This window comes from Rhinolophus sinicus, linkage group LG06, assembly GCF_036562045.2.
Source record: "Rhinolophus sinicus isolate RSC01 linkage group LG06, ASM3656204v1, whole genome shotgun sequence".
NCBI classification, from domain to species: domain Eukaryota; kingdom Metazoa; phylum Chordata; class Mammalia; order Chiroptera; family Rhinolophidae; genus Rhinolophus; species Rhinolophus sinicus.
Window position 1 is genome coordinate 122770570 of NC_133756.1, and position 50504 is coordinate 122821073.

Genomic DNA, 50504 nt, shown 5'->3' on the forward strand with positions numbered 1-50504 from the left:
TCCTGTGACATTGTGATTTTTATAATAAATATATATTCAGTCATCATCCCTGTTCCATTCCTAGCACAGAGCTCCCAAACCCTTAGAATTCTCTAAGTGTGGAGAGCCATAAATGTGTTTTTGTTATGTTAATGAGGTGTCTTTTGGAAAGCCCCTAGGTCACCTAAGGATGGAAACTTGTTGCCAAAGGAACCAACTTTGTGATTAGAGGGTTGGAACTTTCAACTGCACTCTACAATGCCCAAGGAGGGGAGAGGGGCTGGAGAGTGAATCAATAGCACAATGCCTAATGATTTAATCAATCATGCCTACATGACAAAGCCTCCATGAAAACCCTGAAGAACTGGGTTTGAAGAGCTTATTGGTTGGTGAGCACATGGAGATTTGGGGGAGAGTGGTGTGCCTGGAGAGGGCTTGGAAGCTCCGCGCCCTTTCCCCATACCTTGCCCTATGCCTCTCTTCCATCTGGCTGTTCCTAAATTATATCCTTTTATAATAAACTGGTAATCTAGTAAGTAAACTGTTTCCCTGAGTTCTGTGACTCACTCTAACAAAGTAATCAAACACAAGAAGGGGATTGTGGGAACTTCCAATCTATAGCTAGTCAGTCAGAAGCATGGAGGACAACTTGGACATGTGATTGGTATCTAAGGGGGGGGGGGTGTCTTGTAGGACTGAGCCCTTAATCTGTGGGATCTGACACTATCTCCAGGTAGACAGTAGCAGAACTGAGTTGAATAATTTTCGGACACACTAAGCAAATTTCTTGGTGGTATGGAAACACACACACACACACACACACACATTGTAATTTGTGTGAGAACGGTAACTGCATGCTGCCATTTTGAAAATTAAGGCAAAGCTCAAAAGTGCTTATCATTGTACCAGGCACAGAGCATAAGAAGGGTTAGACTTGAGGTTGCCTCAAGACCAAAATAAAGGAAAAACACCAGGAAACAAGGTCCTCTGCAGACAGAAGATCATCCCTAACTGAACTCTGAGTCCAAGGGAAAGCTTGGGGCCTGCAAGGAGGTGGTGTTAGAAAAGTGGTGGAGTCAGAATTTGAACCCAGGCCCATACAAAACCAAAGTTCGTGTGTCCGATACTTCAGAAAGGTCAAAACTCAAAATGTCAGAGTCTGGAGTAAGGAAAGGTTTATTGATTGAGAAGGTGCTGCCAACTAAAAAGATGGGAGATCTATCTATTGGTGATTCAAATCCATCTTGCTTGCTGGAGTAGGTTAAGGGTTTTTAAGGGGTTAAAGGGGGGAAATTATATGAAACTGCTGGTAGAGTAAGTTTTAATTGGAGGAACTTGAAGTTGGCCATTTATGGTAAAGGGACCTGAACACCTGATCTTCCTGGACAACAGACCCTTGGCTTCTGAAAGGGTTCTGGTATTCAAGTTCTGGTTACGTCTTGGTCCTTTGGTTTGGGCAGGGGCAGGGGGTAGACTTTAGTTCTGGGTGCAGCTGGAGGTCAAAGTTCTGTCCTCTGTGCATGCTTCGGCTGCATAACTTGCAGTTTTGGTCTGTTGTCTTGGAAAAGCAACTCAGTATCTGGTTAAACAGGATAGGACCGTTTTGAGCTGGTTCTGTCGTGACAGGTTTTCCTGACTCCAAAGCCCATGCTCTCTTCAATCTACATCCTGACTTTGACCTCCCAGGAGGATCATTCAGGGCTGGAGAGTTGGGAGCAATTTGGAACCACTCAGCACTCTTCCCAGGGCTCAAAGTAGAAGAACAGGTAAGTCTGTAGCTCTGCAGGCCCAGATTCTTCAGCGAACCCAGTTCTAGCATCTCCATCCCTGGAGGGAAGCCCCTGGAGATTCACCTCCATAAAATAAGAGGAGGTGAATCAGCTGTCCTGGAAAACTCACCCCTCAAATCTTCCAGGACAGCAGGTTTCCTGGCTAAGTCTCAGAAACTCTGGCTGATATGGAGACAAACCAGAAAAGAGGAGGTGTCACAGTAAACATGTACAGAGGTGGACCTAAGGCCAGAAACTGGTGCCTCTCACTGACAACTGTAGCCAGAGTGTTAAATGACCACACACTGTGGTTACTCAGGTATGACTAGTGGGGAGCAAGGGAGGCTTTATTGAAAGACTTTGTTCTTCTGAGTTATCTCTGGGAGGGGACAGGTAAGAGGGATGAAAAGCAAGCAGAAAGGGTGGGGAAGAAAGCAGGCCCCAAGGGTCAAGCTCTGTGGCTGGGATTTAATGTCTGGAGGTAGGGCCCTCCTGGAAATGGCCGCCCTTATTGCAGAGTCTAGCTGTGGTCCTTTGGCTTCTTCCCATTCTCTGAGCTTCATTCACCATCCCCCAACCTTAGGGGTTACTTGGTCAGTCAGACTTTTGGTCCATCACTAGCACCAAGCACAGATTAGCACCTCCCTCTTGGTAGGGCCAGGTCTTTTGGAAACAGAATTCTAGCCCATCCATGTAGCTACATCATGAGGGAAGGAAATAGTTAACCAATTAGGCTCACTGAAGCAGCACTTTGTCTTAATCAAATAGTTTTGGGCTCCAGAGACCTAACTGGGCATATAAGGAGTGAGAGATTAGACATGGAAAGGCTCGTAAGGAAAGTACACTTTAATGATAAGGCAGGTTTGAGTGATAAGGCTGTCCAATTTCCCAGGGCGAATCAAGTAGGCTTTGAGCAACGTGGAAAAGGCAGAACCACAAGATATTCCCAGCCAGGATACATGACCCCTTCTGTCCTTCAAGAAACAGAGCTACAACACTACACATAGGCTAGGAGAGGCAGGTGCAAAGGTCCCACGTGGACAGGGGCAGAGCCTTCCAGGTAGAACTCAGTTTGTGAGCAGGGGGAAAAACTCCTTTCTTGCCTCAAATCAGAGATAACTCCCCAATTCTTCCAAATTTAGCAATATTGGCCCTCCATGAAGTAATGGGCAGCACTTCAGGATATTTGAAGGTCAGCCCCCAGGCTGTGTGGACTTGTAGTTCTGCCCAGAAGAGGCAAGAGCAAGAACAATGGGGTGGTTGAGGCAGGATATCTGGCTTTGAGCACAGAATTTGTAGGTATTACAGCCAGAGATGGAGGGCCCTCACATGTGTCAGGAACAGCTGCAGCCACCAACTTGGAATGGTGAGGTAAGTTAAACCAGATCTAGACAGCAAAACTGGGGATCTGGCCAGAGGAGACCAATATGCAGCCACAGTCTAGGGAGCTAACACCAGTTTCCTGGTATGAACAATGGTCTCATCGACAGAAGGATCTGGTACCTAGTCTACCTCAACGCCACTTACTAACTTTGAAGTGACTAGCTCTGCCTAGTTACTTTCCTTTTCTGAGCTTCACTTTCCCTCATCTGTCAATATCCCTCACTGGGGACTATTTCATGCCTTACTAGTTGTAAGGGTTACATGAGACTATCTCCCCCAGAAAATGTACAAGCTCAGGAAGACTGGTAGAAGCCCTATCATTGAAATAATTTAGCACCCACCTCCATATATAACCCAAAATAAAAATAGTACAGAATCATAACATAGTGTAACACGTCCAATAAACTTCTGCTTTCTCCATGATAAGTACTTCAGAGTCTTTTATTTGAAATGTCAAACACTGATTTACTTAATTTAATTTTATTAGTCATATATGCACATAGCTTAAAGAGTCAACTAGTTCTGCAACATTAAGACATATAACAGTCTCCAGCTCCCTGCATTGTTCCTCTCCCTTTCCCTTTCCCCATCACTTTCAAATCTTTTAAGTATCTACTTCCTTTTAGTATTTATACCTGTATCTTTTAATAAAATACTAATATTACTTCTTGGGTCTTCTGTTTGGCAGTATTATCTATTGACTACAGACCATGGAAGATGAGGGTTTAATTCTCATTTTCACCAATAGCCTACCAGACACACACATTCCTATACCCCCTTTCCACCCAATAAAATCATAACACAATTTTTGTTATTGTGATAACCATGCCCCAAGGTGATTCCCCAATGATACTCACCTCCTTGTATTCATGTCCCTATGTAATCCTGTCCCACTTTAAGTAGGGCTGACCTGTATGACCAACACAATATCAAAATGTTTAATAAAGATGAGATCCAACCCAGCACTTGAATGACTTGGCCTCACCTCACCTTAACCCAGCCCTGTTGGGTCCTATATTTATTTAACATGTTGATGTTTTGTTCATAATGGATTTTTTCCATTAATTCTATTTTTTAAATATTGCATTAAAATACTTTTTATCCTAATCACTAAAGGTTTTGATGCCCCTCTAAATTTTTCACCCAAAACATATAAGCACCTCACTCAATTTACTTTAGTCCCAGCCCTAACATATTCTAATAGCTTCTTAAGAAAGGATGCATGGAAAGTAAATTTTTAATAACTTTGGGTCTATATATGTCTAATTCAACTCTCACATTGAATTCATAGTTTGGCCAGGTATATAATTCTAAGTTGGGAATTTTTTTAACTAATATTTTAATGTTATTCTTATAAAATCCAAAGTCATTTGACTTCTGATCCTTTGCTTTATTTTGGCTGCCAATTTTGGAATTTTGTTGGTATGCAGGTCAGTCCTATTCACAGTAGGACAGGACTTAAAGTTTAGCAATGGAAGACTAAAAGCCAATTGGAAGTTCTGAGCAGTGGGGGGAGCTTTTCAATTTGGAGCTTCACTATAGGGTGATCTGGTTAGATTGTTGGGGAACTCCATGTCTGGACCTTCAAGTTTTTCCTCTTGGACTAGTCAGATCTCCTAAAGAAAATTTTTCTAATTTCCTGAATAGAGAATAAAGGCCTGGGTTCCAACATTTGGGGAGCCAGTGGGAGGAGAAGATGTGGGATCGGATGAGGTAGGGTGGGTTGGGCTGGCTAGGCATTTAGCAAGCATATGTGCCCTTAAGCTTTCAGTGGTTTTATGGTATCCCTGCCTTCAACTATGCCTGAAGGACCCTCAGTTTTACCCTCTCTAGATAGATCTACTATTTCTACCTGGTGAGAAGAGCAGTAGGGAATTATGGAAGGGATATAGGAATCTATCTTCTTCTCAATAGCTTTCAACTAATTTTCTCTTATTTTTTCACTTCCAGAGATACCTTGAACCACCAGGCCTTTTGAGGGTTCTATCATTTAGCAGTGGTGGTTCTTTGCTTATCCTGTAGTGTTAGGTTTCTGCTTACTTGGGTCCATGATGTCATTCAATACCTGTCCATCTGTTTTTCAGTTTCCAAAATGTTGTCATCATCTCTGAGGATTTATGCCTTTAAAAAAAATCCCTTTAAGCTCAGTTAAAGGATCAGGGCAATCCTCAGCATGCTGCCAGAGGGGTTACAGAGCACAAGAGATGGGGACACATCATACACTTTACCTAGGGTAGATGAGAAAATCCTATTCCCTAACTTCCTCTCACTTTCACTCATATTGCAAACACTGCATTAGGAAAGGGAGATTACTGTAGCTTTAGTGGGGTTTAAAAAGAGAGCAAAATTTTATGCCTGTGTTCAAAGTGTAGTATTTATTCTGTTTAGTTTTTCTATTGAATTATCCAGCATGAGATGAGCTGCTTTGGGAGGTTAATTTGAGCCTTTAAAGGAGCAAATACTGCTGATGCTTATGGAAGTACAATTTTACTAACAGCATATTCAGTGCATTCCTCAAATAATCATTTTAATTCTAACAATTATAAAATCAGTTATTTTGTATAGAGAGCATGGCCAAGGAAGATGCTCCTAAGGGTTGGGTTCTGGGTCCCACTTGTCTGATCTTTGTCTGCCATAATTCATCTCAAGGTCAGGCTGTGAAGGAGAGACTGACCCAGGGCAGCTCAGGAGGAGACACAAAGATGTGAGGTGTGCCCAAGGGAGGTGGTTCAGCGCCAGGCCCTTTCCTAGGTGAGCCCCAGGGAAATTGGATCTTTTTGTTCCTCAGGTGCTGTGGCGCCACCCTCGCCTCACCCCCGCTCGTGGGCGCACGTAAGCCAGTGCACTCCTGAAAGCATTGAATTTCCAATGCCTGCTGGTGAGAACCCGAGCTAAGCACCACCCGGAAATGGCTGAGGCCAGGAATGGCTGAGTGGCTAAGATGGAAAGAGGCTGAGCACTGTGGTGTTCCTGGCTGAAAGGGGCTTTCAGCGGGAGAGAGGGTAGGAGGAAGTGCAAAGAAGAGTTGCTGGGGGAGGAGAGTGAGCCGTGGGGAGAAGCTGGCAACAAGAATAGGACATAAGGAGCAGGTGATGAGAGCAAAGGACCAGAGGCAGGGGGAGAGGTAGTTTTAGTGAATAGCAACAAGGAACAGATGGGCAAGAAGAAGAAAGAGAAAAATGAAATACAGGATGGAAAACTAGGGGAAATAAAGGACTTAGGAGGACAGCCAGTGTGCTTTCTGACTCTAGCAAGGAGGGTTCCTCACCAGGGACAGGAAAAACACGTGGAGCTGTGGAGCCCAGAAGTAGCTGCCTGGGGAAGCCTTGATTCTAATATGTTTTGATAACCTTGCAAGGCTCTCAGCAAGACTTGGCAGACACTGCAGTAACTATTGTGTTGGGTTGTAACGGTTGTGATCTGGCAAAATGCAAATAACTGTAATAATCCTACCTCCTGGTCACATAACCCTTTTAAAGTGCTTTCAACGTACTTTCCCTTGTTCTAATTTGGTCCCTGCAACAACACTGTGATGTCTTTAGGTGGTTGCATTTTACAGGCAAAGAAGTTAACACTCAGGTGAAATGACCTGCCCAGAGTCATAAATCAAGTAATGCTGAGGTTGGTTGTGATCTTATTGAAGCCAGTATTATTGGACTAGTCTGGAATAAAAATAATTATAGCAGGATGTGACTCAGTAACATAGACCTGATGACTTGCTGAGTCCACAAGAAAATGTCTCCAGACTCAAAAATCATTCCCTCCTCATCATAAAGTTCAGGAAGGCAGAAGCTCCTCACCCTCGTCCTCAGGTCTCCAGGACCCATTAGAGCATCTCTGAGAGTCCTCAGTGTGGAGCCCTCTATCAGGCATACCTTTACTCAGAGTAACAGTCAGTTCAGAAATTGGGAGCCTGTCTTAGTCGGTTCAGGCTGATATAACAGAATACCATCGATTGGGTGGCTTACAAACAACAGAAACTTATTTCTTACAGTTCTGGAGGCTGGGAAGTGCAAGATCAACGGGCTGGCAGGTTCCATGTCTGGTGAGGACCTGCTTCCTAGATGGCTATCTTTTTGCTGTAAGGGGCAAGGGAGCTTTCTCTGGCCTCTTTTATAAGGGTACTAATCCCATTCATGAGGGCTCTGCCCTCATGACCTAATCTCCTCCAAAAGGCCCCACTTAATACCATCACCTTGGGGGTTAGGTTTCAGCGTATGAATTTGGGGTACACAGGATGCAGACCATAGCAGAGCTGTAAAGGACTCAGTGCTAAGATGGTGTCAAATATGCTCAGGTAAAATGATCGATCCTTTGTTCTTCAGGAGTGAGGCAGAGCCACAGCCTCTAATCTCTTAGACTCGCTTGCCAGCCCTTCTTTATTATTTGAGAATGTGTTTAACCTTTCTTCTGATCCATATAACTTAGGTGTTCATTTAATCTATTGATGCTGAACCCAAGGGAGATTCAGGGACTTTGAATTGGTGGGTAGGAACCAGGTAGTGAAAAGTCTAAAAGAAGTGTTTTCCAGGCAGATGGAATAGGGAGGGAAAGGCTCTAGAGCAGGAAGGACCTTAGGAAACATGAGCTCAGGAAACAGAGGTCCCAGGAAGCTGAAGCACATAACCTTGCAGGCTAAGGTATGAAATTTGGGCAGAGGTGGGCTGACAGTAGGAATGTCCCCCTAGAGACCCCAATATTGCAGAGCAGTAGAGGAGGTGAGACAAGAAAATGTATGCCAACTGGTCTGAGCCTCCTAAATGAAGAAGGCTGGTAGAGATGACGTGGGATGAACAGGAAGAAGCACAAAGACCACTAGTTTGTAACACAGCGAGCCAGTGACCTAAGGAACTTTATTAAGAGCCATACCAATGTCTCAAACCCAGAAAATGAAGGGTGTTTGGGAGGATATTTGAGACCACAAACCCAATTCAAAGGTGCAGACTATCTTAAGTGACTCCTTTTTAGAAGATTCTGTTGAGATCTCTGTGGACACTTCTGAGGATGGAGATGCACTGTCTTCTTTATTTAAAAGGGGGGGGGGACCTTTTATGTTGTTGATGGCAGCACATGGAAGTTTACTACTCACTGGCTGGGGGCTTGTCCTCTAAAAATTTATAGTTAGAATATACAAATAGGGTTTTAACAGATTGTCTGATGGTAGGTATGTTTACAATGGAGGATAAATTCTTAAAAGGTAAAAAATACTGGAATGTAATTCTACCTAATAGATTTCACAGTCCTAATGAGTTTCTGTATAACCCTAGCACTTGAGAGTTCCTGTATGATTTCACTTTAGAGAAAATAATGATATAAAACTCTTCAATGTTTGTTTTTAAAGGACTTGTTTTTAAATTATTCACCCCTTCTCTCTGGAGATTCTGTATTGTCTCCACCTTATACCAAGCCACCATTGTCTTTCACCTGGATTATTGCAATAACTAATTAATTTATCTTTCTGCTTCCACACTTGTATCCTTACAGGATGTTCCTCAAACAGCGGTCTGAATTTTCTAAACATTAAGTCAGGGCTTCTTTTTCCCAGTAATGGTGTGCTACGTTATTTGGATCAACCCTCTAGCTGAAAACAACTTGAAAGAGAAATACTCAACAAAATGTAAGAAACATTTTCTTAAAATCAATGAAGAGATGACAAAGCAATAAGGAATTATCATGCCAAACAGTGAAGGGGTAAGACTTAAGAGGGGTAAGAAGGCATGGAGTCACTTTTGCTGTGAAAGCTCTAAAGCACTTCCATATTCCCCAAATTATTAGGTTGGTGCAAAAGTAATTGCTGTTTTTGCAATTATTTTTAACCTTTTAAACTGCAATTACTTTTGCACCAACCTAATAGAATGTTTGCTTTGTGAGAATAGTGAGTCCAACGTATAGAGATCAAAACCAGGGGCTGGCAAAGTCAGGAATCTAATAGGAGACTGTGGTGAACAGGCTCTACGGTACCCACTCTTCCCCACCCCAAGTGTAGCTGAAGGAACCTATGACTTTAACCAAAAGAATATGGCGAAGTGATGGAATGTTACCCCCAAGATTATTATTTCATAAAAGTCTCAGTCTTATTAGTAGACACATGGCAGGGAGCTTAGGGCAGCTTCTAGCAAGAAATTAAAGCCACAGATTCAAGAAACCCTATGAATCCCAACAAATATAAAGCAAATCAACACCTAAAGTCAATATAAGAAACTGTAAAACACCAAAAAAAAAAAAGAGAATAGCTTAAAAGCTGCTAGAAAACAGGATAAATTATGTTTAAGAAAGGTACATGGTACATGGGAGACTCTTAATAAATATTTGTTGAATGAATAAACTATCCCACTGTATTTGGGAGCTTTTCTGCTTACTAGCTCTATGACTTGTGTCACTTGACCTCTTTGAAACTCAGTCTCCTAGTCTGCAAAGTATAGATACTAAAACCTACTTTGTAAGGACAAGTGTCAGGATTAAATTCGTATTGAGTTATACATAAGAGCTAACAGCTCCTATTATATATTATATTATGTGCTCCTGTTCTATGCAGATTCTCCCCCAAATTTGGGTTTCTGGTCTGTTCTACGCAAATTTACTCTCTCATCTAGGCCTCCAGTTCAGGCTTTCTTCCCAGTTCCAAACATCCATCTTGAAATACTTCTGTATCTAAAACATATTTCCTTCCTTCCTTTTTAAAGTGCTGGAGGCTTCATAAAAACAAGTCCTATTGCAATAACACCTGTTTGGCCACAGGCAGGAAAAAAAGCTGAGAGAACAAACATCTAGCTTAGAGTGCACCCGATAATTCCCTGACCTAAATTACACTCGGCAATATTTTCCGAATTTCTGTCATGATAAGAATTACCTGGGCAGTTGTTACAGATTTTGGTTCTGTTCTCCTGAACAACATGATTCTTTAGGTTCAGGGTAAAACCCAGGAATCTGACTTTTTAACGAGCACACAGGTGATTCTCACTTTCATTGGAGTAGTGGGAATATGCCTAGGAGGTGAGGATTATAACACTGGCCAAGCCACTGATCGATTGAGTGAACAATATTTCTTATTACAGGAAAGGAGAGAAGAAACTACAAAACAAGAGGCTGGATCTGTGAAGGTGGATGTAACATGGATAGGTTCACCAACTTTTGGAAGACATAGGTGTACATTAACTATTTTAAGGCAAGCAGACTATGCTCCTATTGGATGGGCAATAATGGACAAAGGAGGGATTTTGATGTGGGGACCTGGGAAAGCTCTGTGAAGGAAGTACACTCAACTAGACTACTCTCTAGACTTCTAGAATTTTTTTTTTTTTAGGTGCATATAAAAAGGAAATGGAATTCCAGGAAAGGAAAATTGTTCTAAGCAAAAGAAGAAAAATAGGAAATGCCCAAGTTGGTCCAGGCAAGAAAACTGAGACATTCTTTCCATACTTACAGGGAAGGTACCTGAGCTAAGAATATGGGGGAGGTAGAAGAGTCAGGTGGAAATGAGTGCACAGTTTGAAAACCCCATGCAGAAGATCAGGCCAGAGTAGAGGACAGAATGGGCAACAAGAGGGAGCAAAAACCTGAAAAGTCTCCCATGAGATAGGAGCTCCCAAGAGAGGGAAAGCCCGAGATTAGTTCCTACCTCAGGACCCCTGATCCCACACCTTTAGGGATCACTTTCTGATGCCACAGCTGACTGGGAAATCCTGAAACTTTAGCCCCCAAATGTCGAAACTCCTGCTAAGCTACCAGTAGTGGGTAGAGACTCCGAGATCCCCTCCTGAGACTGTAAACACTTTCTTAGCTGCTCTGATCCCTGCCTACCTACCCAGCCTCTCTCTTTTGTTCAAAATTCCTGTTTGTTCTTGCATCAGGAACCCTTTCTTTTTTTCATCAGCAATTTCCTCTGCCCAAAATGTTTTCGGCCTCCTCTTCATTTGTTACATTCATTTGTCAGGTCTCTGTTTAAATATTTCTTACTCAGAAAAGCCTTTCTCACTCCCCTAATCTAAACTGTCCTCCACTCATTATTTCTTAGACACCCATTAGACTTTTTCTTCATAGCACATATAAATATTTAAGGTTGCATGCTTGTTTGTGTTTGTGGCTCTCTCCCTTCACACAGTAAGCTCCACCAGCCTGTTTCTGTCATCACTCTACTGGGTTCCCAGACAAAAACAATCTTCCACCATTAACACTTGTTTTAAAGAAGAAGGGAGGAGGGGATTGTCACCTTAGTAACTACTAACCTGAGGCCTTGGCACACCCCCTTCTCCAAGACTCCTCAGTCTCAAGACGCTAATGCCTTTCTTGTCTTCTCCTCCAGAGCTCGTTCCTGGTCAAATCCTAATATCAGTATTCACTAGCATTGGTTCACTGGAGAAATTGTCTACACTTCTTAAATCTGAGTTTCCTGTTCTTATAAAATTGAGACAATAACAGTTCCTACCTTGTAGAGTTCTGAGGTGGATTACGAAATAATTCATGTAAAATATCTAACAGAATACCTGGAAAATAGTGATTGATAAAGGTTAGCTGCCTTTATTATTCTTGCTAATAATTAATTACCTCGAAAATTCAAGCTATTGGGCTTTTTCCCCACAAGTAAGTCCTCACTGTATTAATGTATACAGAGGATGCCAAAAAAATGTATACACATTTTAAGAAAAGAAAACTGTATTGAAATTGTGATACTCAATATATACCAATAACAAAGGTGAATACAAGTCACATTTGACTTCTGCAATTACAAGAGGTACTCAAAGTGGTTACCATCAGTGTCCAGACACTTCTGATTACGGCGAACTACTGCTTGAGCAACGCTGACCAAAGTGACCACTTGTATACATTTTTTTGGCACCCCCGGTATAAAGAGATATTATAAAGCAATAAGAAAATACAATAGAAAATGGGCAAAGTTTATAAACATGCAAATTTGTAGAAAAATATTATCAGAGAGAAAGAAAGAAAGAAAGAGAGAGAGAGAGACAGAGAAAGAGAAAGAAAGAAGCCTGGTCTCGTTCTCAGATACTCCCACATCTTCCCCCTCTAGTGCTGGGGAAGAAGGAAAAGCAAAAAGGCAGGTGCCCCTTCCTTGATAGAGTGATGCTGGACTCCTGTCTCGTTAGGTGGTTACTGCTCCTCTGGCTGACACAGCCTGCCGTGATGCCCTCCATGCATGCTATTATGGAGCTCACATGTGGTTCTTTGGAGGTCATATACTTCTCTACCTCTTGCCATGCCCCTTAAGCCCCTCTCACCAGAAATGTATTTCTGGGACTTGCCAGTGACGTATCATGCATGCTCTCCCATGTGTCTGCCACAGTTCTGCAGGGGTTCCATTTAAGCAGCCTCACATCTGTTGATTATAGACTTCCTAACCATTAGAAAATAACCCAACCCAGTATAAATGGTAGATTTTGAAGGAACATGGAAATCATCTGCACCTGGAACTTCATAATACCTTCTCCTTCAGGTATATTTCAAGATACATCACTATATTTCAATATTCACTTATATCTGAATAATTATGGATGGGAAAATGATTATAATGCACCTATTTTGTTAGCAGATGCATACATTCATGGTGCTGAGAAATAAACAGCACAGCTTACATTGAAATTATACCTGCACAGGGTCCTTAAAGATAATTCTTTCCCCAGCTTATAACTTGTATCAAAGATTGGTTTGAGGATATTGCTGCTCTCGGCAGAGGTTGGAAGGGCTTCAGCTAGTGTCCACCTGCCACTCCACGGTGCAGAGTCTCTAGAATTCACCCAAAGGTTCTTTGGCGTGCTTCCCGGGACTTAAGTCTCACAAAGTACAGAGAACTGCCTTGTGAGTGTGTTTTCAGAACTCATTGCATTTTCTGTGTGGTTTGATTTCTCCATGGTTTTGATCAGCTGGATGAGTCAGCACTGATTCTTTTTCCTCCTTTGATAAACAAGCCCTTAGCTCTAAAACTTTCTGTCTGATGAATCCCATGGAGTTTTCAAAATCTAAAGGCAATGCTAAAAGACCCTGGAAAAAAACATGAAATCTTGCTATTATTTTCCTGTTTGGCTGCTATGTTCTGTCAACTAAAAAAATAATATTGACTAGGTGTTTTCTCACCAAAAAGGATTTATTTATTCAAGAAAAAGTGTTGCAACCCAATGCATGCAGACATGGCAAGCCACGTGCATGTTCTGGGCCTGCATGCCAAGATGGAGGGGTATTTATAGAAGGGAAGAGGAAGTTAGAACCATAAAGCTTTATTATAAATGTCAGAGTTCTCCCTATAGGATTCTTGAGATTGTGCAGAGTGCAAGAACTTCCATAAGCTCTAGCTCCTCCTGTAAACCCTCCTGACTGATTATGTTTGCTTACAGTTCCTGTTAGTCTTTATCAGTTCTTTATGATTGACAAGTTTCTCAGAGCCTGCAGGGTCTTTTTCTGGCTAGGATATCCTGGGAATGGAAATTTCTGAAGTCCTGTTGAACCATTTTAGGAGGACAGTGATTGGCTTACTAAAAGTTGAGAAAGAGTCTGTCTTCGTTGGAGCAAACTTGTACAGCCATCATGTTAAAGGGGTGGCATTTGACAGGGTGTGCTCAGAAAGGAACTTCACTTTTTCATGTTCCTTCTGCTCAGGGGCTAGTTTCTTCTCTCTTGCCCCTGGGTGAAATCTCAGGCAGGTCCGTGTAGCTTTTCTAAACACTCAGAAAAATTAAAAGTTCCTCCAGTCAATTTTAGTCATAAAGTATCTCATTTCTGTCATTGAAATATCCAGTCCCGTGTAATAGTTAAGACTCTGAACTTTGTTTAATGCAAATATTTCTCCTTTCCCAGCTAAGGCTGATTCAGGCTAGAAGCCTGAAGTGAGGAGAATGAGGTGGGGGCTAAAGGGATGAGCATGGCACAACTGGCTTCTCTGTTTTCCCGCCTAATCCTTTCACTCCTCCTCCCCCACTCCCTCTAGGACATGGGTCTGGCAGGGCTTGGAAAGGAGGTAAGAGGAGGAAGGAGCGAGAGGAGGAAAGGCCTTACTTTAGGGGAACTGTTGCTGTTTCAGGATCTAGTGGACATTGACTGTGGACTCCTCCTCTTATGGGACACTTTTGTGGGGCTCTTGGAGTTGACGCCACTGAAAACACCTCCTCTGCTCCACTGGCTTCTGCATTTGATTCCAAACCCTGTTGCCTATCAGCCTGTAGCAGGAAGCCCACCTCTGTGGGAGCTCCTTGAAAAGACCCTCATTTTCTCCCTTCCCCCATCTCTGCTGCTCTGTGTTCAGGGGTTTATGCCCTCCTCTTTGTTCTACCACATGACTCCGGCCACAGCCTCTTGCCTTTCATCTTCTCTGGCATGGGTCAAACACCAGTTGCTTTGGCCCTCTCGATTCTAAGGGACACCATTTTCTGACTGATCTTTCAAAGCCCCTTCTCAAGAGAGGAGGTGAGGAAGAGCTCACCTCAAGGGGGAGGAGGTGAGAGGGAAAAATGCCACAGTGCATCAACTATTTTTTCCAAAATCTCTCTTTTCAAATTCTTTAACCCTAAACCTTGCAGGGTTGAGGCATGAATGTTAATCTAAGGGTCACAAAACTATCTCCAAGTAGCTCCTTTGTTGGTCCTCCCAGGTGGTTTCACAACCCACCTTGAAGAAAGGGGACTTGCCACCTACTGTTTTTTCCTTTGCTTCTGGGCCTCAGCTGCATCCATGACGAAGAGGGCCCATTTTAACATCATGCTGTGCTTTCTAGCTCCACAATGCACCCGTGAAGTTTCATTTTAAAACCCTAGGGGGAGAAGGACGAATCCCTACCTTTTTTGAACACTGTTTTAGGCTTAATGAATGAGACTGCCTTTTTTTTCCTTTCTGTCCTTATTAATAGTTTATCATAGTACATTTTTATGAGAGTTCCTTTTTTTCTCTTTTAACCGTTTAGAAATGAGACTGGGCAATTCATCATAACTCTGAGTTGAAAAGAATTATTATAGAGAAGTAGGGAAGCCTGCTGTTTTTCTTGTTGAAAGCAGTTTAAGGAAAATGCTTTTAGATTTATGAGTGTTTTCTTTTTACATTTGAAACTTAAGTCAGGGAGGTTTTAAACAATTTCAAGTTTAAAAAAAATATTTTTTTAGTTTTAAGATTTTCTGGACTTCAGAAACATCGGAGGAAATTATTTTCCCCATTGTTTGTGGCCTGGCTGGTGATCTTCTGGGTGTTAGGCGGGAGTGCTTGGCGTAATTGAATGAAAGTGTGAGGTGGTTGGGCTTGGGGAAGTGTTGCAAACATAATCCTAGAGTAATCCCCACCCCTAGTTGGGACCTAAGAGTGACTGAATTACAGGCAGGTCCAGTAAGACCATATCTTTCCAGCATAGGGAGTGGCGTCAGCATCTCAACTTTAATGATAACCTTAGGTAGGAAAAAATTTGAGCTTCAATAACACCCTGCATTGTTTATAGTACACCCTTTCCATTATTTGATTCTAAATCTATTGGAGCTATTTTACAAAACCAAGTTGTAGATAATAGCAAGTAAAACACCTTCCCTCATCCCAACCCCACCCCAAAAAATAATCAGTTTGGGCTCTATTTGTACATGCATTTCAATAATCCTATCCGACAAATGTCTGTCCATTCTTTGAATTCTCCTTTGACCTAGATGTAACACCTAACCACTTCCCGCATTAATGAGTTAAATAAAAATTGTAATACATCTTTATATGTGTATGAGAATTATGCTTTTTTCTTCTTTTGAAAATGGCCTTTTGGCGTTTTGGAGGTCTCCCACCAAGATACCCATGGATTTATCTGACAGCCTGGTTAACTTCATCACCAGACAAGTGCACCTCCCAAGGGCTGCTTAAGCCTGGGCACCTTTCCTCTTGGCTCACCGCTGCTTGGCTCCCAGAGGTGAATCTAAAGTGACAAGGCATCTTTGCTATTTTTCTAATTTTGATTTTCCTCTCTACTAATTTTGTGTTTTGTGTTTGTTTTTAGTTCATTTACCACCAACACTCATTAGTGGTGGCAATGACTGAGAATTTGGTCTGACCACTTGGTGATCTCTGTAAATGGATTGATGGATTATAGAAATCTAGTCTCTGTTGGATGAGAGACAATGGAAAATCTGGATTGTTAATCTTTTTTGTTTGTTTATTTTGAGCCCAAATCAGTTAAGAATCCTGTGCTCAAGGGGAAGGAGAACAACTCTCATACCAGGACTGGGGAGATTTGGCATTTCTGTATTTACTCTTAACCTGTGACTGAAATTTTAGAATTGAAGCTATAAACTCTCTTAATCTGTCTCTGTGTGTCTATGTGTCTGTACTTTAGAAAGGCCTTGATGTCTCATTGTGTGAGTGTGTAGTGTTTTCCTACCTCCAGAGGGTATTAATAAATTTGATTATAAAGCCTCATGTTAAAGGAGTTCTTTTCTGATTGGCTGATAAAGATAAATAAGCATGTAAATAAAGTGAATATTCCTAAAATTCCCAGAAAGTAGTGAAATTGAACTTCTAAATCTTTAAATGTGCTACATTAATAAAGTATTCTTACAAAAACCAACTCAATAACATTTTAGAATTCAAGTTTGTATATTTAAGTATATCTTTGGAAAATGAGACTAGTTTAATATTTGGGGTTTAATAAAAACAGCTATATTTTCTCTAACTTATTCATGTTAAGTATAATTCCCAACAGTATTCTATGTGGATATGTTTTTTCTAAACTTATACAGGTTTACTGATCAAATAAGTTAACATTACTCTTAATGTTTAAGATAATGAAAAATGGAAACTTATGTTTAACTTGAATTACTATTCTGAAAAATTTTTTATTTCAACAGTAATTTTGTTTAGCAATATGTCAGCTTGAAGGTTTAGGTAACTTAAAACCTTAAACTGATATTAAAATGGAATTAATTAATGGATTATCAATGGATACCAACATTATTCCCAAGTAAATAGAATACTGAAACATTGATTACTAAGCACAATTTTAAGTGTATATGTTTTCGCTTCTTATATTTATACAAGTTTCAACAATTAAGTTCGCGAACTTGTTGCAACGATGTTGCTAACCTTTTTATAATGTCAGAGGGATTATTCATTATGAATTTGTATGAACTAGACAAACAGTTAACCAAGTTTACTATTTGGAAGTGCTGAAAAGGCTGAGTGAAAAAGTTAGACAACCTGAACTTTTCACCGAGTCATAGCTCTTACATCATGACAATGCACCAGCTCACACAGCACTGTCTGTGAGAGACTTTTTAGCCAGTAAACAAATAACTGTATTGGAACACCCTCCCTACTCACTCTGATAAATCACATAATAAGGGGGCAAATGGTACACTTAAAACCTATGTAATTTTACTAAACATTGTCACCCCAATAAATTTAATTAAAAAAATAAAATCCAAAGGAATTTACCGAAATGCCTAAAACTAATAAGTGAATTCAGCAGTCACAGATTCATAAAAATCATCAATGCATAAAAATCAATCACATTTCCATATACTAATAATAAACATATGGAAATAAAAACATAATACTATTTCAATCACACCAAAGAAATCAAAATGTTTAGGCCTACATTTAACAAAACATCTGTAGTGTCATGGCTCTTGCATCACAATAATGCTCCAGCTCACACGGCACTGTCTGTGAGGGAGTTTTTAGCCAGTAAACAAATAACTATATTGGAACACCCTCCCTACTCACTTGATCTGGCCCCCAATGACTTCTTTCTTTACCCGAAGATAAAGGAAATATTGAAAGGAAGACATTTTGATGACATTTCAGGACATCAAGGGTAACACGATGACAGCTCTGATGGCCATTCCAGAAAAAGAGTTCCAAAAGTGCTTTGAAGGGTGGACTAGACTCTGGCATCAGTGCATAACTTTCCAATGGGAGTATTTCAAAGGTGACTATAGTGATATTCAGCAATGAGGTATGTAGCACTTTTTCTAGGATGAGTTTGCGAACTTAATTGTCTGACCTCATATGCTACAGAAAGGCTGTATCTTTGGGTTTGTTAATAACTGTGTTCATTTTTACCACTTTGATAAGTTGTATTATAAGGAATGTATGTGGCTGTGGAAAGTTGTATTATATGTATTTATGAGCCCTGCTTGTCTGTTAAAAATCTGAAAAGCTGGTATGTGACATAGAGTTCACAATAAACCACTCCTCACTCCCACCCCAATTTTCTCTGTGAAATAGAAGTTACTTTAGTTAAAACTTCTCATTTATGTTAGTGGTTGATACTGTATTGAGGAGCAATAGAGAAAAACTGTTCATGTTTCTGTTTTTCAAGAAAAAAGAGTAGTTTTGTCCTGAAGCAATGGTTCTCGGGGGTTTTATATCTGTTTTATTTTGTCTCCAAAGCCCCCTTTGCACTCTCCAAACATATTGAGGAGGGGAGTGTTTAACTATCAACATCTACCATATTGAAAATTGAATTGAGAAATGTTTATAATTCATATTTATTGAATTGTATGAAGATAGAAACAACGAATGCATCATATATTAATAATATCTTAATAATATTATAAAATTGAAATTAGTTCTGATATTGCAGATGCCCTGAGATGGTTCCTAAAATCAAGTATGAGCTTATTCCAGAATATGAAAGAACATAATGAATGACAAACCCTGGAAACAATTTAACATTTTAACCCTCTTTAAGTGTACAGTTCAGTAGCATTAAGTATATTCACATTGTTATGCAACCATAATCACCATTCATCCCAGAAATTTTCATCTTCTCAAACTGAAAACTCCCTACTCATTAAACAGTAACTACCCACCCCTACCCCCACCGCCACCCCAGATGCTGGCAAGCCACCATTCTACTTCCTGTCTGGAAATAAATTTTATTTGCCTTGGTTTATAAAATCTAAATCTGAAAAACTACGAAAAGTGTTAAAATCTTAGAATAGCTTGCTCAATTTTGATAGTCTAGTTCCCTTGGTTTATTGTTTATTGCTTTCACCTACAATATGAAAATTCTTTCTTCTGTGTAATCTGTGTAGATTGCAAAAGATTCTGTCTTACTAGAATAATTTTCGATGCTTTATATTAACTTTATTATGTTTTTGATCATTTTTAAAAAGTAAGCAAAGTTTCCTCACTTGTAAAAGAGCTAAGTTTCTTTACAATCATGTTACAATCTATGCTTATTTTCAGATGTTCCCTTGTTGCTTTCAAATTGAGCCAACTATTGTTTCTTAGGCACCATGATCCTATCTTAAGTGTTCAAATCTCCTGACAACTTTTGATTTTTGCCTCCCCAGAAGCCAAAATTTTATTATTTTACCTTATAAAAGAGAGTTGTTAGAAATAGTCTGGTTTTATTTGTTATGTTACTAATGATGAGTTTTATGAAAAGTGTCATCAAACCACAGAAGATGCTCAGCCTTCCATAAGTTAAATTTGTATAGGTAAAATATTATTAACATCAATATTTTAAAACTGGAATGCTTCATGGGAAAGCCCCCGGGGATTTGTCAATATTTCTATTTATCAATATTCTGATGGTGCTTTGCCTGATGTTAGGCAACAACAATATGGTGTTACCAGTACTAATGTTTGTTATTGTTTAAAATGTTTACTTTGGTAGAATCTTATTTTAATTTGAATCTCACATCTTCTAGGCGGGTGGTTTTCGTTTGGGGATAAACATCAGACTTATCTATAGAGTTTAATTAAAACACAAATGTTTAAGATCTACTCCTGATATATTCTTGGTATATTGAGTATATTTAGTATACATTATGACTCAGGAATATTATACATTTCAAGAATTTTCCCTCTGAAACAAGTATATTCATCCATTATTATAAATCAAATGTAATAGTCACCATCTTATTTGAAAATAACCTTAATTCTTATCCATATAGACATTGTGTCTAAAGATGTGTTTGTTTTAGATTAGTTTTGTTTTTCATGACACAGAAATCATCAAATTTCATTGTCAGTAGCATCATTCTTGTTATGAACCCTGATCAATAATTATCAGTCATTTTAAGTCTCTGGCATCTACAGATAGTCTTAGTATTACTTAGAAGCTTCTGTGAAGGCTCTGCAATCAGCTGCCAGCCAGAGTTCACATCTTCAACAAAGAAGCATGGTCTCAGAGACTGTGGAAAAGGACTGTACCAGGTACTTCAAACTATTGACACTTCAGATCTTAGGTACAGGCTTCTGATATCACTTAAACAGCTTTCAGTGGATGCAGTCAGGATTTCCAGAACTCTTTCGAGTCAAGAAGCCAATGGGTTCATGATACCACTAACCCAAGATCAAGCAAAACAAGAATTGATTGCATAGGACTGAATGAACTCATGAAAGATGATTGTAGCTATTTGTTTGGAATATTGTTGATGTTGTTTTAATGTTCTACTTCCTGGATATAGAAGAAAGCCCTTTCTCTTTCTTATTAAGTTATCCATAACCCATAACAATTTAGTAGGTTCTGGGTTTGTACACTGAAATGAAAAATTCTTAAATGATATCTATGCTCCCTGCCTAACCCACCCTCTCCGAGTCAGAACCTCTTATTAAACATCTTACTTTTAAATGGTAAGATAGTTATTTGCATAGGTTCAATAAGACTTTACTCACCATCTTACTAGATATAATTGGGAAAATTGTTTATGCAACCAAGGCCTTCTCTGGAATGTCATATTTGAGAATAATGCTTATTGAATTGGGTATAACCAGCCACTGGTTTTTTTCCCCCAGAACTGTTTTAAAATGATATTGCATTCAACTGTTCATCCCAAATTATGGAGTATGAACTAACCATTTACACTTTTTCCTTTGGAAAATGGCTCTCCCTATAAATTACTTTTTAAAGTAATATTGTCAATAGGTTATTCATTTCCTTTATTTCAAATACAAATTTCAAAATCAGCTGTTTTTCATCTCTTGACTTTTTTGGATTTCTCTGACTTTACTCCTTGCTGCTTACATAGGAAACAAAACACCATTATCAAAAATACTTTTTTACATTTCAATTTGTTTGTTTATTACAAAGATAAACAAAGTGGTACTGTGATTCTCAACTCCTTCCTGAATATCCTTCATTACAGACACAAAGACCTGAGTCCATTTACTGCTGCTCCTCTGCCTCTGAGTGGCTGCCACACAGCTGAACAGCTCTTCTGGTGTGACAGCCTCTGCCAACTCAGTTAGAAGCTGTGCTGTATGAATAAAGTCTATCTGTAGGAAGATATGTTCATATACTTGGAGGATTTCCTAGCCCACTTCTAAATAAAAATTTCTCCCATCTCTGCAAAGTATATCCCAGACTGCACAGGCTGGGTCAAGTAGAGTACTGATCTGTGACACTGTGTGAAGATTCGTTTGTCAACTGTATGTCTGATTCAAGACCCTACGACTTGATGTGAAGAAACAGTTTGAAGAGAGTGTCCTCAAAGAATACTTCAAATGTTCGAAAATAGTTCAACATCTTGCTGTGATCCACACAAAAAGGCCAACGGGTATGACTTATTCATGAGCTTTCCAAATGCAATGAAGGCATCTGCCTCTTCCAGAACGAAAATATGCATTGCCTCAATGAAGGACATCCTCGGACATAACCAATATCAGGTATGTAACATGAATATGTTCCCCAGATGCTGTGTAAAATGTCATGGTATGGGTCGCCCTTGTGAAAGATGTAGAGATGGAAATGCATAGGTCACATCCAGCTTTTTTCCAGACTAGCATCTGGACCGTCAACAGATACACCTCCTACATACAGAGAATGATATGTCTGGAGAGAATGTGTTTCACTGAAGCTTTTCCTTTCCTTTGCGGAGGAATATTCAAAGTTCAGAAATGGTATTAGTTCACATCCCACAGTGAGACTCCAAACTTTACCATGAACACTAGAGGGCAATCACTGCACCTCAATTCTCCAAACTTCTTCCTACATACTATGTATTACTTCCAATTGGGAAATATTTCAATGGTACAAATTACCATTGCATTTGCAATATTTTCTTCTTGCTTAATTTTTTTTTAATGTACTGCTTTGATTTCTCAAGTTTGAGACTCAGCTCAAAGAATAATGTTCTTGTTGATGAGGTAAAGCTTCTTCCACAAATGTGGCAGGAAGATTTCCTTGGAGTGGACAAAGAAATCTTAAACAGGACACAAAAGCAACTGTGAATCATATGATTGCCCATATTCATGAATCATACTGGTGAACAAAAGTGGCTCAAATTCAAAATTCTTGTCTTGACGACTGAAACAGTGGTTCACAAGTCCTCCCTGTTCGTGCTTCGTATTTCTGCTGAATGATTTTTGGAAGCTTTTCTGAAGAAGCTTCCAGGAGGGACTTTACCAAATAATTTCCAATCGGGGCACTACGGACAATTGATCTGAGCTCCTTTTGTCCTTTTTGGAAAAGTTTTCAGATAAGCAGGGACAGGTGGAGGGGCACTCTGAAAGTTGGGAGAGGGGATCATACGTCTGAGCCCCTGCTGCTCCGAGTCTAAGGTCTTTGGTGTCTGCCACCATCAGGCAGCCACTTTGAGAACAGGCTGACCATGCCAGCAGCTGCCTTGTTGCCAGGCCCCACCAGGTGGATATGACCACAAGGCTGAGGGAGGAACCTCCCTGCCAACCTGGAAAAGCTGTTTCCGGTGCCTGACCAGTCAGTCACTTTTAGGGAATTAAGATTGACTCAATGGAGACAGTGCTGAGAAAACCCTACTGGTACCTGGCTTTCAGGGCCCAGCTTTAGAGCCGGTAAGGGAGGTCACTTCCATGGCAGGCCAAGAGCTAGAGATGTTTAGAGAACTTTGAGAAGCGAGGAGGTCACACAAAATGTATAGCTACTGCAGATGAAATCTGGTGGATAGAGTTTTTTAGCCTCAGGACAGAGAGTAATCCAATCTGAGATTCGTTATGGAAACTTCCAGCAGAGCAAACATAAAGATGGCATTTATGGTAAATTAACATGTTTGTTGCACCTATGTAAATAATCAGCCAAATCTGTGAGGCCAGACTCATTTTGTGATCAAGAATCTCTGAGATTCTTTTTGATCAAAGGTGGGGAAACTGTAGCGTAAAATTTGTGCTTAAATGGAAAATTACGTGTTGTCATTCTAAAGCACACCTGGGTTGTCTGATTGTGATTCTGTAAACTATAGATAACTGACAGCACTGCTAAATAATTCTTGCCCATAAACATGCAAACAAATTCTGTCCAGGGGAAAAACAACTGAAAAACCAATTTGGACTCTATTTGCACATTCATTTCAATAGCCCTGACCTGTACCTGTGTCTGTTCTGAGGAGTCTCCTTTGACCTGGTTGTAACACTTCACTAGTTTCATCACGAATGAGTTAAATAAATTCTTCAATATGCTTATTATATCTGTATGAGAGTCATGATTTTACCTGCTTTTGAAAATTATCTTTTAATGCCCACATGGAACTATACCACCATTTAATGGCTGATCACATGTGCCTTGAGTTTTTGCATCAGCCACTTTCAAACAAAAATGTTATCAGAGACTTGAGGCAGCCCAGTTTGGTGACTTTTCAAGCAACCTAGTGGAGGAAATTTCTAGAAGATTTATGGTGGCTGCCCTGTTTAGAAGCCACTTGGTGTGGTTTTTTTTTTCTGTTCTACGCTTTGAGGTGGCCTGGAAATTCTTAACAAGCATTGTCTTGGTCATTCGGCTCCTCTTAAAAGGCTGTGTATACCCCGGGGGAGAAATACAAATTTAAGACCCTTATATTCTAACTCTCACAGACAAGAGAGAGATACTGCTGAAGTACTGTGACTTGGGGTTTTATAAGCTTGCTTAAATTAATACCATATAAACCTTCATGCAGGTAGAAGGGGGTCATATTTTCCTCAAGGAGAACCTCAGATGGTCAAGCAAGTTATAAAGACCCAGGACGGCACATAGTATGGTAAAACTGGTACATGAAGATGTAGGTGGTCTGAGCAGCACAGGTGGATCCTTTGCATGCTTGCAGAGAGCCATGACCACTTAATCATCCATGAGTTGGCACAGGATTTATTAGCCATCTCTAAAGTTGGATGCACACATCTCAGGGGTGACTCAGGGAAGCCTTTCTTCCTTTCTATTTTTGTGTATGTGTTTAATATATTAGTACAGTATAGGACATGCATATAATTTGTAAATATATATATATATATACAGACAGACATGCATGTGTAATTTTTTTTATAGCATTTGCAATAAAGATTAGAAAATAGTAGCATATATCAAAAAAATATCTTGCTATTGGGTTTCCCAGATATCCTCACCAAAATGGTATTGGGAAGGGCTGACCGTTGTGAGCACTTATCCAACAATTCACTCAGAAGAAGCATGCCAGCCTGCCTCTGATTATACTCCTGAAAATTTGTTCTCTGAAAATAAGGACTTTTTTCTCCTCGTTACTCTATTTCTAATACATAGAAAAGTGCTGGCCTACAGTAAGTACTCAATACATTTTTTTTACAGTGAAAAATTTTCATATTTAGAATTAGCCAGCTGGACTCAATTTAGATGATCCCAATTTTGCTGGCAACATCCAAAGCATCATAGTCAGGAGCAAGTTGAACATATGCCCTCTTCTCTCCATCAGGCCTGATCAGGGTGTTGACCTTGGCCACGTCAATGTCATAGAGCCTCTTCACAGCCTGTTTGATCTGGTGCTTGTTGGGCCTTGGCATCCACAATGAGCACACGTGTATTGTTGTCTTCTATGTTCTTCATGGCTGACTCAGTAGTTAGGGGAATTTGATGATGGCAGAGTGGTCAAGTTTATTTCTCCTGGAGGCGCTCTTTTGAGGATATTTGGGCTGCCTCAGAGCGGAAGTGCCTTGGGCTATTTTATTGGAAGGTGGGTGACATGCAGATATTTTTTTATTTTTGTGGCTGTGGATGCCTTTCAGTACTGCTTTCTTTGCCTTCAAAGCCTTTGCTTTGGCTTTGGCTTTGCTTTCACTTAGGGAGGAGCAGGGGCTTCCTTCTTTGCTTTCAGCTCCATCTTCGTGAAAAGGAGTAAGTACTCAATATTTGTTGAATGAATCTCATAGTCATTTAACTCAAAATCCTATTTTTGTAATCCTTCCTCACTATATAGCACTTCATGGTTTAGAAATTGGAAACCTCATTTTTATAGCACAGGTTGCAGATGAACATATTCACCAAAGTTATGTGAAAGTTTTTCTAAAATACTAGACTTCATCTATCTTGCTAGTCCCATACACTTTAACCAGAGCCATATTCAGTTCTATTTAAGGTGACCAACCATCCCTGATTTGCCTGAGACTGAAGGGTTTCTTGGAACACGAGATTTTTGGTGTGAAAATAGGGACAGTCCTGGCCAGAACAGGATGAGTTGGTCACTCCATTTCCACTGGACCCCAAACCCCTGCTAAGGACTGTTGCATTTTCTGTACAGTGCTGGGCAATACACAAGCAGAGGCGTGTGAACATCAGCTTTTTCTGCACCCTAGTAAACAGGACAAGACAGAACAGTGTAGCCCAGGGTGGGGCTACACTTATACTTTCCTCAGTCCAAAATAGTATTGCTTAAAATCACCAACTCTGTCAATCGATTTTCAATACCCACCACAGTAGCCCTTGGTCTTGTTCACAAGCGGATACAGACTAGTGAAGATATGATGGTAGTGTTTCCTTTTCCCAGAGTGTGAAACAAGCTGTAGGTTAAGCACATGTTTATGACCACCCTCCAACAAAAGAGCTTCCCAGAAGTTCCAGAGGCAATAAGTAAATGATACACCTAAAAAAGACCTGAAGCAGGAGCTGTCCCTTCTTGGGTTTTCTGTTTTCTCACTTGCTTATTTGTTTGTTTTATAACAGTGTGGCCCAAAGGAACAATATACTGGAAACCTGAGGCATCCACAGGATGAGAACAAACCCAAATTCCATTGTAATTTTGCCCAAAGGTGATTTGTTTCACAGGGTGGCGGTCTCTTACAGCCATGGGGGCTGAGTGTGGGGGGAGAACAACCACTGAACTCAAAGACAACCTAGTTCCTCTAATCATGGCAAAGCCATCCAGGAAGTAATACCTGACAAGACCCTTCCTTTCTTGGGGGGCATAGCATGTTAGATAGCCCCTAATTGTGGGCCAAATAGCACAATTTTTGGACGGAAGAGGTACAGCAAGGAAGAGGTGTGACATAGGCAGCTGGGGTTTTTTGTTTTGTTTTGTTTTATTTTGGCTAAAATGCTCATATAGAGCCATAAGGATGGATGGCGGCATAACACACTGAAAGGGGTCAGTGACTTATGTTAATTCTCCTCATTTGCTCAGAGCCATCTTGTTGACAGCTGGCATACATAGTACTGACTCAGAACCATGTTAAAAGATGTGAGCAGTGCCCCCTTATTTATCAGAAACGCCTTGGCTTCTGGCAGCTTCAGGGAAGATTGAAGGGTCTGTAAAGTGGCTGTTTAAAGTTTTGTCTTATATGCCAAACATTTTCCATATGTTAGCCACACCTCACCACCCACTCTGCACACAGGAGATGTTTGATGTTCATTACTTGACCAGAAAAATGTTTTGTTCATCTTCTGTTCACCCCTATTCTTCCTAACAGTCCCTGCCAAGTTTAAGAACACATTTGCAACAAGCTTTGAGTTACTCTAATATGTTTGAAATGTGAGCTGATGAGTTCCTACATCCAGCTAAACTGCCATTCCCCTCACAAGAACTATGATTTGTTTGCCTCTCTCCAACCTGTCTGAGCTGAATGTAATATTCAGGACTTATTTACTTCTGGAATAACTAAAACTTAAAACTCCCTATTCTCACCTTTTCACTGCATGCCAGGAGAATATTTTTCACCCAATTCTTAACCATAGATAAGTAAGGAACAGTCTGGGTAAGGCTCACACCAGGGATCCATCAATTGGGAGGTTTAGCAACCTCAGCACCGTTGACATTTTGGACAGGCTAATTCTTTGTTGTGGGGCTGTCCTGTGCTTTGTAAGATGTTTAGCAGCATCCCTGACCTCCCCCTAGTAGATGCCAGTCATGACAGTCAAAAATGTCCCCAGACATTGCCAAATGTCCCCTAGGGACAAAATCACCTTCAGCTGAGGACCACTAGTCTAGAGGAAGGACTGCGATTGACCTATCTTGGATGGAATGTTTAGTCCTGGGCCAGTCAGCTGTGACCAGGGGACAGGGATCAGTAAATTAGAATATAGCTCTAGCTGGATCTATGTGGCTGCTCCTTTAAGGGGTGCTGGAAAATTCACTAAGCATTCACCACATTGCAGACAGTTCCTATAGGGTTACTTTGGCAGACTTGCTCCTTGTTGATGGTGTTAAACTCTTTATTATTATATTTATTTTTATTTACATTTATTTTTTATTTTTGTCTGTAGATATCGAGATTTCTTGCCTTGTCTGGAGGCTTTTTTCTGTTTTCAGGTATTTATATTATCCCTACACTTTTAGTGTTCTGCCATCTTCAAATCAGTCTTGAGTTGATTTTTGTTTAATCTAGATCAGAGCTCCACTTTTCCTATTCAATTGCATCTCATTAGTATAACCTGAAAAATAGTAAGCAAACATGTGGGTCTTATTGTGTCTGTCTGCCAGGAAGAACAAACTGGGGGGCAGAATCATCATAACCAAATATTCTATGCTAACTGGCTTATGTACTCTGGAAGTCTAGAGCCATATTAGTGGCTAATAAACAAAGGCTTATCAGAATAAAACCCTCACTATCATAAGATTTAGTATATTTAACAATCTGGCTAGGTAACATGCTTGAAAGTCAAAGAACTACGAATCTGTTTGAAGCATTCTCTTGAGTCTCCCAGCCCACGGACCTGGAGAAAAGATCAAGATCCCAGCCCTTCCCTCAAGAGAAAGGTTGCAGTGAGTTTCTGGTAAGACAGAAGCAAAATCCTATTACACAGGACCTTCCTTCTGAAATAAGGATATTTGAAAAAGCTGGGCTTCCAGGGACTCAGAAAGGAAATCTTACCCCCAACCATAGCTAGAGCAAGGGCAGAGAGGGAGGTGTTCAACTCTACAGCAGAATATTGGAGCACTGGCAATGGAGTAGTAGAAGAGTTTGAGGAACTGAGATTCCTAGTGGCAGAGCAAAGAACCTCCAGGAAAGAAAGCAGAGCGTCCTATGTAATGGTGACCGTATAACTGGAGTCACCCCATAATTATCTGCAGTGAAGAACTTGTGTCTATCAAAGTGCAGAAGCTGCATCTACTTGGGCCTAATAGAAAACACTTTGTGGGGCCCTGGTGCGATTCTGTCCTGCATGTCTATGCAGCCGAGCAGTAGTCGTTTATCTCCGTCCATCTTCTCTCCCACCTAAGTGCATGTCACCACCCCATGGAAGATTCGATGGACATGGATGGTCATGAGTCCCCTGAGGCCCCAGAACTATCTTTTCGGTTGTGAACTAAAGGCCAATGAAGATTATCACTTTAAAGTGGATAATGATGAAAATGGGTACCAATTATTTTTAAGAAAGGTCAGTGTAGGGGCTGGAGCAAAGGATGAATTGCACGTTGTGGAAGCAGAGGAATGAATTATGAAGGCAGTCCAATTAAAGTAACACTGGCAACTTTGAAAATGTCTGTATAGCCAACAGTTTCCCTTGGGGACTTTGAAATAACACCACCTGTGGTCTTACGGTTGAAGTGTGGTTCAGGGCCTGTGCATATTAATGGACAGCACTTAGTAGCTACGGAGGAAGATGTACAGTCAGAAGATGATGAGGAGGAGGATGTGAAACTCCTAAGTATATCTGGAAAGCGTTCTGCCCCTGGAAGTGGTAGCAAGTTTCCACAGAAAAAAGTAAAACTTGCTGCTGATGAAGATGATGATGATGAGGAAGAGGAGGAGGAGGATGATAATGACGGTGAGCTTGATGGCGAGGAAGCTGAAGAAAAAGCTTCTATAAAGAAATCTGTTTGAATGTTCTTCTTTTTCTAGTTCTTTAAGGTGTAACATGAGGTTATTTATTTGGGATTTTTCTTGTTTCTTGTGATAGGCCTGTGATGAGGTGGGCGGTGGGAGATGAGGGCAAGGGGGATCATATATATGGTGATGGAAGAAGAACTGACTCTGGGTGGTGAACACACAGTGGGATTTATAGATGATGTAATACAGAATTGTACACCTAAAAACTATGTAATTTTACTAACGATTGTCACCCCAATAAATTTAAAAAAAAAGAAAGAAATCTGTTCGAGATACTCCAGCCAAAAATGCACAAAAATCAAACCAGAATGGAAGACTCAAAACCATTAACACCAAGATCAAAAGGTCAAGAATCCTTCAAAAAACAGGAAAAAACTTCTGAAACACCAAAAGGGCCTAATTTTGCAGAAGACATTAAAGCAAAAATACAAGCAAGTATAGAAAAAGGTGGTTCTCTTCCCAAAATGGAAACCAAGTTCATTAATTATGTGAATAATTGCTTCCAGATCACTGACCAGGAGGCTCTTCAAAATCTCCGGCAGTGGAGAAAGTCTCTTTAAGAAAAATATAATAGTTTAAATAATTTGGTAAACTTTTCCATCTTATTTCATTTCTGTAACAGTTGATATCTGGCTGTCCTTTTTATAATGTTGAGTGAGAACTTTCCCTACCATGTCTGATAAATGTTGTCCAGGTTCCATTTCTAAGAATGTGTTGTCCAAAATGCCTGTTTAATTTTTAAAGATGGAACTCCACCCTTTCCTTGGTTTTAAGTATGCATGGAATGTTATGATAGGACATAGTAGTAGTGATAGTCAGACAAATGGAAATGGTGAGGAGACAAAAATATACATGTGAAATAAACTCCGTTATTTTAATAAAGTAAAAAAAACAAAACACTTCATGGGTATTAATGCCCAACACAGACAGAGGTACTAACACCAGCAAATAGCACTTATGAAAAAGGGATGATAACCTTAGTCTATTTTGCATGGACTGTGCATTAATGTATTTCCATCACTGATTGGTGATATGAGGGGAAACAGGTGCTTAGGAAGTAGTTTTTATGGTTCAGAGAGGAAGCATCAGTCCCATTTCTCTTACCTAAGGCATGATTTTGGAAGAAGCTTCTTGGCACTGGGGTAAGAGGAGAGGGAAGCTAAGTTAATAATTATACCAAGGACCCACTATTATATGAAACAGGCATTTTTATGACTTCTTAATAAACATGTAGCGTTGTGAAGGACTGAAAGATAAACTCAGTGTATCCTTGCCCTCAAGTAGTTTACAAAGTAGTGGGGAATGGAACAATTACATTATATACTATATAATCACACTGTTATACAGAATATAACAATTATCACACAAAAACACTACTTTGAGGAAGAGGAAGTCACAGGTTTTTGAGAAAATAAAAGATAATGTTATGACCAACTGAGTATATTACGTACACTTGAGTAGGGACGTTTAAGAGTTGATTTCAGGAGCCCATATGAGAGGCAATGAGATTCTAACAGAGGATGTGACAATGAAACAGAAATGAGGGACTACATTTGTGAAATGTAGCATATTTAGCCTCTTCAAGGTTTGTTAACTAATTTTATGTGGGATATGACTAAGAGGGAGGAGACAAAATGTTTGAGCATTGGGAATTGGGATAATGGAAGAATGGTTTACAGAAGTGTTAAAAGATAAACTGAAGCATGTTAAAATTTTAAGAGTTTATTTGACCATTTATCCATTCCAATCAGGCAGTGTCAAACATGAGTGGTTAGGAGCACTTGTCTGATAGTGGCCAGGAGAAAGACTTATACAGAGAAAGTGAGGAAACAAAGTAAGGAAATTATTGATTGGCTATAATTTAAAGCTTATTTGGCTGTTTGTAATTGGTTGTCCTTAGGTTTCAATTTTGTAACCTTGAGGTATTTACAGGCTTAAATTTTGGTTTGCTTAAATAGGCCACCAAGGCATTAGAGCCACCTCTAATGGCCTCCTTGTTTAACTAATTTAACAGAAGAGAGATAAAAAGGAAATGAGGTGAAAGATGGTAATGCTACTTTAAACACAATACACTGAGTATACAAGAGGTTGGTGATTATATAGGGTGTGGCCATCTTGTCTTAGTTTCCCCAATGGAGAGACTTTCTTTGGATTCTGTCTGTTCACAGTCACATCCCTGGTTTGTAGATATTCTATGCAGCACAAGTATTTGTGTCTTGAAAGCCAGTGCTTAGTATTCGTGTCATCACTTCCCATGTCCACCCTGTCACCTCTTTATTTAGTTTTAGCTTCCTATAAGTAAGTCAGCTGCCCGCAGTTTTATTTTCCAATATGTGCTGACAAGGTGGAGAGGAGCCTGCTCAGCTGGCATGTAGGAATACTCCAGTATTAAAGCTTTGTCAAGCGAGGAAGAAGAGCCTATGGAGGCTGGGACTCAAACCAAAGATTCTCCATCTTTGGCACTTTTATTTTTTTTAATTTAAGGTTCATTTTTGTAATTTTTTTAAACAGAGAAAACAACACACTGTGGAGAAAGGTGAGGAATTGAGAAGACAGGCTGTGGGTCAAAATTATTCCCACAGCACCTGGAGTTGACAGGTCTGCCTAGGAGAGAAACGCGGGCACCGCTGCACACCAGAGGGGACAGCTCCTGTCTAAGGCTCAGCAGACCAGTTCACACACCACGCAAAGTTGCTCTAGATTCAAGTCGTAAACACCTTCCAGCTCATCATGAAACAAGTCCCACTCCTCTTCAGAGTCTGTCAGGTTGTCCACCTACAGCCAAAAGCATAAGCAACATCTCACCCAGCTCAAAGGTGACCACCTCTTTTTTGTAATTGTCAAAGGGGGTGCTGTTCTCTGTTTCCTCAATGAGCTCCCAGAAGTGGTTCCTCCATTGGGCCCGGTATCTGCTCGTTGTTCCCACTTTCTGTCCCTGTGGCTCCTTTCTACGGCCCTGGGGGTACTCATGTTGTAAAACCAGTTCCCTTCAAATGGGCAGCTCCCCGGCCTTTATCAAAATGCCTGCACACCCTGTTGCTCATGGCCTCCTTGTACTTCTGAATGAGTTTCTGCTTCTCTTCTTTCTTCTCCACCCAGTATTCACTCAGAATGACAAAGTTGGATGTGATCCGGCATTCTGGGCAGAACTTTATGATCTTGCTCTTAAACAGCTTTGCGCTCCTCCACTTGCAAATACACTTGAGATGCAGGTGTGGTTGCAGTTGGAGTGGAGAGGATTCCAAAGCAGCGCTCACTGGGGTTGGCTTTCTGTAGACCACTTCCATTCAGATCCCATACACCATGTCCTTACTGCGCTGGACGGCAGATGACAGCTCCACGTCCTCCTCATGGGCTTAGTGCAAGATTTTATATGCTGTGATCTCTGGGCAGCAATCACTGGGCGGAGGACTTGCAGCCCACGCATATCACAGGCGTCTCCATGGAGATACACACAGTTCTCCCCCATCGACACTCTCCCATTGCTGCATTCGGCATACATTCGGGCAAAGCTGCTTCTTTGTTTCCACTGCCCTTTACTTTTCTCTGATTCTTCCTTGGTCACTGAGCCCTGCAGGGGTGCTTCAGTGCAGGAAGGGGCAGGCTGGCCACAGCAGGGGTGGCCAGGAACAAACTCAATGGCATTCACCCAGTCTTCTGAACCTGCTCCTACGGTTGTAAAGTTTGAATTTCTTGACTCAGCCTCGCCTGTATACATTTCAACAATCTGTCCAACTGCTGATGAGAGACTTGAGGAAGCAGCAAGGGATGATTTTGTAGTTAGAGCTGTAGCAGTTGCTTCTTCCTGTTTCAATGGATTGCTGTGTTCATATCAGCAGCGGTCTCCGTAAATACAGTACCCTCGCTGAAAATACTTGCACACTACACCGTATGGACTGTCAAAGAGGTCATGCGAGTAGCGACAGTTATTTCCTTCCTTACAAACCTCATGCATGAAATACCTGCAGGTGACCTGTTTAGTCCAGCCACCTCCTCTGCCGCCTTCCCCTCCCCCTGCGACACCCTCCCTCCCATCCCAACCCCAGGGACGGGGGAGGTGACTGGGAATAGGGGTGGGGAAGGCTGCTGCCACAGCACCGCTGTCCTGCTCCAGCTGGTCGGCACTTTTTTTCCCTCAGCACAATCTGAAAGTACCTGATTTGGATGCTGGAAAAATAAATTCACATCTCAGGACACCATTTTCTATAAATCAAATGAGGCATTTGTACTAAGTTGAGTCTCTTCAGTTTTACACATCAGCATAGAATTGCCTCACTCTTCTTTCCTCAACTTTACTCTCATAAATTCCATTTTCATTTCTGACAGCTTCTATTTACTTGGATTTGTATTTATTGTTGTTTAACATTTTTTATAATTTTTCCTATTTACAAAAGTAACATGCACTCACTGCAAAAATAATTTGATTTGGAAACAGAAAAAAAGTATAAAGAAGAAAATATATGACCTGCTCTCTCATCACTATTAACATTTTGGGCTATTCTTTTTCCTTTTATGCACATATTAATTTTAAAACATAGCCAGGATCATACTGTGTAAATGATTCAGTTTTCTGATATTTTAAACCATTATATATTGAGAATTTCTCATATAATTAAAAATATTTTGTCATCATTTTTGGAAGCTGCTTGAAATTTCATTATTGTGGATGTTCTGTATTTCTTTGTGGTATTATCTCATATACTTATAGCTTAACTCCTTATAATGAAAATTTCCAGAGCTGTGCATATTCCTATAGTGACAAGAAAATAAAGGAAAAAAATAAAAGCCAAAATTTATATAAAGAAAAAAATACAGAACTTTTATTCAAGATTTCTGCTTATATTTCTGTGTTGAGAGGTATCTCCAGTTTAGTTAAGAAATATACATTTTTGCCTTGATAATGATTATATGAAGTATTCATATATATTTAAAAGAAAGAAATAGAGAGTTAGGCAGAGTTTTCCCATTTTTATAAACAAAATTAATACATCTTTATAAGTGCAAATAACTGAAATATAGAAAATAAAATATGTAAGTGTATTTTTCCCATGCCATTACTGAAAAGGAAATAGTTTTCTATGGCACATATATTACACACTTTATATACTTGTATGTTTTTTAAGGGAATTATACAATTCATATTGTTCTACATTTGTTCTCTAAGTTAACAACATTAATGACATCGTGTCACATATTTACATATTCACTAGTTAACATATTTTTATTATTTTTTTTCTTGTCTTGTTACATTGGGTAGAACTCCCAAATCATACTGAATGATAACAATCATAGTGGACATCCTTGTCTAGACACGTAGAGGGCCCTTTCCATTAGTATGCACTATATATATATATATAGATATATATATATATATCACCTGTTCACTGAACTGACAGGAGGATGCTTTGGTGATGGGGACAGTTTTTCGCTTCTCTGCATATGTATCTCATGTTTGTCACAGTTTTCACTATGGCTTCCATTGATTCTATATCATCATCTAGGGATCACCAAGTTCCCAGGACCAAAATTTGTCCTTCCATGAGATTGCCAGGTAGTGACGTGATCTCTTAAGGACTTCCCGTAATGGATACTATTTGCGTCTTTTTCCTTTTGCTAATGTCTTCATCCTCTGATCCCTTTGTGGATCCCTCGAGCACATCAGCTACCTGAGATCCACATAATGTTCTGCAAATTTTAACAGCAAATTCTAACAAATCAAAGAAATAATAATCCCTACTTTAGGTAAAATGTCTCTCCCTGTGTCAACTTTAAAATAGAGAGGATCTGAAATAATGAAGAATCTTAACTTAGCAAAGGATATTGGATAGAAGTCAAAGTTTTATTTGTGAGAGGGAATAACAGTGGATATATGTATGTATATTCTCCAAACTCACTGATCCTCTCTAAAGGAATGGCAAAGACTAGAAACAAGCTAAAACATTGAAAAATTAAGTACTTGTGCCTGTGCTGATTGTAAATTAATGCTTTTAACTCTGAATTATTATGCTTGAAATGTGTATGTTTAATCTTTCTGTGCATGAAAGAAAGGAATGTCTTACAGGAGTGGGGGGCAGGAGAGGGTATTCTGACCTTGAAATTATGTGACATTTTCAAAATACATTTCCTTCTAAGCAAATGTTTAAAAATAGTTCATTGGGAACATGAAATTTCCATTCATAAATGTGAGAAACTCCTTTTCAAAACTTATTTTTTGAGAGTGAATTGTGACAAGAATTAATGTGTCATTTATATGTGTGAGATGTTGAGAAATTGTAAATCTTATCAGTTCTAGTTAAATGTGTGATTTGCCTGTGAAAACATTTTTTTAAATTACCAGGTTTGTGAATGCCAGAATAATTTATGGTTCTCAAGTATACTGAAGTAAGATGGACTCCAACAGAGGAAAGTAAAATGCCATCAAGAGTTAAATCATGTCTTAAGTCATAACTTTTTTTCAGAATGTTTTTTCCATGATTTTTTTTCTTTCAAGGGTAAGTATAACCTTGATGAGCTGAATCAAGCAACATATCAGGAAAAAAAATAAAGATACTTAAAATGAAATATACCCAGACAATTTCTCCCACATGTAAATTCTAGAAGGAGAAGCAAGCGTGAAGGGAGTCTTTTGAGCCAGTTAAAAATTCTACTTTGAGACAGCTGCTTCAGAATCAAGAATGGGAGGGAATCAATCACAATTCCTATTTTAGTAAAATTCCTATGTGAGGTTTCTTAAATTAATTTGTACAACTTCAACTTTGGTAACTTTTATTCTAAATGTTTTGTTTTAAACCCAAAAATATAGTGGTAAAACTAAATAACATAACAGAACTAAAAGATGTAATATCTCTCAATTTAAGCATTTCCTTATTTTATATTACTAATTAAAATAGAAAAATGTTCATTTATGAAATAAGTCATTTATGAACTTAATACTGAAAAATGGTTTTTATCTGTCATAATCAAAAATTATTACAGAAAACTCATTTGGGAGATATGGAAAGGGCATATTTTAATCCATTCAAAGAGTCAGTTATTATTTATACTAAAGCTAAAATTTCTTATGACTAAAGTTTTCTAAATGTTCTCTTTACTTTTATAAAAAAAATATAATAACTAGCTTGATATTTAGGAGAATTAAATGTAAATGATAATGAGATAAAAGCTGAAATATCTTTTGTAAACTGATTTTGTGGAAATTAATTGGACTTATAAATATTGTTCTACACAAACTTGCTCATTTAAGTTTTCAAAAATGTATCTTTATTTATTTGTCTAATAATTTTTAGTATTGACTTGACTGTGTTTTAATGTTACATTAACTTAGTTGTAACTTAACTTTTTGTTTTGAAATACAGTGCTGAGGTAGAAAACACATGTACGTGTTTGTGTATGTATATATATAAGTGTCCATATATGTAGGTGTGTATTCATACATATGAATATGGGTATATACAAGTATATATGTATAGAACTAGATGGAAAGGTCTCCAAAGGTCTTCTGAGAAACTGGAATTCAACCAAGGTAAATACTGAAATGTTTTAAAATCTGTATGTGTGCGTGTATGAAAAAGTAAGCAGGTTTAAGTTATGACTGTAAGGAAAAGTTAAGTCTACACTTTAATCCCCCAAAATTGTAAGGGCTAGAGAATTTTAAATAAAACTCCATTGATAAGTGTTTGTATTATCTATTCATTACTATCCTCTATTATTTGTATGGGAATGCTGTATAAGACAATAGGTGCTCTGGCTTCATGTTCCCCAGTGTTCCCTTGGATGACATTATATTTTTCTTTAATTTTCAGAGATATTTGTTTTATGTTTTAATGATTCTAGCACCTGTTTGGATACATATTCTATAAAATCAATTTTAAGTTTTTTAAATTGCAGGGGGGAGGGAAATTGTATACATTTATTATATTATGCCCCATATTTGCTATATCAGTGTATCTTTCTTATCATCTTGGAAAAAATCTTATAGTAGGAAAGAGGAACATAAATGCAAATTCTGCCTATCTCTGATGAACCTAGAAAACATCTGAAAGCCCAAACCACAAACAGGAAGTGCTGCCGAGGCAGTGAAGATCAAAGCGAGGATGATCACAGCCACAAATCACAGAGATACACATGTAAAGAGTCACGAGAACACACCTCTCCAAGGTGAACAGGTACATCCTGAAGTGAAGAAGCAACGAAATTTAGTTTGTAGCAATGAGAATAGAGTCCATGGGCAGCTGGCAGAAGCTTCCTTAAAAGTAGTTTGATTCATATAATATCAGAGCCCCCAGAGCTGAACAAGGAATCAAACAGTCAAACAGCCAACCATCTTGCCGCAAGTAATTTCAGGGAAGAGAAGAGAAACTCTGCACTGTGAATTGTTAAAGCAAACATGAAAACTCTGTGTCATAAGGAGAATTCCTGCTAACTTGGATCATTGCCCTGGCTCATTCTCCATAGTGAACCTCCTTCAAATATATAACCACTTAAAAATTGTACAGAACTTAATATTAACTTAAAGGGGGCAAAAAGGGAGGAAAGGAGCTAGAAAAATAAATGGCATCTGAAAAACATTCATCAAAGAAACAAGGGAGAGATCCAAGATGGCAGAGTAGATAAACACTGTGCCTGCGTCCTTCCATGGACAGATTAAAATTACAACTAAATTATAGAACAATCAACCTGGAGAACCATCTGAAGCCTAGCCAAACAGAAGTCTTATAACTGAAAATATAAAGAAGAAGCCATGTTGAGACTGGTAGGAGGGGTAGAGACACGGAACAGGCCCAAAACTTCCCTGTGGCATTTGAGAGTCAGGAGGAGTATCTTGGCCACAGAAGTTCCTGTGGAAGGAGCAAGGGACCCCAGCCCCCACACCAGGCTCCCAAGCCCAGAGTACTGGTGCCAGGAAGAGGAGCCCCATCATCTGGCTGTGAGAAACAGTGGGGATTTTAACCTGTTCAGGTGGGATGGAAGCCTTCAGGAAACCCAGACGTCTTCTTAAACAGGCTGTTAACAGACTCACTCAAAGGCACTCACCTTGAGCTCCAACGGAGGGACGGTGACGCAGGGGTCTCGGAGACATATGGGGGGTGCAGACTGAGTCGTGTGGCTGCAGGAGGAGGACTGGAGAACAGCCAGCATTTTCCCGGTGAGGAAGTCCTCTTACTGTGCAGCCAGCAGGTGGGCGCCATCTTTCCTATGTTGAGCCCACCCCCACAGGCCAAATCTTAATCTGATTGGCCTGGTTAGCTCCTCTGCTCCGCCCTGCTGACTCAGCTGGGACCCAGCCCCATCCAACTCACACACAGCCAGAGGCACTTTCTCCATGAGCAGCCAGCCCCTCCCACCTTGCACTCTTTCTTGGAAAACTATCTAAGTCCACAGGCCCCAGGTGGGTGGCAACTGGCCTCTCAGTGTGCTCTGAGACTCTTGTTGAGTCTCTCCAGTCTCAGCACTGGCACCAAACCACAGTCTACATTAACCTGTTCACAACACTGTTTCCACTCTAGTGACTCCCTGAGGCCCTGCCTCACCCAACTCATATATCACATAAGGCTTTAACAATGGTTGAACCTTAAGGGAGCTGGCAGGTGGCAGCAGGCCTCCAGGTGTCCTAAATTTTTTGTGGAGTTAGCCTAGGCTTGATACTGATGGCATCCATCCTTGGTTCACAGAGTGGCCTTTCCCACGTGCCTCCAGGTTTAGCACAGGCAGCAAACAACCGTAGATCACTTTGTAGCTCCTACCAGGTTGCCCCTGGCTGACCTAGGCAGTGGCTGACCGAGGCCTGCACCACAGCCCCCCTCCAAGAGACCCCAAAACAAACATACTTGGAGGTTGGTTTCAGACCATAGTAGAGCACTGCCCAATTAGCCCCACAAGTGGCACACACCAAGGGTGGGCTTAACAGGCACCAGAGCCTGCTGGAGCAAATCTCCCCCAGTAGGGTAAGCCTCCCACACAGCAGCCCATAAACTGTGGATGAGTCCAAACCCCACAACCAGTCAGGCTGAGGGTCAATCCCACCCACTGACATGCCAATAGCAATCAAGGTTCAACTATAACAGGAGGGAACACACAACTTACAAAAGGGACACTCCTGGAGCATCTGGCTCAGGTGACCAGGGAGACTCTGCCACTGCGCCCCGCAGGACACCTATGACATAAGGCCAACCAGCCAAGACTAGGAGATATAACAGATATACCTAATACTTAGAAACAAGCTGGCTACAGTTTCTGAAGAAAATATTAATTGATGGGCAATATGGAACCACTTCATCTGGAAACAGTTCCCTTGGACAGCTCCTTGGTTGGACCTGAGTGCTAGAGCTGCTGCAGGTTGCTCCTACAGTGGCTGGTGCAATGGAGCTCAAGCCAAAGCCTGGCACTTGCTGCCAGATGGTCAGCATAACAGGCAGTGTTAGATAAGACAAATGTGGCAACTCTCAGGTCTTTGCCTGGTGAGCCAGGAAGCAGGGCTAGTAGCCAAGGACCTGAGGGCAGGGTAGGTAGGGCTAGGTGGATGGGGAAAGGATATAAAGTAGGCCCAGTGCATTTTTAATAAAATGTATTTGAGGTTAATTCTAAATAATAACCAAAGAACATAGAAATAATTTGTCAGACCAAAAGGAAATTAGCATCAAATGAAGGATCAAATGTGTGAGGATGAATGTGAGAGGGAAAAAAACAAAGGGGAGACTGAAGAAGCAGGGCTGCATTATGACGTCTGTGGGCCCTAGGCACTTTTGCCCTCAAGGGCTCTGTCTTCCATGAAAAACAAAAAATTAAAAATTAAAAAAAATAATTATATTTTATAATTGTGTTGGTATAAAGAAGATTATATTAATATTTTATTTTAAAACATTTCTTTTACCTAAAATTTCTTTTTTTTCTTCTGATTAAAAAAACATTAAAACATTTTCGTGGGCCCAGAAAGGATTGTGGGCACTGAGAGGATCGATAGAGTCCCAAAGAAGAACAACAAAAAGGTCTCAGCTGTGAGCCAGCTCCTTAGGGCAGGTATTTGTTCATCCTTGTGTCCCTAGCACCTCACTGGAATAAATTCATTTATTCTCTAAATATTCATTGAACACCTACTCTGTGCCAGGTACTATGCTAGGAAGATGCTGCCCTTGTCTTCCATGTGGATTCCAGCGCCAGTGGGCCCATGCCTATTAGAATCTTTCAGCTACAAGGGAAAATCACATCATTACAGAAAGAAAACTGGAGTTAAGCAAAAAAGCATACTTATTAGCTCACATAAATGAAAATATCTCTGGTAAGAGCTGGTTTCCTGCCTAACTGAATGTGGGGGTCAAGTGATCACAACAAAGCAACAATGAACATTAAGCTCTCACGTGCCTGGCACAATTCTGCGCATTTTACATGTTTCCACTCATTTAAGTAATAGCAAACCTATAAGGTTGGTAATATGACTAGCTCCATTTTGCCCAAAAGAAAAGTGCAAACTCTACTTCTGTTTCAGCTCTGCCTTCCAGTGTGTGAGGTTTTTTCTCAAGTCCCCAAAGTGGTACCAAATTCATTCGAGTTGTTTATGAGAGAAAAATTCACAAGAGTTATTAAAACACAATCTGTAGGATTTGGTGACTCATTGGATGTAGGGATGCGTGTGGAGTAGGGGTGAAGAGTCAGGTTTTTGTTTGTAATACTTTCTAAGGTGAATACAGAGGAGAAATTTGACTTTCGAGAAAAGATTAACAGTTTGGGATATATTGGATTTAGTGTGTCAACTGGATACTCAGATGACTGTATTTTTTAATAATATCAAGTCATTCTAAAAAGTTACTTGAGAAATTTAAAGACATAATACAAGATAAAAAAAAAAAAAACAGAAGAGGAAATCAGGGTTGGAGGGAAGATCATTTTTCCTTGGGAGACCTTCTCCGTAATTACTACCACTTCTGCTGGGTTAGAGGCCCCTGTTGTGTCCTCTTATAGCATCTTATATTTCTGTCATCATAGCACTTATTTTAAAATTTATTACAATTGCCAGTTTAATGTAAGTTCCATGAGGGCAGCATCCCTGTTTGTGTAATACGCCATCCATCCCCATCACATAGTACAACAAATAGCAAATGAATGAATAAAAACTCTTATGCAAACCTCATAACAGACCTAAAAAAGTAGAATTATCATTCACCAGAAATGAAGCTCACATGTCTTTGACTATAAAGGCCATGCTTTTTCCATGCACCTTGCCACCTCCATATCTAAAACGGATATGGGTAAATGAGAACAATTCACAAAAGAATGGCCAAGATTTGATAATATATCACAAGGAATGGCAGAATAAACCAGCCATGTTTGGCCTGAGATTGCAAGAGAAATCCTAAATAAGCCAGTCCTGTGTGCTCCACTGCAGTTAGACTCCAAGGATACACACATCATAGAAATAAAGGAATTTCATTGTACAGATGTTGCTGAAGGCAGGCCAATTGCCACATGTTGGAAGCCATAGATAGATTTTGATCTCAGTATAAAAAAAAGTTTCCTATCAGTGAAGGGTGTCCAAAACTATAGTTGCCTAACAGGCAGTGAGTTCCTTGTCACTGGACTTTTTCAAATATAGGCCAGCTAAGGATAGGCAGCAGATGGTAGCAGCCATTTAAGTGTTGGAAATGCAGCTAAATTCGATGGCTTTTGGGTTCCTTTCAGTGCTGAGGATATATGATGCAGCTCTCAATAAAGGAAAGTCAAAGATATCCAGAAGTTAACAGGGGAATAAATTTCCTACCAGGAATTTGTATGTTCTTACCCATGTAGGACTATCACAGCAGAAAATGGGCATACAGGTTGGGTTCTCCTGCCCATTATCTTCATCCTGTTTCCACTATTCTATAGCTCTACAGTTTAAGGTCTTGCTTTGGTTTCCCATGTTGCAGTATGAAAAATGTTCTGACTAACTAACTAGATTATTCTAGTTCACTTAGCAGTTAGACTTCTCAGGGAAATTAATGAATCCAGCACTCAAGTTAATCCATGTTTTCTGAGTTTGGCTATTGCAGATCAGTCCCTCTCAGCCTAATCATGCTGGAACGCATAATAAGTCTGTGCTTCTGGTCTGAGGAACTGAGAACCAATCTCTGTATCCTTGTAATCTACCAGTATGCCTCCCTCCTGATTAAAGCAGCCATCTAAATGCCACACATGCTGAATGACAATTTGGTACTCTGGTTCAGTGTCTCCAATCCCTTTAGTTATAATTATATTAATAATAATAACCATAACAGTGACAATGGAGAATGAAATATAACAAAGAGAACCATTAAGAAATTAAGTTACTTTTGTTTTAAAGTGATTTTTATTATTTGCTACTGTAGAAGTATCAGGAAGGAATAAAAAGTAGCAACCCCACACACACACACCCCCCACACACACCCGCCATACCACCAAAATTAGCCAAACCTTGATTCTTACTTAGGTCAGGGTCCAGACTCTGAGCCTTCATGTGCTTCCCAATGAGCTCTCAGGACATTTTATGTGAGAAATGTGTATTTGTGCTCTTAATTTTGAATGTTTGTTGAAAGGGAGTAATTGGGTGAATTTCCAAGCATTTGGAAAAAGAACAAGAATTTATTTTTCCCTGGGGATAGAGAACTGAGCGTGTTCAGACTAGCCTTGTGTGATGGCAGGAACTTAATGGAGTGGCTGCTGGGAAGCTGTTACAGTCTGCACAGTAATGCTTAGAAGCCTGCAGGAAGAGCCCTGAATTTCTCTAGAGGGAATGGAGCTACTGCAGAGCCGCCCTCTAAGGAAGAACCTGTGGTTCCAGGCACAGAGCTGGACAGGCAGACCCCAGGGTTCTCAGACGAGGCATCAGCCAAGACACTGGTGCCCCAACAGTGGCATCGTGTGGTCATAAGAAGCAATAGCAGCAGAGACATCCAAAGTGAGAGACATCACAATCTAAGAGGAGGAGTGCTAAAGTGATTAATAATACACTTCCCACCAATCATGGCAGGTGGGAAGTTGAATCCATGAAAAACAAAATGTTTAAGTCATTGAACTCTGGCCCCATTTTTAATCCCCAATATTCTCATCTAAAGTCCTCCCCCTGCCCAGTCATCTGTACCCTTCCTGCTTTCTTCAGAGCTCATAACCAGAAGGCCCTTCTAGTTTATGTTTACTTGTTTTTATCTGGCTTATAAGTTTACTTGCTTATTGCCTATCTCCCCCACAAGACTTTTCACTCCATGAAGGCAGGGATCTTGCCTTTATGTGCCACTGTATCTCCAGCACTCAAAATAGTGCCTGGCAGACACTCAGAGCTCAGCATACATTTGTGGAATGATTGGATGAATGAATTACATAGCTGAAATAAACTATGTTCCAGGCACTGTGCTAGGCACTTATGTCATTTAATCCTCACATAAGCCCAATAGGACTATCAATATCCCATTTTATAGATAAGGGAACTGAAAACATAAGCTATTAACCACTGCGCTCTATAGCCCCTCACTATTCCTATATCCCATCCCACTATTTACCTCTTCCAAGAGCATTTCCTTAAACATCCCCCGCTTTTCCTCCTTCAGGTTAGGCTGTGTCCCTTCCTTCTTTCCTCTCAAAATAACCTACATCTATCACTACACTTATCATTCATCAAAATTATATGTTTTTATTTCCCTAAACTCTGAGGTCCTTGAAGGCCTCAGAAAGGATTGTCATCTTGGTGTTCACAAGACCTAGCATAGAGCCTGGAACACATTAGATACTCAAAACTGTTTTCGAATGACAATGAATGAATGGGTGCATGACTGCACTCCCATCCCTAGCATACCCTTCCTGCTTCTCACTTCTGTGATACTCTTGCTTCACGGGGCCCTACTGTGTGCCAGGCATAGTATTTTGGGTGGGAAATACAGAAATGAATAAAATGGTCCCTACTTTTACTAACAATTGTCACCCCAATAAATTTAATTTAAAAAAAATTAAAATGGTCCCTACTGCAAAGCAGCCAGTCTAGTGGAGTGAGGACAGGGAGTAACTGCAAATAATGACAGCACTGAGGTGTGTAGGTGGTACTTAGGGAGCAAGGAAGAGAAGCATCTGGCCCTAAAACAAGGGTACCTTGCTGAGTTTTGCAGGACAGTAGAGATGAGAGAGAGAACACATAAATAACTCAGTGCAAATTAATAGAATGAAGGGAAATGGCAAGAGGTTGAGGCTACAAAAATGGGCAGGGACCAGATCATGAAAGGCATGGAAGGGCATATAAAGAAGTTGAAGGTAACATGAAAGAGCTTGGACTTGACTCTAAGATGATGGGGAGCCATTGAAGGGCCTGAATCAGGAACGCTATGGGTTCAGATTGGCATTGCAAATAACACAAATGTCAGGTGAAAGATAAGGCCTGAAACAGAACAGTGAGAAAAGTGGACAGACTGCAGAGGTCAAAGCAACAGGATAACTGTTTCCATGTGGTCTGGGAGTGTGAAAGGGAAGCGTCAACAAGAACTGCCAGGTTTCTGAGTGGATGATAATGCCATTCACTGGTAAATAAAACACAAGAGGAGGAGGAATTTTGAATGATACATAGTAAGTGTTCAATACATAGCTGTAGAATTGAAATTGAACTTAATAAAAAGGTAGAAAATAGACTGCTTCTTTTGGACAGATTGAGTTTGCAGTACTTTTCAACTGCAGCTCAAGACAGTGGTCTGGGGTATGTGAGGCTGGTAGGAGAGGCCTGGGAGTGAATGTTAACAGGAGTATCCAGAATAAGAAGAGGCTGAGAACAGAATCCTGGAAACCCTAACTTTTTACGAGGTAGAGGAAGAAGAGACTAAGAGGAAAACCACTAGTCGACACTTGTTGAGTACATACAGCAAGGGACTGTACTGGACGCTTCCCCATGAGGAAAGCAATAAAGAGGAAACAGCCAGCAGGATATTTCTATGCGCCATTGGAGTGGAGCCCAGGATTCCATGGAAACTGGAGAAATCATACAATGGTCTGTTTGAAATTGAAGCCACATTCCTGGTTCCAACATTTGTCATATTCCTTGCACTGCCTTTCCCCCCACCCCAACCACGCACCCCTTCACATGGAATCTGGATTAGGTGGCATTGCTTTTATTATTGATGGTGAGTGCAAGCAGGTGTGAGCGGCTGCTCCTAGGACAGAGGGTGCTATGCTGAAGGAGCCCAGAAGGGAGGGCCAGAGCTGGGCTGTGGGTGCAGGATTCACTCCTTATTTGGGCGTGAATGTTGAATTCTGAGAGGAAGATTTATTTTGGGACTAGGCATAGGCACAGAGGAGAGAAGCAGCACCAGCCGTCAGGCCGCACTCTCTATTTGGAGCACAGCCAAGTCGGCAGCCCCAGGTCTCCCGGGATCTTCCTCGGTGTTTGGAGGAGATTCTGGCTCCAGGTTGGACACCAGCGCAGGCCTGGCTTCTTCTGGCTGGCCATCAGCGCTCCGGCCAGCCGCAAGGCGGGGTGGCTTGATAGGCGTGGGCGTTGGTGGGGCAGGGCCTTTGCGGCCTGAAAGGGCCCTTCGCAGGCTCTGGACCTTCTCCAACCCAGTGCGCCGCAGCCGCCGCGCCCTGGACTCCACTGGCTCCTCGTCCGAGCTCTCCCCAACTTCCGCCTCCGGCTGCTCTGGATTGGGCTCGGACTGGTCCACTGGCCCTAAGAGCTCCGGCACCTTCTGGAAGGCTCTGGCTGGGATTTCAGCCTCCTCCTGCATGTGATGGATACAGCACTGACCCTGCAGCCCCCTACCTCGCACCAGCCTGAGCCCCACTCCTCAATTACAGTAGAGGAACCTGTCCCACCCTTGGCCTCGACGGCCCAAATGGGAAAGAAAAGGCAGGTATGGGAAAGTAGGGGGCGGAGTGAACTGCAGAAGTTGATGCGAGACCACGATGGTGGCCGCAGGAGCAAGAATTGGCGGAAGCGAAGCACTGTCGTGGGGTGCACTTCCACCACCGTTATTTTCATTGCGGGATGGGCTGGAACTTGGAGAAAATTCTGGGGAAGTGGCCTAAACTAGACCTAGCCGGGCTTTGATTGGCCAGGCTGGGTTGTGGCGTGGGAGGGAAGGATGGGCTGGGTTTGGGGAGCGGTACAGCTCTGCAAGTCTGCTCCACAGGGCAGGGTCAGGAATGTGGGTGTGGTCGGCGGATGGGAGGGGGGAGCCCCCAGATGGTGGCCCAGAGGCGGGAAAAGGCCCCGGATTGGGGGACACCTGAGGTCACTGACCTTGAAGAGCAGGACATGGAGCTTCCCGCGCGCCACCAGCAGCCAGTGGTTGGCTTCCAGCCGCTGTACCTGGGCGGCGCGGCGCACGGCGCGCTCCTGAGCCGCATCGGCGTGCGAGCCCACGCGCTCCGTCTTGGCCAGCAGCTGAGCCAGCGTGTTGCTCGTGGTGTCGTGGCTGCGGCTCAGCGCGCCCAGGCCGCTCTGGATTCGGCGCACCGAGCCAGCCAGGCCGTCCTGTCTTTGCGCCAGGCCCCCCTGCCGCTCCCGCAGCGCCTCCAGCATGGTAGCCAGCTTCTCCAGCAGGGTCACCACCGTCACGGCATGCACGGGGCCCCCCGCGGGCGCTCCGTGGGCCAGCCCTGGGTCCAGTGCGCTCTCCCCCATGATCCCGGTACACCCCGCTTGCTGTCCCTGCGGCCGCCGTCTGCGCTCTGGGCTGGGGCCGCCTTTCCCCGGCTCCTCCCCAGCTCCAGCCGTGACTCAGGCAGGCGGAGTTGGCCTTCACGGCGGAGGGAGGGAGGGCGGGGAGCGGGATGTCGGCGGTGGGGTCCTTCGGGAGCGCTTCCCCCCCCCTCTGTTGCCCCGCCCAGGGGACCCGCAGGGAAGAAGGTTGCCCCAATATCAGACCCACCCCATCCCTCAAACTAACCCAGATTTTGAGTTCCCTTCATCGGCCCCAATTCCCTGGTGTGCCTCTTCTGGAACATACAGAAAGGGCGAGCCTTGGAAATTTTTGTTGTCTACATCAAGTGGGCAGAGACTCTAGTATTTGTTAGTGCAGCAAAGGGATAACCAGAGGGGCCTCCACAGCAGCCCTCCCGCGGCCTCCAACGCCTCTGAGGTTTGTATTTGCGCCCCAAGCTGTGTGCTACAAATAGGGAGGCTCTCGTCCGCTACAGACTAAGACTGCCCAGGCCCCAGGCGCCACTTTGTGGCTGGGCAGGCTGCGCAATGTGAATCGCGGGCAGGCGTTCTCTGGTATTTTCCTACTAGTCATCACCATGGTTTAGCTGGAGGCCTCATTTCCTGCTCCTTTAGTTCTTACTGTCGTGTAGCATTTACCCTGTTTTCTTTCTTCTAGTTCTCTTCCCTGCCTTTCTTTCCGTGTCATGGGTAAAGCTCAGCAGTGCCTAGCTCCTGCACCCCAAGCATGGAGGGCAGGCAGGACACCTCTTCCTTTGAAACCTTTACAAGGGTTAGAGTAGGTGCTGGTATGTCTGTTTTCATGGAGGTAGTTTGTGGCTCTTGCCTGATTTTCTTTTTTTTCTTCTGGAAATAGATGAGAACATCTGCTTCGACTAGATTTGAAATTACTGTTGTAGAGTGGGAGAGAGTGAGCATAGAGGATCCAGTTAATGATGTGGGTCATGAATTTGTACTGTCCTCAGTGTGGAAAATCCCACACCTTGCCTTTAGCAATGCTTGATAAACAGATTATAGGCTCAGAAGTCCAATCAATCCATCAATCCTGATGATCTCTCTCTCTCTTCCTCTCCTCACCCAGTCTGTGAGAGCTGCTTATTAACTGCTGAAGGAACCTTTTCACTCATGATAGTTACATGGGCCTCCAAGGTCCTGAGGTCTGACTTAGAGCAGAGGATGGGCAACTATTGCCAGATGTTGATGCCAAATTGATGACCGACTTCTACAAATATAAGGTTATGGAGCCTGACCCCTCTGTTTTTTGTTGTTGTTTTTTTAACTTTTATTTATTTAAGTGTTTTTCCAGGACCCATCACCTCCAAATCAAGTAGTTTGTTCAATCTAGTTGTGGAAGGTGCAGCTCACAGTGGCCCATGTGGGGATCGAACCAGCAACCCTGTTGTTAGGAGCACCATGCTCTAACCAACTGAGCTATCCAGCCACCCCATGACCCCTCTGTTTAACACAAGAGAAAATGGATTCCCTTGGGAACCTGAAGGGAATCACCATCTCTTCCAGTGGATCTGTATTTGCTCAGAGAGATCCGTCAGGATGTGCCAGTTAAAATGCTTTCAAACTGAGGGAACAGAAAACCCAATTCAAACAGTTCTTAGAAACAGGAAACCCAATCCAAGCATAATTTTTAAAAAGACCATTGTAGAGTGATGATTGAATGTAGGTCAGTCACAGCTCCACTCTGATTCCCTACACTTCTCTCAACTGTGCCCCCCTACAGGTGTCAGGTTCATTCCCAGGCTGAGAGCAAGATAACTACAACAGTTCCAGGCCTCACATCTCTGTATAAGGTCAAGAGAAAAGAGAAGATCATCTTAAAATTTAGGATATTTATTTCCCAAAAGCACCCTCCCCCTAATGTTTCCATTTGCCTTGGCCATTCCAGAAACAAATTCTATAGCTAGGAAAGTGTCAAGCATTGGTGGGCTTAGGCCTGAGTTCCTTAACCCATCACTGACGAGAGCTGATGATCACCTTTTAACAAATTAGGCTCACTTACAGAGCAGCGTAGGGTCAGCTTCCCCAGGAGCATATGGATGGTATGGGATGAAAAGTGGATGTCCGTATTAAAAATCTGAGCACTGCTAGGACTAGATAGTCAATCAAAGTATCTACTACAGAAAGTCTGTAAAAGAATCACCAGCCTTGAGGAATGGTGCTAAGGGAGCCCAGAGCATTTGGAAGCAAGAACTGTGGATAGATATTATTCAAAGACCTACTAAATCCCTCTCAGGGTATATAGAACAAGGAGGACTTTAAAACTTAGCAATAAAGCCATTGATGGTACTACTGGTATTCCCAAAAACTTCAAGTATAAATGCTATAGGAATTGGCTGATGCTGAGAAATAGAAGGTGGGTAAAAATAAGTTGGGGCAACCCAGAAGAATACCCTGAGTCAAGAAAGCCCAGATTGACAGAAATTATACTAGTGTGACCTTTTATCATAGAGTATCCAAGAAAAAAACCATATTATAGTTTCCAATAAGGATGAGAAAAGACAAAAGAAAACAAGTATGCAGAATGGTACCATCTAAGGCAGTGTAACCTGATCTTAGTTTAAATATTTCTATTCTCTAAATTAGGGGTGTGGTTGGAACCCACTCCCTCACAATCTTTGGTGTGGGTATGAAAAGTAGAAGTCCACTGGTGTGGGTTTATTGTGTCCCCAAAAAAGATATGTTCAAGTCCTATGATACCTGTGCATATGTTTTTATTTAGAAATAGGGTCTTTGCAGAGGTAATCAAGGTAAGATGAGATCATACTAGAGCAGTGTAGGCCCTTAATCCAATATGCCTGGTGTCCTTATAAAAAGACAGGAGACACAAAGAGAGTATCATGTGATAATGGAGGCAGAGATTGGAGTTATGCTACCACAAGCCACGGGAATGCCTGAAGTGACCAGAAGCTGAAAGTGGCAAGGAGTGTTCTCCAGTAGAAGCTTTGGAGGGAGCACAGTCCTATCAACACCTTGATTTCAAACTTCTAACCTCTGAGCTGTGAGAGAATAAATTTCTGTTGTTTTAAGCCTCATTTGTGCTAATGTATTTTGATAACCCTGAGACATTAATGTACCCACTGATTTATCACCATCAGTATTACAGTATCCTCTTACCCAGGATGGCCTCCCCTGTTAATTCTCTGGAAGTTTGAAATTCTCTATAGGAAAAGTTAGTAGGACCTGAAGACTCCTTGTAGAACGTAGACAATTAAATTAACAGTTGCCCAAATATAATGGGTCTTGCAAAAATTAGTGGAATGCCAAAGCGGCTGGATGGCTCAGTTGGTTAGAGCGCGAGCTCTCAACAATAAGGTTGTCGGTTCAATTTCCGCATGGGATGGTGGGCTGCGCCCCCTGCAACTAAAGATTGAAAACAGCAACTGGACTTGGAGCTGAGCTGTGCCCTCCACAACTAGAATGAAGAACAACGACTTGGAACCTGTGGGCCCTGCAGAAACATACTGTTCCCCAATATTCCCCAATAAAAATTAAATAAAAAAAAATTAGTGGGATGCCATGGTGGCTGAGCTAACAAATGCAATAAAAAACTGTTACTGGGACCCCAATATTTGAGTCTGTTAGTATGGAAAGAAAAAGTTTAATATTAAATTGGCCAATCCAGAGTACTGGAAGCTAATGTCCTAAGAGACCCACCTCCCGACTCCCCAATGATGTGTAGGTTACAGATTTTATAGGACGAAATCACAAGACACTGGGTTAGGGGATTCAGGGTTGTGCTAGTTGCTGATTGGTTAGAAGTGAGGTAAGGATAATAA

At 41.3% G+C, this 50504-nt stretch overlaps 1 protein-coding gene and 3 pseudogenes across 1 annotated transcript; 1 reads left to right on the forward strand and 3 right to left on the reverse strand.

Moving 5' to 3' along the window:
- Positions 1-21110: 21110 nt before the first annotated feature.
- On the reverse strand, positions 21111-22010 carry LOC109460433 (TBC1 domain family member 12; annotated as a pseudogene).
- A 6465-nt stretch (positions 22011-28475) lies between these two features.
- LOC109460436 (nucleophosmin) lies at positions 28476-29629 on the forward strand (annotated as a pseudogene).
- Positions 29630-30775: 1146 nt separating this feature from the next.
- LOC109460435 (E3 ubiquitin-protein ligase makorin-1) lies at positions 30776-33175 on the reverse strand (annotated as a pseudogene).
- An 11963-nt stretch (positions 33176-45138) lies between these two features.
- Positions 45139-46777, reverse strand: CAVIN3 (caveolae associated protein 3). Its single transcript, XM_019755872.2, has 2 exons — positions 46291-46777; positions 45139-45769 (listed from the first exon to the last, which is right to left on the reverse strand). Exons 1-2 carry the CDS (start codon positions 46672-46674, stop codon positions 45365-45367), a joined length of 789 nt encoding a protein of 262 aa, XP_019611431.1. The 5' UTR covers positions 46675-46777; the 3' UTR covers positions 45139-45364.
- Positions 46778-50504: the final 3727 nt, after the last annotated feature.

What these genes read in the sequence shown, in the direction of transcription:
- CAVIN3 (XM_019755872.2), bottom strand. Translation starts at nt 46,674, where the DNA reads ATGGGGGAGAGCGCACTGGACCCAGGGCTGGCCCACGGAGCGCCCGCG. An exon ending in TCCATGTCCTGCTCTTCAAG is followed by an intron (nt 45,770 to 46,290) that starts GTCAGTGACCTC and finishes CATCACATGCAG; the next exon opens with GAGGAGGCTGAAATCCCAGC.